Here is a 54,874-nt window from a genome sequence, read left to right on the forward strand (position 1 = left end):
GGGACCTTGCTCCCATGGGCAGCAGCTCTACATCTGCTCTTCTTGTGAGGTCTCAGTGCTGCAAGAGCCTCGGTATGCTCAGCCCAAGCAGAAAATCCTCAGTAGCCGTTCATTTGCTGGTCTAATGTCAAATCATGTCAATTGAATGCTTTGTATTTAAGGCAACTTAAATACTGGAGTCCAAATCAAAAACCAAACAAATCCAACACTTTAGACACCAAGTGGAAAGGATTAAACATTTATTTACATACAGATACACATGTAAGCAATTTCTAAGTATAAAAAGGACAATACAAATAAATGTGAAGCATCATACATTCATCATCCTGGTCATCCAAAACACATTCCTTTCTCAAGCCCACTGTACCACACTTGACCACAAGAACTTAAAGAAGAGACAAGCCAAATGCTTCTGACAGTGAATGATTCACAGTTTGGTGATTTGCTAACACCTATACCCTCCCCTAAGACAACACTACCCCACCAAGGAGATCAATTGTCTGACCAGCTGTAGTGCATTTTCTCCACTGAAATGGTTGTGCTTGATCAACAAAAACCAAATCCTTTCCTCATCCTTCTGGCCAAATGTTTAGGAATAAGGGCTCTTGCTAAAATTCTGTACATTGTGCTAAATTCACAATTGTTGGGGAAAAGACAGCAGACCTTTGTGGGGAAAACTCCAACACAGAAAATTCCTTTAATGCTGTGACTTCCCTGGCATGGAAATCACAAACAAAATGCTGCTGTTAGTGCTTAAGCAGATTTTTTTAACTACAATTCAAACTATAGTTGATGGTGTAAAATATACTTTGTTCATGCTGTAAAAGAAATTACGTGTTTCAATGTTGATTTGATAATAATCAAAGCTGAGGGTAATTCAGGTTTTCTCCTGAGGAAATGAAGATGCCTTTGTAGCATCTCTGAAAATTATCATAGCTTTCAGGAAAGAGGAAATGTTTTAGATTCAAAAGTCTAAAGGTAATGCAGAGCATGACAAACTTGTCAGTTAGATAACATTACAAAGGGAAACAAGCCAGTAAACATAAAATTAAAATGCCTACTCAAAGTATTAATGAATTCAAATGAGAACGGGGTGAGTCTTTCTGTATAGATCAAAAGCAGTTTGAAAAAAATCTCATGATCTGCAAATTCACAGAACAGCCAAATATGAGCAGCAGAACAGAGTGAAGTGGAAATAAAAGAGCAGAAAGAGCCTTGTCCCATATTGACAGCTGATGACTACAGCTGCTCCAATCTCAGGGTTTTGGGGATTTTTTTCCTTTTGTAAACAGCTGTGGAAAATAAAATGGATGTGACATATCTGCAGTGCATCTTATTATGCTAAAAACTATGGCATATTTTAAACTACTTCCCTAATATCCAGAGAAATACTTGTCACTCCCAATCAGCATAGTAACAAGCACTGGGCTTGCTCCATACTCTCATTAGAGGGCCTTTTCTCTACTAAAATGTTGGCTTCAGAAGTTAGTTTTTCCCCCTTCAGTGCTGGCTGTGTGTGGGGGGGTGAGTGTTAACCCTTTCTTCCCCAAAGGTCTGTAAGAGATGAGGCAATGGCAGTGCCTGAAACCATAGCAGCTCTCCCCACCATAGGCCAAATATTTAATCCCCCCTCTATTAAAATGTGAAACTGGCATTCCTTCTCCTCTGCTTGCCCTTCTGTAAAGACTCAGCTGCTGGGACACTGCATTTACTAAAGCTCAGTGGCAATGATGCAATCCCAGCCCTCAGAGACATTCCCAGCACTCCCCCTCCCCAGGGACAGCTCCTCCTCCACACCACCCCAGGTCTGACTGGATGGAGAGCAGCACCCACCTACTCACCAGAGAGCAACTCATTTGCACCAAACTCCCATAAATTCTGAATGTCTGAATCTCCTTTATTGGCCCTGTAAGAAGGGAAGTATTCCCTACATGGTGTCCTGGCTGGAAGGGGCTTATTGAGTTATTAACTTTATGTCCATAGTAAGAAGCTCGAGGTGGCACAGAAAATGAGTCTCTGCTGCTCTTCTTTCTAAGTAAAGCAGGAGTCAGATCTAGTGTTTTGTGCCATCAGATCATCCCTCCACAGTGCTTGAGGCATGTGCAGTAACTAGAGAAGAGCAGATTCATTGATGAAGGGTGCTAGAGGAATCAAGATTTGGGAAGTGCCGAGGTTTGCATTCATGTGACACCAGACACTCCAGAGCCCTTGACTGCTGTCCATGAAAGCATAAGAATACTTTTAACATCACCTCTGCCCAAGGGAACTGTGCACAGCTAAAACCATGACTGGCACAGGTTTTGGCCATGTCATTTTTTGCCTGAGGACCAGGCATTCAGGAAATGCTCACCAGGGACACCACCACTGTGTACTCATGAGCATGCACGTCCTTGAGAATGTTATCCTAAGATAAGCATAAATGGAAAAAGCAAAGGTGCAAATGTAAAACTGGCATCTGTTTTTGAGTAATACTGTAGCACTAACCAGAGGTAAAATTATTTTCTGAGCTTACTGGAAAAGGATAACTTGTTCAAAAACTGTGGTCACATCCACCAAGTCCTAATTGCAAGTTATCAGCGTGAAAACAGAGACAATCTCTGAGTCTTGTAAACCCAGCTCCCGTTCATGTTCATCCAGACAGAGAAGCTGAGCTGTTGATCCCGGCTGTGCTCTTAAAACCAGTCTAATTTTTCACTGACAACATTTACAGCCTGAATTACACTCATTGCCACCTCATTTTCTGCTCTGCGTTACCTTTCCCCAGTTATCCCATTAAGTGTATTCAAAGGAGCAAGCTTTAGAAATTAGGCTTTTTTCTGAATATGTGGCTCCCACTGAGAAAGAAACACACACCTGTAACTCACATGGCACAGCTTTTACTTCTGGTTTAAATTACAGCTCGTTCACATGAGGGGAAAGGTTGTGATGGGGTCTGTGAGTGACAACAGCTGGTGATCCATCCCAGCTGGGTATGGCGCAGTACAGCAAAAGCAACTTTGGGTCAGGTGAGTGAGGTGGTGATTAGAAGGGTAAGTCAGAGCAAGGCAGCTGCTGTTTGGGAGCCCTGCATCATGGTCAGCATGACTACCCTGCTGTCTGCTTTCCCAGCCAAGACAAATGCTCAGCTGAGGCAGATGTGGGGTCAGTAACATTTATGGTACATTTAGCTACTGCTCAAGTGGATGATTGCATTTCAAAGACATCACCAGTTCCAGTTGAGGCTGCTCTGCTTAGGATGCACTGCATGCTTATAAGAAATCAAGCTATTGTTTCCCCACCATTCATCATCATAAGGCAAGACTGTCCTTCCAAATGATGATCCTTGAACAGCAGCTACAACAATTATTACCCACAGCAACAAGAGGATAGCATTGATGCAAGGAAAAAGGGTGAGGTCAAACCCAAAATTGGCTGAGATGACAAAATTTATAAAAAGAGGAAGAAAAGATGTTGATTTAACAGGATTTTCACTACTAGAATGGATTAGAACATTTCCTTTGGCTCCAGAGGGTATTCTGGTGAGCCCTTATGTACAGAGATATTTTAAAAAGGATGGAAAGTTTCCATACTTGCTCACTGGGAATTCCCAAAATATCCTCTAGAAACACCTTTTTCTAACTGAATTAATTCAAAAAAAGACTTTGTTGGTAGAGTTGGTAGGAGCCAATCACATAAGGATATTTGGTGCTTTGACACTAGAAGTAGAGCAATGCAGAATTTCAGACTAAGTTTCAAAGGAAACCTTTATGAAAGCCCAGAGCTTTCATTGAATCCATAGATATAATTTTAAAAAAGGATGGGATGGAGAAATGAGCACATGGAGCCATCTCTTTTACTTGCATTTTCTACTCCAGAGAATCATCTTTCCATTGCAGAAATGGCTACAGCATTCATTTCTGCCCCACAGCCAGGAGAGGGTTTCTGTGACAGTGTCTCCAGCCACATCTGACCCTGATGGCACCCCAGGCTCCCAAAGAGCAGTGTATCCTACATGTTTGCTCAGCCTGTTCCAATAGCTGGAGAACTTTACCTATTTTCCAATTGAATTCAGTCTCTGACTGCAGGAATCATGCCAGCTCAACATTTCAGACTGATTTACAGACAGTCCTTCATACTGAAAAGAGAAGACAAGTGGAAAAGCAGCTGAACAAACAGCAGCCCTTAGGGATAACAAACAAGGCAGAACCCAGTGGATTTGGCTCTAACTAATTGCATCCCTTGTCAGCAAAAGCTCTGGAAAGCCTCTTGTCCCTCATGTGTGCACCCACCGTGCTTCTGCATCACTAACTTCGACTTTCCCTCTTTTCAAATCACTGTCTCCTGGGTCAGCCCCAGTCTGCTGCTGGCATTACTGATGCTGCAGGAATTCGATAGCCATTAACTGCTCAGCCTAGACTAGCAGGAGCCAACTGTTACCAACACAGCCATCTCCAAAAAAACACAAACAGCACCAGCAAGCTGACAGATTTTAGGGGGTGTTCCATGTGTTCTACAGCAAAGAACAAAGTATCTGGCCTGATAATTTGTCATGTCTGGTTTTCATTAAATAATGATCATAGAGCCATTTAGCATTCAGCACAAGTTTCTGACTGCATGCTATTACCTGCAGGTCAAATCAAGACTTCAGGGTTTGAGGTAGGAAGAGGCATCCAACATCCCCTTTCTTTACAGAGCTCATAATTTCACTTTTCCCATTTTATTTCTTTGACCTGAAGGGTTTGTTTTTTAATTTGGGCTTTTGTCCCCTAGCATTTTCATGGGGGAATGCAAATATGGACAGAAGGGAGTCATGGCTTGTCTCAGCAAACTCTGTGTCAACACCCAATGCAAAACTTCACAGCAAATACTTCACACCCAGCGATCTGGGGCACTGAATGTTTGGTGGTTTACTCAAGATCAGCTTGACTGAATCAGCGGCTCCCACTGGAAATCAGAGTTTAGGCCATCCGGTTTTCAGAGATGCTTCTGTTAATCTCTGCTAACAGGCTTGCTAGATTAAGCAAACAGCTGTTGATCATCCAGCATTGGCTCCTGCTTGGACATAATCATTGTGCGAAAAATGTCACGACAGGGTCTCATTACAGGACTACTACAAAAATTAACATTCAGCCAGAAATAAGGAAGTCCATGGCTGTGAATATATCACCCTCAAAACACATTCAAATCCAGCAACCACACTAAAAGTTTGGCTCCTCCTAGCAGAGAACATTCCCAGTCAAATTTGGCCCCATTATATCAATTCTGCATGGGTTTTGGATACTTTATCCAGCAAGCATCACAAGGCTTTTACTGACAGTTCTCTCAAAAATCTAGCAAGGTGTTTAGTTGGAGAGCTGGTCATCACATAATTGGGATTTTTTTATTTTTCAAGATTCTGCAGTTGATAAAGTTCCTCTTCCAGTTGGGAAGCCTTCAGCAGTGGATCAGACTGCAGATGAGAAGATAAGCCCTCAGTGCTACAAGGAAGGTTTGGCTGTATGCACTACAGAGATATTCAGAGGTGTACAAAAGTAACTGCAGGAAAGGAGTTACTACAATAAAACACCACTTCTTCAACAAGAGGCATGTCTGCAAACAGCAGAGAGAGGGGTGAGTCTCAAACTACAGCTTTGGTTTATGACTGCGTAAAAAGCGTTGCACATACCATTGTTTCCTTTCAACTTTTTAAGTCTACACAGAATAAACACTGAAAGGAATCAGTTCAAATTTGACTGGAGAAGTCAGGTCATTGACTTGAACATCAGCCCAACCACAGCATTCCACCCCAGCACAAAAGCACATGGAGATGTGGTCCACAAAAGTCTGGAGATGGGGTCCTTACACAAAGATTCACTAGCAATAAAAAGAACCAGTGCTTTGAAGTTGCTAGTAGGCAGCTAGTATCCAAAATAGTCACCTACTGATTAGGAAAGCACTGGGAGAAGATTTAGGCTTCTAGAAATCACAAAGTAAATATCCAAGAAAATAAAGTTAGCAGTTTCTGCTATTTGACCAGCTCAGTTTGTTCAATCACGTTCCAGCTCCAGAAGTGATGCAAGGAGCACTTTAAAATGCATTTATAGTGCTACTCAGCGGGGATGAAGAGTACCTGCCCAGCTCTGATCTTTTTGCAAACCAGGCTGAGTTACCCACGGGTGTTTTATTGGGCAGTCTCCTTCCTCCTTGATTAAGCTGATCAAAGAGCCCTGCCCTACTTGTTATCAATTATATGTTGACAGGTTCAGCTTCAGGGACTAAGACCTACTACAAATTAAATGCACATGGTATTGATTTTTAACTTGAGTTTTACCAGCGATGGAACACTATGAGTCCAGCTCTAAAGAACTACCTAAGAGCTGGGCACAATCAGCTCTCTTGGAGTTGGGTGCTCTTCACAAGCTCAAATGAAGCTGCATTTGGTGATTTGGGGAATGCTCAAGCAAAAAGATACTGCTCTTCAGCACAGATCACATGGTCCAGTACAGCAGAAGCCACCAAGTCCCACACATTTCCAAATCCTCCGGATTACAACATGAGCAGAGGCTGAAATGGACCAGAGCAGAGCAGCAGATGACGTGTCCCCCAGCATCTCACACTTACAGAAGCTCTCTGCTAAATGTTACCTAAATGACAAACAAGCTTCATAGCACAACTTCTACATCTTCCTTTTACCACTAGTCATAAAAATGACCTAAAAATAACAAGAAAATATTAAAAATGGCCCTATGACAGACAAACCAATCCCCCTCTCTCCGACACAGAGTCAACTTCCTGTTACATATCAAAGGCACAACATGATACAGCCCAAAAAAATCTTCCCAGGAAACAAAAAAAGTATTTCAAAATGCCTCCTTTTTTTAATTGCTATTTTTTCAATAAGTACTTACTGGCAGCTTTTTACGTCAATACAAAAGCTCTGTTATAGTCTTCAGTAAAAGCCAAATAATATTAAATTGATTAAATTGCAGCATATCACAGCCATGTAATCATCAGGAGAGATTTATCCAGAATAGCTAAACTGAACTCAAATTCCTAAATATAATTGTTTATGTGCGCATTCACTGTCTCCTGGCTTCGCCTCCATGCCAAGGTGTAAAACTGCAATGCATTGTATGGCACTAGGGGTGGAGTAACATCCCAAACTCCAGGCTGCTTCCCCTTCAGAGCTTCTGCAGGAAGAAGTTGCCCAAACAGTTACACGTACCAGAGTTTGGGATTAAGGGTGCAAAGCATCAGGTAAATAAAATGACTCTACAGCCCTGAACCTAAAAGCTACCCCAGCAGAGAGCCCGGATACCAAGCAGAGACCTCCAAGAGCACCTTTGAGAGCAGTTCCACAAGGTGAGAGCTGGATGGAGCAGCATGGAAGGAGCACTTGCAACCCACTGCTACTTCCTGTGACCATCAAACCAACCCTCTGCAAATCTGTACACCTGCCTTCCAACAAGAGCTGTATCTCCAGGCTTTGTTTTCCAGCTGCACCACTGCAGAGTGCCAGCTCAGACCGTGCTTCCTTGGAACCCCTGTACACCATCCATGCACCCACAAGACTCTGGCCATGTCTGGTGCACTTCTGCCAAGTCCACCAAACATCTTTCCCAAGGCTAACTTTTTACATCAGGACATGACTAATTAGAGGAGGAATGGTTAATTTATTTATTTATTTTTATTTCTGGAAAGTCTTTTCATCCTTTGTTGGATATCAAAGAAGCACACAGTCCTTTCCCACTATGTTCAGGCCTAGAAAAAGAGGTAATGAGATTTTTTTTTTTAATTTTTATGAACAGTGCTTATTAGTGTTTTTTCCTAACCAGTCTACATTACACATTCAGAAGACAGTAATGCAGTAAGACTACATTTGGCCTATGGAATATTTGCTGAACTGCTAGCACCAAAGGGAGCGACTGAGCCGTATCCATGTCTTCTTCAGTCTTGAAAATGCTGCTATAGGTAACTTTTTTGTTTATTCCACGTTCATGAAAGTGCCTGTAGATGAGAGACATAACACTATTTCAAACACCAGAGTCCTCCATGGAGACACAGGGGCAGACGTTATGTACACATCCTACGGGCTCGCTCGCTGACAGCCCAGGAGATTACCAGGGTAGTCCAAAGTCAGTGCTCATTGTTGCGTTTCTTCTTATTTTGTTTCACTTTAAAAAGGGTCAAACACATTGTTCTGTGAGAGAGATTTTGATCTCTTCAGTATCTTCAAGAAAGGCTGGTCTACTCTCGCACAGAAGGAAACAAAACAGCTCATGTTCTGCGTTACACAAAGCACTTGTGCAACTCTTCCTTTTCTGATCTGCTCCACAGACTGCAAGAAAAATGAAATTTAAACCCTGTTGTGTATTCTGCTACATTGCCATGCAGCTGGAACCATCAGCCTGCCATGCTTCCAGGACTGTAACCTGACTCTGAGCAAGCCAATGGGTCTGATTGGCAGGAACTCCTTCAAGTAGATAAATCCCAGCATAGGAAAAAAAAATCCACTTGGCCCATGGCAGAAGGGGCAATCACATGCCAGCTCTTTAATTAAAATTACAGCAAGTCAAGTAGCTGATGCTTTTCCCCTCTCCTGGTAAGGGGGATGAGACATTGTTCACAAGGGTGTTCTGTCGTGCCTCGCTGATCAGCCGGCAGGCCAAGTCCAGGAAGAGTTTCTCCACATTATCCGATTCTTTCGCTGACGTTTCCAGATAGTACATGTCCTGTGCTTCAGAAAACTCTGCAGCTCTCTGCTGGGAGACTTCCCTCTTATCAGCTAAATCAATCTTATTACCTGCATTGATAAAATATTTTAGAAAAGGAATTAATTTCAAAACCAAGAGAAACTGAGGACTATGAAGGATAAATAAGAGTTTGGTTTGTTGTACGTATGGACAGTAGCTTGGATATGTAACTCCTAGTGCTTGCTCTCCCCTCCAAATAATGGGTTCCCTGAAACACTCAAGTCCATTTAATATCAGCTCATGTAATGAAATATGCCCTGTAAACATCCAAGCCAGTATGCTTTAATTTAGCACCAGTGCATCTGTTTGCTGCTATCAACCAACATAAAAGGATTTCCATGCTAACATCTATTGAAAATTCTCCTGTGCTAGCTCTGAGGAGCACTTAAAATGTCAATTATAGCATAGGAGACACTAAATGTGATATTCATCATGTTGTTAGAAGCTTTTAAAAAGCCTGGTATGGAAGAAAGGTTCCCCATTTCGGTATTCCAGTATAGGACTCAGCTGTGGAGGCTGGAAGAGGGATGGGCTTGTGGGGCACTTGCAGAGTGAGGTGGGGTGAGAAACCAACCCTTCGGTTCAGAGGGATCTGTCTGGCAGAGAGTTGATTAAAGCCTCAAGCAGCATCTGATATGATTATACACTATTTCTGGCCACTTAACTTCAAACATGATGTTTCTGCCGTAAACCAATCTTACAACAATGGTAACAGACCAGGTCCTGCAATAACAGACTGCTCTGTCCACAGACTCACCAGGCTCAGGAGGAAACCTCTCCTGGCCCCACTCCTACCAGCAATTTTGTGAGAGATCAAAGGAGGAAGAGGTGGTGTTTCCACCAGCAAGCCTTCTCTCATTGCCTTCCCCTCCTAGATCTCCTTTCCCAATACAGCAGTGTCTTGGATCCACTACCTGCACTGAAGTTACCCTTCTGAACAGATTATTACTCAACACAAGTGATTTATGGGTGTCACCATCGTCAAAGGGTGTGTTATGACTACAATATGATTTATATGCTGTGCTGTAGATGCTATCAATTAACTTAATGTTCACTGAAAAAAATGAATGTACATTTATTAGTCATTTATTAATTATTTCTGCACCATTTGTACCCAGGCCATACTCATGGAGTATGAGTTTCTTGTATGGAAGCTCTATAAACCCCATAGCTCACTTGAAGTAGCACTGGGGCATGTTAAACTCAAAGATTTTTTTTTTCCTTTAAAATACATTTTTAGACACCTCTTACAATGACCTAGATTTTTTCATTTAAATAGCAAACTATTAAAGGTGACACTGTAGCATGAAACTTCTTAGCTTTCCCCAAGTTATTTTTCCACTGTTCTTTATATATTCTTGGACCTTTAAAAGCCAAGTCCCAACTATCAGATGCTGCAAGCAGAGCATGGAAAAGCACTGGTAGGCAAAATAACCTTCCCCTTGCCTGTAGCAGACAGATGGCCTGAGGTCTGTTTGCCTTGAGTTGAAGCTCTACAGATTAATATAACATTCCGTTGTTTATTTTTAGTCTCCCTAAAATCCACGCAAGAACATCCAGTTTTGCAGCAGCACTGCCCCACCTATGAATGCTGTCACCCACAAAACCACCATGTCCTGATGCCATGTTCCCAGATCCTGACCACTTGAGACAGGACTGGTTGTCCCACACCTAAGGAGCACAGCATCACTGTTGCAATGCACTAAATAGTTCATTTAGTTGTTTAGCATTGGGCCATTCGAAATTTGCACTGAGTATGTTATGTCATGTAGACTGTTATTTCCCTTCTCCCATCACATGGTCTCTCCCTCATCCACCCCTCTGCTACACTCCCTGGAGGTCTGGCCCCTGGTTACCCCTCCCCTTGCCCCTCCTCAATGGTATCCTATTGAATATAGGATACCATTAAGGTATCCTACTGAATACATTAAGGTATCCTATATTCAATAGGATACCACTGAGGTCCTCTTCCCCTGCCCCCATTCCCTCGGGTATACAAGTCCCCTGCAAGAAGGGAACACCCTCTTTTCTATGCGATCTTACACATCACCAGCTCGAGCAGGTCCTCACTTATTTGTGGAGATCTGGGCTTGGAGTCACAAGGGGAACTGCTCCATCCTTAGCTCAGCGGTAGCTGCACCACCTACACTTCAGTCCCTATGGTGGGAAGCATCCTTCTCTTCACACAACAGCCTTAGACCCCAACCAGGACCACCCTTGGCGGGGTGGCACCTGAACACCCCTCGGAGCACCCCATGTGCAGCGGGAATGGTGGAGCCCAGGCTGCAGAGGCAGCCCTGGGCGGCGAGGGCTTACCCACGAGCACGGTGATGACCTTGTTGCTGGCGTACTGCTCGATCTCGCGCAGCCACTCGGGCAGGCAGCGGAAGGACTCCTCGCAGGTGATGTCGTAGGTCAGGATCAGTGCGTTGGCGCTGCGGTAGTAGCTCTGCGTGATGGACCGGAACCGCTCCTGGCCCGCCGTGTCCCAGATCTGCAGCTTTGGCCACAGCAAGGAAGGGTGGGGAAAAGGAAGAAAAAAAAAAAAAGTTATTTAATTTTTTTATTTGATAGCGGCACCATTTTGACCTAAAAAATCCCCTTCAGGGCAAAACCAGTGCTGGGAAAGCACTTTGCTCCTCTCCCTTCAGCTTCCCCTCCCCCAGCATTGTTTGTTTGTGTTCCTGCACTTGTGGATTGAAATGCAAGGCACAAAGTCAGCTGGCACTGCGGCCAGCGGCCCTGGAAGCCGTGGGTCTGTCGGCTTCCATGCAACTTCCAGCATCTCCCTCTGCAGTGGGCAGAGCTGCCGGCCTGGAGGGGCTAGAGGGAGACAGTAACTTCTCCCACCCCTGAAGTTTAACAACAGTAGCTTCCATTCCCAAGGAGGAATAAGAATGTCTCTCCTCTAGCTCATGGAGCTGCTTGCAGTTACCCAGAGACAATGTAGTGGTGGGTGAAAAGTCCAGGATTGAACAAGAAGCTCAGCTGAAAGCTTATCTAAAGTTTGGAACACATTTCCTCTATACAGCTTCAGCCATCTCATCCAGCTGCTCACTGTTTGCCTTCCCAACATGCAGAACTGGCTACATCACAGAATCCCAAAATGGTTTGAGTTGGAAGGGACAACCTAGCTCCAACCCCCCTGCCATGGGCAGGGACACCTTCCATCAGACCAGGTTGCTCAAAGCCCTGTTCAGCCTGGCCTTGAACACTTCCATAGATGGGGCATCCAGAGTTTCTCTGGACAGCCTGTTCCTGTGTCTCACCACCAAAGAACTCATGTTTGCCAAACCCTCTGAATCCACAAAGTCTGCATTTCCCAATAGAAACTACACTTACACTGATTTTATAATTTGACCATCTGATAGTTTTTAGTGGGTCATCAAAACCTCAATTCTTCAAAAAGGAAGTCTAAGAAAAACATCTATGATTAACATAATTTCAAGATAAAAGAATATTTCTCTGCTTCAGCTTTTATTTTTTTAAATATCTCTCCCTGGAATTAAATATGTGGAGGGATGATTTCCAGCCAAAATCCTGTGTATTTTGGGAAGAAAAAGGTAAAGTATTTGAGATTTTTTCCATATATTCAGCAGCCTGTATAGAGAAAACCTTATTCTTGCCCAGTTCCAAAGCTGAGCTATGCCATCATAAATATGTTAGTTTGAAATGAGAGCTCCCAGTAGCAGCTTTTAGATGTGGGGTATAATTTTGGAAAAAAAAAAAAACCCAAACCAACACTTTTTTGCAGAGAAAGTAATGGTGGCTGGCTGACAGCTCCTGGGCACCTTTATGCTTTTATCTCTAGGCATAGTCGTACTTAAATGGCTGAACCTGGTATCTGTAAAGTACCACACAAAACTATAAGTGAAATTACTTGCACATGAAAACCAGATAATGAATGAGTCCTTGTTAAAACAAACCAGCCTCCAAACTCTGGCAGATGGAAAGATACAGGTAATTCTGTTGTTATTCAGCTGTTTCCCAGGAAAAACATTTCTGTTTTCATCACTGTCTGCTGGCTAACTCCAGCTTATATATATTCTGCCTTTATTGAGAAGATCTCTAAATTGATAAAAACTTGATGTGAATATGTTCTTTCACTGCTTTAATCTAATGAACACTGAAAGCAGAAGAGATTGTGGGATCTGGGGAGAGCAGACATGAGTCTACCTGTGAGCTGGGTGCAGAAGGCAGGGAAGAGCCCCCAGTCTTACAGCCACTGATAAATTTTGGGTGCAGGAAGAGTTTAAGTCTCACACTTTCCCTCACTGGTCATTTCTGTCAAATAAAATATTTCAAAGCAACTATTTTATTTGTACAATTTTTTCCCCCCAGAAAAACCAAAGGACAATGTCTGACTCAGCCTGCAGAAAACATGTTTATTTTCTTGGTGTCAGCTGATGCTTCCTGCCCTCCCAACATCTGCACACACATTTAGCTTTCCACCAAGCCCAGACAGCACAGCCCTCTGCTCACAGCACTGAGGATGCTTAGCTTTGACCAGCATGGTAAGTGCTACCTGCTTTGCTTCAATCTGTGGGCTCTCTTGCTACAAGTGCTGCACGTATTTTTGGAGTTTGCTGGAAGAAGCCAGGCAGATCAAAATCCCCCCACAACTGCACAGTGCTCTCCCAGCTCACTGGGCAGTGAGCTTTGGTAGCTGCTCATATCTGGAAAAGCTTACACACAGCTTTCATACTAGCGAGTCCCTCTCCACTGACTTTATAAAGCTATTTTGAAAGCTGGAAAGTATTTTTCCCCAGAAATCCATAATTTATTTTCAAGTCTCAAAACTCTTTTGGTAAACAGCTCTGCTCCCTCATTCTGGATCCCAGCAGACATGCAGTGAGGCTGCCCAGCACAGAGGCAACAGAGTCAAGGCTTGGACACTGCTAAATGGCTAACAGCCAGAGCAGCTCTGTTCTCTGACTCATTCCTGCTTTCCTCTCTCATTAAATGTTCATTCTCACAAGCGCTGCTTACTCAAGAAGTTTCAGCTACAAGACCACTGAAGGAAATCTGTTTGCCTTCCAGACGCCAGAGGGCTCATTCCAAAGCCCAAATGTGTCACACTGAGCTCCCACCAAGGCTTGGTCCCTGAAACAGCTCCAGCAATTCCAACTTACTGCACTGGTGGGGGCAGGACAGGGACCTTAGACACCAGTATTGGCCATGTGAAATACAGCAGATACCCCAGCTAGCACTGGCTAAGGCCCTGTGACACACAGTCCTGCCCAAGGTGATGCAGAGAGGACACTTGTGCATTCATCAGGCATTTGCAGGGGAGCAGAGACTTTTCATTTAGCTTGTAGAGCTCCCCTGAACCATCCTCGCCCCGAGACAGCTCATACTGGCACAACTGCTTCCAATATTCTCTTAAGAACTTTGCACCTTCAGTCCAAATTAGTCTTAAAACAGGATTATGTGACAGGAGCAACACTTCAAACACTGAAAAATCCTGAGGCTAAGTTCACCAGTACAAATCCAGAGCTCACATACAAGTGATGTTCTAAAGCTCCAGCAGAATTTGACAGAGAACCAGATGCTTGAAAAGGAGAGGTATCTGAAGTGAATGGGATTCATGTCCCCCAGGGCTGCTTTTCTCCCTCCAATGACCAGGACAGTCTTGAGGCCACTGATTTAAACTATGTATACAAGACAGAAAAAATTCCACCTCCAGTACAGTGATCACACCCTTTACCAGCTCAGAGCCTCTGAGTTGCTTCACTGGAGCTGCTTTTGGCTGAGAGAAACATCTCTGCTGTCTGAGAAGCTTGGGACAAGCAGCACTCATGTCCTGGCCAGCCCTGCTAATGAGCATCACAAGCAGCAAGCTGAGCACCAGCACCACCTGGGCTACACATGATGCTCTCTGCTTCTCTGCTGCTGCTCTGGCCCACTTGCACAGCCACATGTTAGCATAAACTTGGTCTTGATCAGGTGAAGGATTTTCCACCCCTTGTCCTTAACCTGCTCAGGTGGGAAGGTCTCCTGAGAAGCACCACCACTATCCATGGGTTTGTAAGCTCCCTATGCCTCCTTACCTCAAACCTCCTTACCACAGCTCTCAAAATATGTCCTAAACTTAGCAACAGAGCACCCCATTTTCTTCTTAAACCCCTCTGTGGTGCTGTGGTATAGGTTAAAAAAAACCCCAGGGCTGAAAATCTGCCCAAGTCCACTGGTTCCATGCCATCACTTACACAAGCTTAAAAACAGATCTCAGTGTCACCCAGCCACTGTCACACTGGTGCCACTAACCTCTGGTTTTCACTTTGATGCCCCTGAATTTCCTGCAGGCAGAGTAAATCCCGGAGCAGCTCAGGGACCATGGACATCTTGACCTTAGAAGCTCAAACAACTACTTTTTTCTTATCTCAAATACCACAGCAGCTCAAGTGAAACCTCTACTAGTGAACAAAGTGGTAGCAGCCAACCTTTCTGGGCTCTGGAACCCAACCATGGACCCCATTAAAGCATGAGATGGGTCTCCAATCCCATGCTTTGTGTGTTTTGGCCCAGGCAAAGTAGATCTCTGCCAAGTGATGCTCAGGCTCAGTTTGGGAGTCAGCTCAGGACAAGGACAGTTTCCCAGAAGTGGCTTCCATGCTATTTTAGAGGGTGAAAGAGTTAAAAATATGGAGAACTTTGCCCTTTGCAGTCAACCTGTCTGCTGCAACACAAGTACTGTGATTGGCTCTGCTTCTCCCTAATCCATAACTTGGCAGAAGTGGAAGATGAGCCCTTGATGTGCAGAACCACAGAAGTCCAGATGTCTGTTCTCCCCAATGGCCATCTTGGGAGCTCACAGGAGAATTTCCTCAAGCACATCCCAGTGGGAATTTCTGCTTGTCAGAAACCCAGCGAGCAGAGGCTGCACTGAAATGCCTTCTTGGGCTTCCTCAAGCTAGGCATGACCTCACTGTCTCCTAAGCAAGGACAGCAGTTTTGCAAGGTCTCCCTGTTCCATTTCTCCCCTCCAGCAGGTTCACTTTTACAATCCTGACAGTAATGGTGGAGAGGAGCACACAGATTGTTAGACCCTGCATTGCCCAAGCCTTGCCAGACAGCCCTGACCTTCCCTGAGTGTCTTGAAGCAGAGGAAGGGCAGCAGCAAGAAAGAAACCTCAGCTATGGTACAGCCACATGAATTTACATCTTAAATCATCAGGCTCCTACCTTTACTTTTTCACCGTTTATCTCCACAGTTTTAATCATAAAGTCAACCCCAATCGTGGCTCCTTGCCCTGGTGGGAAAAGCCCCTGGAAGAAAACAAGAGTTTGATTAAACTTATTTCTACAAGATAAAAGTCTCACTAGGTGCCAATCCTCACCTCACCCTTTTCCATCTTCAAAACCCCCATGACATGCCCATCACATTTGGAGCGTGACATTTCCCCAGCATGAAGGTTACCACAATTCAAACTGTGTTTTCTCTGCCTTATACATCCTTAATTACGCAGCAAGTCATCAACTTCAGAAGTAGGAGCACAGGAAAAGAAAAGGAGGAAAAAAGAGAGGAGGAAAGCCCTTCTGTACAGTTGGAAGGAGCAGGGGAAGTGTGAGGACCTTCCACCCTACTTCCCAATGCATTGAAAGATGTGTGAACATCTGTGTGGGATGAGATGCATTTGCAACCTCATGCCTTCCTTTTTCCCCCCACAGCACCCTGTGGCACCAACAGGCATTTCTGGCAGCTCTCAACAATGGGGTCACATTTCAGGAGCAAAGCACAGCACTGCCAGCCATCACCAGTGCCACAGCAATGGCAAGGGACAGCACAATACTGGTGGTTTTGATTGCAGCATCATCAGAAAGGAGTAGCAGCAAACCAAATGAGAGCCTTTTGATTTCTGGTCTACCAAATTGTGTTGATTTTGGGGCACGTCCATCCCCTGCAGCAGCTGTGCTGCCAAAGAACAAGCAGCAGAAGTTGCCAAAGATTTTTGCTGTAAACCTTTTGGGTATGACTAGCTTTATTGCCACTGGCTGCCACATGTTTTTGGAGAGCATCTAAAATCACTACAGCTTCAGAACTAAAATTAACAGTGAAGGGTAAAATTGCTGACAATTCCTGGTGGAGAGTCCAAAACCCCACAACTTGTGCTTTATTATGCATCATGCAAAGTCTTGCCTTGCCCTGCATCACAGAGGCTTTCTGCCACAAAAAAGGACACTGGACTGCCAGCTCAGGACTCAGATTATTTCTTTAATAATGATAAATAACAGGGAGCACTTTGTACGGCAATGGCTGGGGAGGAGACCAGGAAACGTGTTGGTTTTCTAACTGGTCCAGAACACCACCAAAACAGGAGGAGCTGTCCCAGTGGCTTTCAGAGGGGACTTTCCACCTTCAGAGAGGAATGAGGTTTCTCCAACACAAATCCCAGAGGAGGGCCATGTGCAGCATCGGATACAGATGCACTGCCTGTGCCAGTATGCCACTGTACGTGATGCATGCACCAAGGGTGTGAGCAACAAAATGCTTTGGAGCTGCAATGCTGGCAGAGCCCTCAGTGCAGAGCTGCAGGCTCAATGCTCCCATGCCAGTGCTGTCCCCACCCCAGCATTCCACAATCCAAGAGGGAGCCAGCCTTACCTGAGTGAAGCGACGGACTAAGCAGGTCTTCCCCACGCCGGCGTTGCCGATTAAAACAATTTTGAAGAGGAAATCATAATCTTCCATACTCATTTACGCAGCTGCAAGAGAGACAGAGAGCACAACACTGTGTGAACCAAGTCAGTGGGGACATGCCCTTTTATCCCAGCTGAACTTTATTACTCCAAATATTCAGAACAAAGGTCTCTTGGCACGCACATGGATCCATGATAAGGGAGAAGAGCACATTTCACTCTGAGCCGGGGCATCCACGTAGTCAGAGTCAGCTGCTGTGAAACCTTGGCCCCATTCTGGTTCTCATATGGTCTCACCTGGCTGTCCACAAGTTAGGGATGCTGGTTTCAGCTTTCCAAGCAGTGCTCCCCAAACCTGAGACACTGATTCCTAGATGTTCTCAAATGTTTGTTTTGCTTTTAACTACACCAGCCGCAAAGGACAGCATGGACTTCATCACATTGTCTGAGGGGATCATGTAACTGACTCCTGTGAGGGAAATATCTCAAATCCCACCATGAGCACCTCCAGGAGCACACTGGGTGCACACAGAGAAAGGGCTTGGGCACACATGAGGGCAGAACAGGTAAGGGACTTCATTTTAAAACAAGAGCAGTGTTGCTTGCCTTAAAAACAGAAAGAGCTCATGTCTTAAAAGTGTAGTGAAAAGTGGGGTAACAACTTAGCTGAAGTACGAGAGGTTTTTAGAAGAAAATAAATAATAGATGCCATTAGGAATATTACTACTCTGATAATTTTCTTTAGTTTTGTGAGCAATCTTGAGATTGCTCAAGTGGGAAGCAACTTGAGCAATTTGAACAGAGAGGCGCTGAGGAATTATCCAGCACACTCCATGCCCCAAATCCAAGCTCCTTGGCAGGATGCAGAGACTGATATTTCAGCAGTGTCACAGGAGATAGGCAAGGTTGCCTGCATGGGGGAAGATCCACGTGGCTTCCTACACCACTCACAGCATGGGAAGGACCAAAGGGAGAAATGCAGAGCTGAGCTGCTGACAAATGCATTTGCTGCAGCTGAGCAAGTCGTGAGGGATAAGCATCCACACCTCCATCTCCAGGGCTCCCAAGGATGCCACCACAGGGCCCAGAAAAGGGGTCTAACCTCCCAGGAAAGCAACAACAGCCAGAAGAGATTCAGGTGGAGATTTTAGGCAGAGAGAAAACCCCAGAGACAAGAAAGCAAAGGACAGTGTCCAATTCCAGCTATGTCCAGGAGGATCTAGATATTACAGCATCAAAGACCTGCCCTCAAGATATCAGAAAATAGACAGATTTACACACCATCAGCTCAGATACCATGTAAGGCAAAACATCAGTACCTAACCCACCAGTACCTACAGATTAGGTAAAGAATGAGGTGATGCAGTCAAGGATGGGAGGTGTAGCAGGAGTATGGAGCAGATGGGTGGGGAATGGGTGGGAAAATGAATTACAGAAGTGCTATCCTCAGTAAATCCCCAGATTGCTTAGGGGATTTTTACAGAGCTGACAAAGGGAGGAAATGCAGGCTGGGAGAAACCAGCTTCTCATGCTCCGTCCAAAGTCAGGGTGCTGTCTCCCACTGGCTCCAAAGGTCCTTCCTTTGGAGGGTTCACTGTGACACACACCAGAAGGCACCAGCTACAGACTCCAGTGCCACCAAACAGCTGTGAGAGCCTTATAGTCAGACAATCAGAGAGCACAAGATAAAGCTGAGACAGTCTGTTTCTGCCTGGCAGAGAACATTGAAACAGCTCTCCAACCACCACCAAGGGTCTGCTGGACCTGAGGGCAAAAGAGGTAGAAGACTGACTCAGCTGCTTCACATCTATGTGGCCCTTGGCCTTTCCAACAGCCTAAAAAAAGGGTAACCACACCAATTAGTGACTAATGAGCTGCATCACATCAGCAGATGGTTAGTAGGAACACAGCTGAGTCACTGCGCAGACGTGTCACTTCGCCCGGGTCAGGGACACAGTGCAGCACAGTGCCACCAAACAGCAGCAGCTGGAGCTGTCCTGAGGATGCTCTGACTTCACCTTGCTCCAACACACAAGTCCTTGCAGATCCTTCCTCTCTCAGTAGAGTGAAAGAGCAGGACCTTAAAAAACAGCCCAAAAAAATGTGCCCCTTTTTATGTTCTGGGGTTCTTACTTTGTTACAATTGTTCTATATCTTCATGACTGGCTTTCCCAGAGTGGGACTGGATAACAAAAGCAGTATCAAACACACACACATTGACAGTGCTCTTAAATAAGGACTAAAAGCTAACATAAGGTTTCAAGGTTTCACAGTAGCTTCTGCCATGTAGGAAAACGTGATCATCCACCAAAAGTCTATTTCCAGACTAATGATACTCACGCAGCACTGCATAATTATTCCTGGGATCCTTCATACCCCAGAGGACATGCTCCACCCAGAGAGATTTCAGTTCCATTACTTGCACCCTAAACAATCCAAAATTCAGCTTTATCTTCTTAGGAAGCTTAAAAATAAACTTTCTCTGCAGATCTTTGAGGTCAGAGATGCTAAATGGCTCAGACATACCCTAGAGTTATGTCTGATCCCCTTCATTAGGCTCTAGGACTAATCATATGTGGTAATGACCCCAAAAGGAACTGAAAGACGAGCCAAGACCATAAAACAAATCACGCAATGATGAGATTACAGAAGTGAAGAGATATGAGAAGTCAGGGCATGGGAAGGGAGAAAGCAAAGGAGGCAGCAAGGAAGAGTGAGCAGCGCTTTGTGAGGCACAGTGGGCAGGGGGAGCTGCCCATGTGCCCCTGTGACCCGGCTGGTGCTCCTCCCTCTGAGGGCACACGCTGCCAGTGCTGGCCACACAAACACGGCCCTGGCCACACAAACACGGCCCTGGCCATGTCATGAGATCCTCCCCTCCCCTCCTGCTGCACACCAAGCCCTCAGCCAAGTGACCTTTGCTGCCGGCTCAGGCTCACACACCCTCCCCTCTCCCCAGAGAAGCCGTGTCTCACCCTCTACCCCACTGACCACAGCTGGGGAATGTGCATCTCAGCAAGACAGCACATTGCATTATATGCTTGAAAAAACCCCAAAACAAACACAGAGCACAACTTCTCTATCTGTTTTTGTTTTCTTGGATTTTTGGTGTGGGTTTGGGTTTTTTCTTCCCCTCTCTTTTCTTGTGTTTGCAGGTACAAGGCTCTGCCTCACATCCCTGCAGTGGTTTCAAGTGTTCAGGGTGCAGCTGCCTGTCCCACCCTCTGAAGCAGACAGGACCCTGCAGTGAGGGAGGAGATGGGATGCCAGTCCATGCCTCAGCCACCCCTTGCCACACTCATTTAAATCACAAACACTACAGCCCAGACACATGTCCCGTCATGAGATAAAGCAGGAGTAGAGTCCAAGGCTGGCAGCAGGGCAGAAAATTTGGTTTCACAGCTGTTTTTCCCCAAGGCAGTTTATGAAGCTGGCATCCCAACCAGCCTCCATGGGCGGTTCCTGCCAGCCTCACACACAGGATCAGTTTTGTGGGGTTTCATTTCATTTGTGTCACTGCTCTGCTTCACTCCATCATGAGATCCCACACATGGTCCCTCTGGACAGAACAAGAGGTCTGGAGGGATAAATTGAAGCAGGGCTTTGATTCCACCTGGAAAGGTGATCCATCAGTGGGAATGCAGCTGAAGGACAGCAGGACTTGTTTTAGACTTAGTTTTCAGATTCATAGAATTATTAAGGTTGGAAAAGACCTCTAAGATCATAGAGTTCAACACTGCCCAGTCCACCACTAAAGCATTTCCCTAAGTGACACACCTCCATGTTTTTCAAACACTTCCAGGGTGGTGACTCCACCACTTCCACAGGCAGCCTGTTCCAGTGCTTCATCACCCTTTTAGTGAAGAAATTTCTCCTCATCCCAACCTAATTCTCCCCTGATGCAACCTCTCATCCATTGCTTTTCCCATGAGAGAGGAGACTGACCCCTACTCCACTACAGCCTCTTCTCAGGCAGCTGTAGAACAAAAAGGTCCCCGTGAGCCTCCTTTCCTCCAGGATAAACACCCCCAGCTCCCTCAGCCACTCCTCATCAGACTTGTGCTCCAGACCCGTCATCAGTTCCAGCGCCCTTCTCTGGACATGCTCCAGAACCTCAGTGTTTCTCTCTTTGGGCAAGACAGTGCAATAAAAGTTTTCAATATTCTTCACTTATTAATTCCAATTCAACCAAAAGACTGGTGAGATCCACTCAAACCAAAAGCACAGAAACCAGGCACTTTCACCTCTCCTGCTCTCACCCACCCCTGTACAAACCAGTTCCTGCTCCCAGGAGACCCCTGAAAAGGGAAGTGGGCTGCCTTTCCCATGCTCATGTCCAGCTGCTGCTGACCAGCATCCCCAGTCTTTTTCCACTGGGCAGCTTCCCACCCACTCTGCCCCCAGCCTGCAATGCTGCTTGGGCTGCTGTGATCCAGTGCAGGACCCAGCTTTGCCTTGCTGAACCTCATACAGAGGATCAGATCCAGCCTGTCCAGATCCCTCTGCAGAGCCTTCCTGGCATCCAGCAGATGAACCGTCCCACTCCACTTGATGTGATCCACCTGACTGAGGGTGCCCTTGATCCCCTCTCCAGACCACTGATGGAGACATTAAACAGGAGTGTCCCCAAAACTGAGCCCCTGGGAACACCACGTGGGACCAGCTGCCAGCTGGATGTAACTGCATTCACCACCTCTCTCTGGGCTCAGCCATCCAGCCAGTTTTCTACCCAATAACAAGCTGGATGAAAAACAAAACAGAACAAAAAACCAACTATCCACAGCTGCAAAGGTTTCACCCCATTTAAGGATTAAGACCAAAACCATATCAAGCCAGGAATGCTGATAATTTACACCTCAGGTCTATCCCCACCTCAAAACCCCATCAGAGCCTAGTGCTGCAATCAGGCACAGAGAAGGATCTGCAGCCTTTTCATCTGCTGGATCTAAGCAGTAGCCCAGGGCAGGTTTTGATGTATTTACACAGTTCTTAATAAACAAGTATTTTCTGTTCTTCATCACCCAACAGCTATAAACAAAAATAAATTTACCCAAACATCTCAAATTCAAACAGCAGCAGTTATGTATACAGATATTACACTGATTGCATATGCCATATGAGCAACAAAATTCAAAGCTAAGGCTAATATTTCAAGCAGAAAATTATTCCTTGCAGGCCAGAAAATTGCAGGGAATTCAGGCCTGGACATGGTGCTGCATTACGTAACTCAGGATACAACATTTTTGTTCCCAAAGCACCTGCCAAGCCAAGCAGGCTCCTGCACTCAGCAAGCATGAGCCCAGCTCATGCCCTCTGCAAATGAGCAGGCTGCATTTCCCTCTGCCTCCTTGCCCACCTTCCTCACTCCTCATCTCCACACGGTTTGATTTCACTCCCATTCACACTAGAAAAATTAAGAGGGACTTAATTCCCAAGAAAATCTGGATCATGCACACCTCTGAGCTGATGGTGGCAAAACCACAACTACATGGGATGCATGCTCCTGGCATGGTGCATCATTAAAACTCCAGGAATGCATTTTCCAAAATCAAGGGAGAAAGATTTATTGTAGGCACTCAGGGTTACAGAGCTTGACATCTCTCCACTGTTCCCACCACACTTACCACTGCAGGTGAGCTAAATCCAATTGCTCGTGCCCTGGCAATCCTAAACATACCTCTCTCTTCAAGGAAGGGAGAAGGTCCCAACAGCACTCAATAAATGCATCCAACACTTCCAGGAGGTATCAAGCAACTCTGCACATAGTGCAGGGAGGCATGGGGCTTCCCCATGCACAGCAGACCCAGCAACACTGGCTGATGAGCTGCTGATCATTCAAAAGTCCAGACACATTTTAAAAAGTGCATCTGGGAAAAAACTCCAGATTATAAAAACCTCAGCCCTATCCTAAATGGAGAGATTCATGCTCCTCAATGCTTCAGAGTGTTTCTCTTACACCAACCAAGAAGTTTGAGAAGGTACCAATGGTCACGTATCAGATGAATGTTTTGTGCCACAGATATATTTCTATAAATAAAAGGCAAGCTGATGGTGAAAGGTTTTGGATCAATGACCATACAGAACACACACTTATCCCTTTTGCCACCATGGAAAATTCACAGCTCTCTGAACTACTTTGCTCAGGTCGTGGCTCACACATGAGTTGGCCTCCAGGAGCTTGTGCAGGTACTACCGAGGAACCCAGTGACCAGCAATTACAGCACCTTCCCCACAGAACAAGCAGGTAAATCCAGCCCCAATATCATCCCAAAGAAGAGCCTGGAGCCAGAGCTCCAGGGAGCAGGATGCTCTGCTGTGGTGCTCCCACCCAACACAAGACACAGCAGCCTTACCCCAGCCCATGGCTGGACATCAGAGCCTGCAGGCTGCCCTCTGCATCTGCGGCTTGGCTGAACTCTGGAGGGGACAGATCTTACATCCAGGAACAATCTCTGGATTTTCACACATTCCAGGCATCCCCTGATGGTGAAAAGGCTTTCCAGGCTTTCCACTTCTGAGTGAAGTCTTGTGGGGGACTTTGCATTAGCACACATCATTAATCCTTTTTGGTTGGATGGTGAAAGATGCGTTTGGGTTGGACACCTTCTGGAGGATCTCAGTGCCACCAAAGCCCCTTGGTGAGAGATCAGGAGCTCAGAGCTTGCCTGCTGCAGTGTCCTCATGTAACTTCCTCACCTCCTGGAGAGAGAGTTGTCTCACCCAGAGACACTGCTGCATGTCAGCACTAGGAATGGCCATGGAAGTGCTAAATACCACATGCAGACAGCAGGTTGTACTCCATCACACACATCTGAGGATGGAACTGTTAATAATTCTCCTCGCACAGATAAACTAATCAGATTTCTGTGTTATGTAGGAATAATGAGGTACATGCAGTAGTTACAAAATGATAAATAGAAAAATAACTTCTTTAGGATTAAACAAAAAACCTGCTGACATGCACGGCCACAATGCCTCAATGGTGCCTGACCAGACCACATACCAGCACCCCCAGGACACACACCATCTTCAGAAGCATGAGAGCAGCCTGACACTCCATTTATTGGCAGAATCTGTGTTTTCACAGCAAAAAAGTTGGTGCAATATTAACACTTTTAAGACCTGCCTGGGGATGGGGACAATACTGCATGCTCAAAACAACACTCCCTTGGTCTTGGCTACTTTTTAGCACATCCTGTGACCACCAAGCTGTACATCCTGCAGCAACATGTTTTTGAGCGTTGAAGCATTTAGAGCCAGCACAGCAGACAGGCTGACTTCCAAGTGTGGAAAAAACTCTATTGCCAGAAATCCAGCCCAAAAATGCTGTTTCATCCACTCAAAAACAACAGCCTCTTCCCAAAGGGGGGAAAAAACCCAACAAAATTATTTTTTAAACTAGAGCCAAAAGGTACATATCTTGCATGGAAAAGGCAGGAAAGCTTACTGAGTCCAGCTCTCTGGGTGAAATAAAGCTCCCACACCAAGACCTGACCCACTAAAATGGGGAAACCCATCAGTAACTTCTGTGAGATTTTGTCTCTTCAGAAGCCAGGTGAAGGATCAGGCTGAACCCCAGGTGTCTCCATGAGGTTTCTGGGGACAGTGCAGCTCCCAGCAGTGAAGTGCAGGTTGCCCACCTCACAAGGAGGCAGAGCCAGAGCAGAAACCAATCCTTGGTTTACAATAAAGGCTTGTGCATGTCAAACACATAAAAAGCAAAGAAGTCTCCTGATGCATTAGTTTGCTGGGCTGGCAGGGATTTGAGCAGCATCATGATCATATGTGGAAAAGTTCTGAAACTGGGTGACAAGGTTCTGCTAAAAACCTGGAAGATTAGACAGCTTGACACCATCAATTTTGAGAATATACGAGAAAAGCTATAATAACCAAAGAATATCAAGAAAGCATTCACAGGAACATCATGACTCAAATGAGGTTGGAAGTGCAGAATTAGCACAAGTGTAACTATGCCATTTAGCAGTGACATAATCATAAATGTATTGTGAAATATGAATATGTGCCTTAGACACACTTTCATAACCCAGACTATCCAAGAAAATTTTCTTGCATTTTAACTGCAGTGATATGTCTTACCGCTGTTGACCATCTTGTTTTCATTGGGGCAGAGTCTGTGGTATGAAAAAAAAAAAATCCAATAAGGTTTTGTTTAGCAAGAATGCTTTCTAATTGAAAAAATAAGCCATTATTTCCATCTCTTCACTTCTGCTTAAGTAAGCTTGTGATTTACTGGGATTTATATCACTTCCCCATCAAACCTATTAGAAGCAATAAGTAATTAAACCTCAGCTAATTGCACTTTCAGGTGTCTGAGGTCTGGGCTGTGCTTGGTACCTCAAGGCTTGGGCTCTGTGCATGATGCTCCTCTGCCATGCCACTGGTGAAGGCCAGGCTGTGCCAAATCAACAGTGTCCTGGAGTAGCAAGCAAAAACCTAAAAAAAACCAACAAACTTTTGGCTCAGGACAGATATATCATACCTGAAGCCTAAATATAGAATATACATAAATATATTCTAAAATACATTTTCTGCATATAAAGTAATATGTATTTGAATATATAATATATATTCTATATATATTGTAAATATGTAACTTAAAGATTGTAATAGTAATAAATTAGCAATACCAGCAGCAGAGGAAGAGAAAGAGAAGAAAGATAAAAATAATAGATCCATACAATAGTTTGGGTTCTAAGGGACCTGTGAAAATCATCCCTGGAAGTGTTTGAGGCCAGGTTGCATGAGACTGAGCAATCTGATCTAGAGTAAGGCTCCCTGCCCACAACAGGGGAGATGGAACCAGGTGATCTTCCAGGTCCCTTCCAACCCAAGCCACTCTAGGATTCTACAATTACACTTCACTGAGAGGAGCTCAATCCCTAACCAGCTCCTCTGATACATTTTGGTACAGCATCATGTGCAGTGAGGCAGCCTCCCCAAGACAATTGCTTAGAGCAACTTTATCCAGGAACAAACACAGACTCATCAGGGCATTAATTTGCAAAGTTCAAGCAACCCATCTTCAGTCTGTCATTTGCACTTGGGTTACAGGGGCAGCTTCTTCCCGGTGCCTCAAGAAGGTGGCTGTCACTCCCAGACAAAACTTTCAGGCATGCCCCCTAATTCAAGAGCAACCTACTACTCCAGAGGTGAATTGTTGAGATAAAATAGTTCTTTGTTGTGGTTATTTTTCAACTTACACGAGGAAATAAAGAAGTGACCCTGTGTTTCAGCTGGAGGCTCCCTCTTCACGAGCACACATCGTATGTAAGCCACATGTGAGCTGTGCATCACACCTGGGCCACCACAATAGGACAGGCAGCACTTTGCCACAGCAGGTTTGCATTTCAGAAGGATTTCTGCCTCTGTTACACCTTGTAAGTGAAGGTTTCTTATCTAGAGGTGACAGCATTTTTGAACATGAAGCTACAGGACAGGAGGTATAAAATACAGTTGAGTGTTATAGGCTTTTACCTCCAAAGATGAGCTTGGAATCCCAAACCAGGGGGCTCTCTCTGCCACTAAAGTCAAGTTTGGGGTGATAAATTCTGACCTATTCCTAGGCTGATTATCGCCCCAGTGGTGCTCAGCTTACCACCTCCTATTTCCTGATGGGCAGCACATTTTACCTGGACCAGGCATGCCCATGCATACAATGCTTCAGCTTCCTAATGGAACCACACCACCAGCTCAGGCATTGCACTGCCCTCTAAGAAGTTTTCCCCCCGTAAAAATGGTCTCATCTGATGGAAACCCTTCATCTGGGATCAGCCATCCTGTCTGGCAAGCCACTGATCTGTCAGGGAATATTCTCTGCATTTCTGCAAAGAAACACTGCAGTACAGCTTTAACTGTGGGTATCTGCCAGAGCAGCAGATGTTTCACAAAAACAAATTGTTCAGAGAGGCAAGAAAGTAGAAACAATAGAGATCTGGGTGTAGCTTCAGGACTGGCTTAAGATGATGTTTCCAAAGGGAAGGCTTCCAACCCTGCCTGCTCCAGACAGCTGCAGGAGGGACCCAATCCAGATGGGGAAAAAAAACCTGAGGGTGGGACAGCAGAACTAAACTTTATAGTCTGGGTTACAGAATTTAATTTTGTAAAGAAGTATGTTTACTATCTTGAGTATCTCAATAACAGCAACATCATATGATGGCTCCCAAGTAAGGTTTTTACAAGGATATGACAGGTCTCTTCAGAAGGTAAGGAACAGCATTCATGTTTTGGTTACATTTTAGCTCACACACTAACACACAGCCTATTTTCAGCTCTCCTTATAGTTTCAGGTGGTTACAGTACTTTTTATTTACCCTAAACCACTGCAAATGTACAGTTAGTCTTCTAGGGCAGCTATCTGCTGTTAAAACTTCATCTCAGCTTTGGACCAGCTGCAATTCAAGAAACCGCACAGGATAAATTTGGCACTAAAACAAATCCTTAAACACAAAAAGGCAGCTCTTTAGCAGAAACTTTCTGCTCCAGGGTTCTGCTACTGCGGGGACATTAGTCAAACAGTTAGTTACTCACCTAGAAGTACAAAATCTGAAAACATTATTTTAAAAATTGTGTCCCAGGGTTGTTGATATTTACGGTTTAGAGTTGATGCAGCAAGCAGTACCTTGAGGACTAAGCAGGCAGGGCCCACAAAACCAAGCATTGCATGTTCATGCACACACACGTTAAAAGATGGCACTGGCCACAGCAGCTCTCCAGCCCAGATAAATCATGTCTCCACCTCTGCACACCTCTGCACCCAGCTCAGCTATTGCCCATCTCCAGCCACATGGGTTAATAAATTATTGCAGAGATCTGCAGAGAGAGATTTGCATTTGGAGAGAAGGTGAAGGCACAGCCGCAGCTCCTGCGGCACCAATATTCACCCTCCTGATGCCATCAATGGCCAGCAACTCTGGGACAGCCCAGGATCTCCCAAGGAATGGTGCTTTTGTTCAAAAATATCTTCCCATCTCTCAGGACTCCTCCAGTACAGACATTGCTGTATGATAGAAATTAGCACACAAAAATGGGGGTTTTTTTTCCTGTACTACTACTATCTCCTGGCAGCAGCCCTCTGAAGTTTTTAGCTCTTTGGGACTAAGATTAGGAAACAGAAAGTTACTTACTACAGCAAGCAGCAGCCAGTCCTTCACAGACACTGATGCTAACATGAGGTGTGCAGCCTGGGCAGTGCTGCCACTAGGACAGGGACCTGGCACATGCAGCTGCACGGTCATGGGGACACAGCTTGGCACGTCAGCACCCTGTTTGTGACCATCTATTTTTATTCCTTAGCAACAGAGCAGCTTTTGGGGTTGAGCTTTGAGCTTGTGGGGCTTTTTTTCTTGTGTTGAATCTATATTTGGCACCCTGAGGAAATTCCTAAATAGAAGACAGCAATTTTTAAAAGAGAGGATAAATGCTGGCACTCAGCTTTGCTGACAGCAACACCACCACCAGGCTCTTGGTTAGTGTGAGGTGCTCAGACCCAGAGCCAAGGGAAGCTCTCACATGGACCAAGCATCAAGAGTCACATCCCTCACACTTTCTGTCTTTGCAAAACCTTGCCCTGGCATAAGAACAGCTATTGGCTTGTAAAGTCTCTAAGCCATTTGTACCCTGTGTAAACCAACCTTTCCAAGGCTCTGAGCCTCATCGCTGCTCAGCAGCACTGATGGGTCCCACAGTAGTTTTTGTCCTGTGGGAGACAGTGCTGAGTGGTCCTGTCTCAAAGGGGGAGAGGGGCAGAGGGGAGAAAACTTCAGTACAATACACCAATTCTGAACTAAGATACCATCCTTACCATAAATCATGGAAATAACATTTCCCAGCTCTCCACAGCTCTTAAATAAAAACATGCAAATTAAATACTGACTAATCTACATGAGAAAAGCAAACAACACCTGATGTTTCCCAACTGTTAGCAACATGGCCTTAAAATTTAAAAAAAAGGAAACTATTTAATCATAGAAAGGATAAAGATATCACATGGCTTGGCAGTTTCATTGGTTGTCATGGCAAATGAAAATCCCTGACTCTCCAACTTGCCTGTTGTAGAGGAAAGGAAACAACAAAAATGCCCTTTTTTATGACTGGAAAGCAATGTTTTCCTAATAATCACTCGTGAACCCACTGCACACTATATATAAACAGCTGCTCCTTCCCAGGGACAATGTTTGCTGTTTCTTACTGAGCAGCTCTTGGGGATGCAGGCAATTCAGCCCCAGCAGACATCCAGGCGCGGGCAATGGAAATCACATGCTCTTGGATGTGGTGACTTCTTGCCTGCCAAAGGGAGCCTGAACTAGCTGCAAGGGGGGGTCTCAGCTCCACGAGGGCTCAGCCACCAGCACAGCAAGGCCAGGAGAAACTGGCAGCAGCGTGAGCCCCCTCCTCTGCTCCCACACTCAGCATCACCTTGCCGTTTCTTGCCACATGCCCAACAACGGGTGTGTTTTCCCATTGTTGGGAAAACATCCATTCTCAAAGCAAGCCAGAACCATGGATGTTTGTGTGAGTTTTGATCTGCCAGACAGGTTAACAGCAGCAAAGACACCCCAGTGTTTGCTCCCACCCAAGCAATCCAAAGTACCTTGCCTGCATGACCAGCACCACACATCTTTCATTACAGTAGATTTTCTAAATATAGGGAAATAATTTGTCTGTAACTTCAAAAGCAGGTCCCCAGAGAGCCTGTTCCTTCCAGTCACACTGCCTTTTGTCTTTGGCTGCATGCTAAAAATCTGGGAAGCTGAGGATATCCCCACAGCAGATTTACATCACTCATTTCATGAGCAGGTTTCAGTTCATTGGTTTATCTCCAGCCCTTCCCCTCCTGCAAACTGCTCTCCACTTCTAGATATCAGTGCAATACTCTTGCCTAGAAGGACCAAGAGGACCTTAAGGAATAGTGTTTATTGTACAGTGTGGCAAGCAGTGCTCCTCTGCAGGTTTTTTTCAACACTCCCATCCACTGTGATTGCTTGGGGGGAGCAGAAGCTGCGCCACCACAGATGGGCAGCTGGCTGGAAAGCAGCCCCTTCTCTAAGGAAAGCCACAAGCTCTTTCCCCTGCCTTCCTGAAAAAGCAGCTGTGTACCAAAGTGCACCACTGCACTCCAACACTGGCCATGTACACTGAGGCCCAGGTCCTCCCAAAATCTCCAGCCTCATTGCACTGCAAAGCCTTCATCACGACAGCAAAACCATGCTCCTGCACAAACCTCATCCTGCCTCAGGATGCCCATGCACATTAGCTAAAGATAATGAGATTACACATGGATAACTAATTTGGATCCTTTATCTTTAGGATATGAGGCAGAAGGAAGGCAAGTCATCGTTCTTCCTTCGTGGCCAGGCTGTGCCTGCAGGACCCCAGGTGAGACACCACCTTCATTTCCAGGTGGCAAGTACCAAATGAGGCCACTTTGTATCAAGTGCAAGATAAATACATTCCCACAAAAACTTCAGCTGCAACACTGAATTGTTTTGCAAGGCTCACGCATTAACCCTCACCCACGATAAGGGGATGGAACATTCAGGTTACTGAAGTTACCAGGAGTGCAATCACAAGCTGAGGGACAGAACTCGGCTCTTTCACCCATCCAATAAGCCAACTACAGAGAAAACGGGATTGTTCCATGGAGGATTCCAGCCAGACTACCCCCATCACACTGGTCCTGGGGCATGCTCTCCCTGCAAGGGTTGCTGGCTGGCACACTCAGCTCAGGGTGCAGAGTGTTTCTGGATTGCTGTGCACGTACATGGCTGTGGAAGGAACGGGCAAGGGACAGAGCATGGGCCAAAGGGCAATTTGAAGGCATGCTGCAAAAAAAAAAAAAAAAAAAAAAAAGAAAAAGGGGAAACTGAGAAAACCAAACCCAAGCAAGAGTAGTTCTCACTGGGTATTACAGAAGGCTGCCACTTTTGGACACACCACACAGTTCTACAGCTTCAGGCTGAAAGGATGTGACAGAGCAAATATTTTCCATCCTCACTAGGAGACCCAGTAGTAGTCTCAAGGCTACAGCCAGTTACACTCAGGTGTTCAAGATCTTGACACACAATACAGGAAGAAAAGTGTTTCAGTCACAAAAAAGACTGCATTTTCAGCTTCTCAAATACATATTTACTCAAACATTTTCCTTTAGGATAGAGCTTGACAAGTGAGATGGTATGAGGCAGACAGACTGTGCCTATGGGGGTAAGGCACATTTCACATTTGTTCATCCCTTGCATTTTCCCAATTTTGCACAAAACTATTTAGACTAGCACCATTTGCTCTTTAACAAATGGGCAGTCTACCCAAAAATACTGCTTGTAATTCAAAACTCAACATAAGGCATTTTTTTATTTAGGGAAATAAAGAATTCCCTCACATTGTGTTTCAGTTTGCCATTTATCCCCTCAAACACGAGCACAGCCTTGCTGCCCTCCAGCACAGCATGCTCCCACCAAGTATAAAGCAATGTACCAACAACAGCTCCTCTTGCACAGCAAATTGTGAGTTCTAAAGAGACTGCATGTCTAACAGAACATGTGTAAAGCAAAGACTTCTGTAGAAGCACCATATTTATTTCCTTCTGTATGTATTTCTATACTACACATTATGGAAATTGGATATCCAGAGAACAGAATAGGTTTTTTTCCTATTCTGGTGCATATTTATCCTTTTAGCAGGTAAAAGAGGTGAAGACCAAAACCACAAGTCAGAATATAAGAAGATATTTGGCTGACTGCTTACAGGACAGGTGCTATTTAGCACTTTAGAATTTTTTCTTTCCAAGGCAGCAGTCATCAGCACTGCCCTGAAATGGCACTGCAAGCCCAAATCCACCCATCCTGCAAAGCTCTGTGCAAGGAACTTGAATGACAGCATTATCTTAAGTCTTAATTTTAAAAGCAGATTTATAAAAAGTCACCGGTTTTCTCTCTGAAAACAGAGGGATTACAATGACTTGCACAATTTTATTGCAGTCAGCTAACTCCAGCAAGAACATAAGAATTTCAACTTTGAACCACCTTTTCAAATTACCCTCTCCTCCAATCTATTTAGCTTCACTCTAAAGGAAAAAAATATCCCTCTTAACATGTGCTGCTGCTCCCTTGTAGCCTAAGCTCCTCAGTGTCTCTGCAATTGTCATGTGCAGAACAACTGAAATTGAGGCTGCTTGAATTACTGGATACATGTATGACAAGAAGCAAAAGGGAAGCTGATGTGGAGGTGAAGAATCCAGGCAGAGTAACAAGGCTTGTAAAACTGGCCTCATCTGGACTGGGATATTTGCTTAGCTGGCAGTACTCTCAATTGCTACAGATGATGGAGAACGGAAACACGTTACAGCTGTAAAAATCTAGGTTTAAAGAAGGAAAAAAAAAAGTGTTTTTAAAGAAACCATAAGGCAATTTTAGGTTATGATTATGAAAGGAAGAAATAAGACTTATAGGTTGGAAAGACAGGGGGAACAGGAAGAACATGGGATGAATCTGGGCTAAGGATGTCTGGGCAGATGCTGCTGGAGCACCAAGGCACGAGCCCAGCCAGCCGCACTGCGGAGAGGAGCATCCCTGCCCAGCACAGCAAAAAAGGGCAGGAAAAACGCTGCCCGGAGGGGAAGATGGGAAAAACAATGGCAAAAAACTACCCCTAACTCTGGAATGACACCTGCCAGCTACCTGCAGAGATAAAAGCCATGAGGTTATCTCTGCCAAAAGTTAGAACACCCTCTGTTTTTAAAATTGCAAAGGAGGTGCATACGTTGGCAAGACTCTGTTGGATCTGGGAATCTGAATTCAAGCCCGGAGCATAAATCATTTTCCAGTGCCAGCCTGAAAAACAGCCACTACAGCCTCAGCTAACACATCCACCTGTACCAGAACATGCCTTTGTAAGTCACAAATAGGCTTTTGGTTCAGTGTCAAAAGCACCAAACAGCCCATGACAATCAGGGAACATTGGGCATTAAAGGTCGTGTCCCATTTGTGGTGCAATGCAAGGGGACAGGTTTGAGTATGGTTATGGCACAGCAATGTAGGTGGGCTTGGGGCAAAGCCAAGTGTTCCACATCCAAAAAAGTCTATGTAGCATTTGGAGTGAACAACTTCACCTCCAATGGAGAGATATAAGTTTTCATCGTGAGCTTGCTAACTCCATGCTTTGGTTCACAGCCCTATTTAAGGTACTCAGCAGGAGCCTCATATACTGCTCAAAGCTACAGCCAGCAGTTCCAAGCACTCCCCAAAACTCCTTTGGGTCTCTTTTCTTGGCAACTGATAACTTCCTCTCTCCCTTCCCACAAAACTGGGCAAGCACCAAGTGAGAGCTCCCAGGTACAACACAAGAGTTGCAAATAATGGGGGTCACACAGAAAGCACTGTGCTTGGTTTTTTTGTTTTGTTTTTTTTTTTTCTTTTGTATATTTATTACACTTAAGCAGTCAGTGAATGCTTATTAAAAAGTCAGTGCATGTTTTTTGGAGCAGGTCTGTGTCCACTCATGTCTGCCCCAAAGCAAGCAAAATAAAGTCTCAGCATGGTTACAAATATCATTCCCTTCACCCTCGACACAAATACACTCATGGACAGATCCAGAGCCTGGTAGTGATAAGCACATAGGAATTAGGAAGCCATGATTAAATATGTAATATAGAAGAAAAGTAAATTATTACTTCGTTCATTCTAACAGCCAACTGAACATGAAACAAAGTCAAACATTAACTGGGTTATGTAAGAGCACCAGAGAAGTGCTGCAGACCTTCTAGGGGTGGTGTCTCTGTTTACAGACCACTGGACTCTTCTTCTGTTTTATTTTCTCCTTGTTGGTACCTCCATGTGCATGACAAGAGTTTTCTTTAAAACAGATTGTACAGAAGGTTGTATGGGCTCCAACAACATATGAGTTCCGCTTTGAGAGACTGTATCTCATTTTTTTGGTCTATCACATTGAAAGTAGCCTGTGGCATTTTAAAAATGTTGCAGTAAGAAGTCAAAAGGTTCACTCAACATTTAACTATTGCAAGCACACTTTTCACCTCACACCTACGCTCTTGCACATCCTTTAAATTTTAATGGAGAGCAAGATGGTTGTAAACAGTATGTACATATTCCCCTTTCTTCGTCATTAACAGTAACTTCAAGCCTGTATCATGATAAAACTTGAATTTGAGGCTGATGGCCTGACTATACTCTGTGGTATAGAAAAATTACTTACTAAGAATTATTGCCCATCTTTGAGCACACTGTAAACAGAGGCAAATGAAGAAAAAACCAGATCAGGTAACTTGTTCAAAGAGAGAAACTCAGAAATAACCCCATGTAAACTAGACCTATGCCTCATATTATCTTTGTTGAACTATTTTACCTCTCCAGCCTCTTTCACTGCTGATGTCCCAAACTCTGCTTTGCTTTTCTTTACTATCCTTGATGAGCATCTTTTCATTCTGCAGTCCCAATACCCACCTTCCTCTGCCCTGGTATCATGCTCTCTATATGCATTTTTGTCTTTGTCTGTCAAGGAAGTTGTAATAGGGCTGGTGTTTTTCTATGGGAACTATTTTTATACCACATTCATGAAATTTTCCCTTTTAACTAAGTTTTGTATAAAAGCTATAGCTACCACAATAGAGAAGGTAATACTTTCTTCTACCTTCTCTTCCCACTGACTCCTAGGTGCTGGAAGACAGGCCATTCATGATGGCCAAGCCTTTCCTGGGGTCTTCACCATTTCTCCAGGCAGACAGGCCACATCCCATTGCTCTGCAGCTGCCCAAATTCTCTCCCAGACACTAGTGTCTGTGTCCCCAGACTCAAACAGAAATACTGTCTTATCCTGATTTGACATTCTATGTGCAGCAACTGAACTGGCTGATGCAGCTCTCAAGTAGCAGATACTTACCTAAGAATATTTCAGATTTCCAACTTAAAACAGACACCACCCAGTTTCCCTTAAACCCTCTCCTCTCTTTTCTCAGAGAACAGCCTTACTCTTCCCAACCAAAGCCTCACCAACCTGCACCTTTGCTGCTCACACAGATCATTCACATGAAGAACTGGTTTACTTTCAGCTGGCAAGTGAGTTATTTCCTGCAGAAGTACAGCAGAGAAGCGTTTAAAAAAAAAAAAAAAAAAAAAAGAGAAGTCCCTTCAGGATTAATCCAACCTAGCATCCTCTCACATCTCAGTTATTGCAATTGTACCTCTCTAGCCTCGACAAATCTCATCTTGGATCACTGGCATCTCCACATACAAGAAAAAAAGATCCTGTTAAAGCACAATTTGCCCAATTTATATCTTCAGGGTTTCCAGTTTTTCTTCTTTCTATGGCTCCAACTCCTTGTTATTACTTTTCTCATTCATTTTACAGCCTAGCCTACATCCCACTAATTATCCTTAAAGCAAAAGCAGCCCTGTCAACCATGCTCTCCCTCTCAGCTGGTCAGATCTCCTAGAAAACACTCACTGAGCTTTTGCCTGCACAAAAATACTGCTGTTATCTGGCCTTTCCCTTCCTCTTACTGATCACAACCTGCAGTCACCCACCAGAAAGCACTGAGCTCTGAAAGGTGGAAACTGCATTTTGCCATTGACAGCTACTGTGGATGCAATGATGGACCACAGGATGCTGCAGCAAGATACAGTGGCAGGAGGCAGAAGGAATCTCACTTGAGTGGTCACTCTTAATTTAAAGCAGCAGGTCTTCCCTCTTGAGGCTCATCCAACTGTTTCTAAATGGAAAGGTTAAGCTGTTATGCCCATGTTACTCATTTTCCTCCAGGTCTGACCTACAGCAAATGGCAATTCCTCCTGGATCCATCAGGCTGAGAGGTGATGGAGAGAGGAAAGCATGCGGCTTGGGTTTCTCGCAAACAGCAGGAGAGCAGGGAATTATGAAGGATTTGAAATGTGACACAAGATGCATTTTTGGTATTTACAGGGATTTCTGTGCCTTCAGAGGGAGCCCTTCCCACGCAAAAGCAGAAGTGTGATGGAGAGTCTACTTTCCCAGGAACAACCAAAATAGCCTTCATGAGCCTGTTCTTTGCAAGAGGACAAACAACCTCAATCCCACACTGAGGCACTGGGACCCACTTCAGGCTTAGGATAAAAATCACAGATGTTCCTTTTTAAAACTACAAGTTGGAGAGTAAAATGTCAGAGCCTTGGACAAAGCCCTCAAATGCCAAACAAGCTTCACATCTCACACATGAGAAAGCCAGTGGGTTTCAGCACACAGCTTTTCCCAACATATCTCTATGTATCACAACACATATTAAGACTCAATCAATGCAGTCTCCCTTTCAAAAGGGCACACAAGTTATAAGCACTTTCCTCTTTCCTAAGAAGAGACAGATGCTGATTACAGGAAGGAGTTCTCTGTAACAATTCTCTTTCTAAACCATCCCAATTGTCTTGCCCATTTGAAAGATGCATTTGTTGCATCAGAAGAAAAGAGACCCTTTTTATTAACAATGTCTGAACCACTAACCATCAAAATTGTTTGCTTACTGGGCACATTACTTTTTCTGCATAGCACTGCTTGAATCCCTGTAGTACCTTCCCAGACAAAGTGCCATTAACATGCAAATGAAAAGTTCACACTCCTCCTTGAGATGGTACACAATTATAGTCATAAGGTAATGAAAGGCTCAAAACAAGACAGGTTGGTTACACATGTCACAGCACTGCTTGCAAATCATTCTCTCCTCTAATTACCACAGCATTTCCAGGAGGAATCGATTACACCAATAAGGATGAATGGGATCCTAAAACTGAAAAATGAACTGAATTAAACATTAATGCACTCATTGACTGTTATCATTATATACATATATTTAATGGTATGGCCTAGAAAAATACAGAACTAAGCATCTAAAAAGACCAGAATCCTGGACACTGAGGCTTTAAAATAGTCCCAGCAACAGAATACACCAAAAATATAAATTCATCGACCAGGCTATAATTACACTTTGTGTTTTGTTTTTGCTGCAAAGATGGCTGTAAGCCTATAGCCAGGCACAAAGCCAAGCCACAAACTCTGCTCTATTGACTGCTGAGGTCTCCATTAGGTGCTCCAAAAGAAATACTTGTTTGCCCACAGCAAGCCTAAACATGATACAGTGCAACCTCTACTCCATGCCAGTCGATCTTCAGATGAGCACTGCCAAACAAGCATCTGAATTCAACAAGTTCCCTGCTCCTCAAAGCATTATACACACTTTAGCCCTGTTTTCTAAGAAAAACAAGCTTTTACAATCATCTAGCCTGGCCAACAGGCTCAAAATTTACTGAAGGAAAACTGATTTGGCAAAATTATAAAGAAAAATATCATTGCTACAATTCTTTTGATTCCCAGGTGGCTGGGATGAGCCCAAAATCAGCATCCACACTGTCACTATCGGGCTGACCTCTGCTCTTGCCATTTTTTGTCTGGCTACAGCTGGCTGGTCGTTCAGGACACTGAACAAGAGCAGACTTAGCAGCCACACATTTCTTCTCCAACTGTTCCAACCACAGCTTCCAGTTCTAGCTACTCATTTGTGCTATCTGGTTTCTGGACCTCCATCTAATGCTTCTGAGCTCTTGAAGCTGCAGCACTCAGCTACCAGAGTTAAAAGTGCTCAAAACCTTTCTAAAAGAGATGCTCCTGCATGGGGCAGAAAAGCTGGACCACTCCTTTATTAATAAGTGATCTGACACCTTGAGCCCTGTACCCAGTTCCATTACAACACTAACTGGTCTGGCAGATTATATCATACATGGTGGCACTGTTTTATCTCACCCACCTTCAAAGAGCTAACCAGAACGACCCACTTCTGACTCTGCTATCTCTCTCCAATGATGGTGTCTGGGACCCAAAATAACAATGTTATTTACACAATGCAAGTTGGGCACCTATGATTCAGGGGGGAAAGCCAAGGCTACGCCATTCAGTGAACAAACCCAATTGAATGCAATAAATTCTAAGCCAACATCTTTGCAAAGTTATTTACACCTTCTGAAAGGATTTAGAGTTAATGGGACATCAGCTTAATAGTAAAGAGGGTATGTGTTCAAGTCTTTTGGATCTTATACAAGGCAGACTCTGTGCCTTTTGCCTCTGCAAGAGGAGGACATCCCAGAGCCAACCACACCAGCCCAAGGAACCACTGAAAACACATTGCTGCACCCCAGAATTTTAATTAAGACATTCAGAAACATACATGCTCTGCATGAAAAGAAAACCCTAGTTGCTAGGAGGGCTTGTTCTGCTCGACTTCAACTGAACCAAGACCACAGCATCACGAGGCTGTGACAAAAATGCCACCTTTCATGTGAGAGTCACTTGATCCAGAAGAATCAATCATGTCAAAGATAAAAATCAGAATTCAGGTAGTAGCTGCTTGTTTTCTTACTTCTCTCCTTGCATCACCTCCAACACTTGCAGAACTCCTTTTTTTCCTTTCTATCCCCTCACATCCAGCTGCACTGCAATATCCATCACACAGCACCTCCCTGATAGCTGGTGGCTGCTAAGGCAATATTTGCACTATGGCTTACATTGCAGTTTATAAAATTCTTTGGAGCTCTTCCAAAGGGAAAGCCCCACATAAATCAAAGTTATTAGTGTCATCTACAGGCTAAGTCCAGTCAAGAATTTGCTAGAGCTTACTGTGGAGACTGCAGATCTTTGAAATACCAATAAATGTGCAGCAGAGGGGCTGAGTAATAAACTTCATTAGCATTGCTGGTAACACTTTTCTTCAGTGGCATACAATAAATCACTGATGAATATTCAGGGCAGCCCTCTGAGGTTATCTCAATTTTATGCATGGAGGCAACCAAGAAACAAAGTTTAAAAGGATCTTGCCTATAAACACAAGAGAGATGCAGAATTCAATTGTCTTGCCTTCAAAGTACAAAAGATGTAATTTCTAGAGGAAACCATGAATTATATAAATTGATTTGCAATGAAAGCAAGGAGACTGTTTCCCCAAAACTACTAATGGCTATTCCCACCCAAGTCACAGCACTGGTCACTCACATTGCAGTAACACCTACAGACTGTAGAAAACTGGACATTTTTCACTGTAGAAAGTGGGAACTGACAGACAGAAGTCCTATCCCAAAGACCTTATAATGGATAATAAAACTCAATCTATACACAAAATACAGGAACAGCCATGAAGAGATTAATGACTCAAAAACTGCATCAGAGGAAGAACAAGAAATGGATCAACCCTCCGGAGTATCAGGCAGACATCAATAAATTCATTAGCTCAGCATCACCCAGCATTGCCCAGGAGATATTTTTAAAACCTTTCTCTGTATCTCCAAGAACTGATGTCATCAAGCAAAACGAGAAATATTATGAGAGAAGTGCTAAGAAGACGGAAAGAATTTTTCTGTAGTTTCACACATTTTCCAGCAAGAAGCCTGACATTTAAGCAGGATGACCTGGTTACTAGTGGCTACTCCACAAACTGCTGCACCATGCTCTCCCCCACAATGACTGACAGCTGCAGTAAACAAACAACCATTCACACCAGGTTCTTCCTCCCTGTGGTGACAGCTTTTGCAAAACTGCAGAACTTAATGAGATACTTTATTTAATATTTATTCCACAATCAGCCTCGTTTATTCTAACAGAATTAGCTTCAGCCCATAGTGAATGTTCTCCTTGGTTATTTCATTGTGCAAATCAATACTCAATTTATTTTGAATTTCTTCAGTTGCAAATTCTTAACTAGGGGGGATTTGTTTTAAACATGCCTTTATTTATTATTATTATTAAACACCAGCTAACCATCCACATGGCTGTAAAATGAAATCAGCCTGAGGATGCTATCCCAAAAAGTTAACCTAGCAAAAAAGATTAATTTTAAGACAGACTTATCCAAGCAGTTTCCCAATCCAGAGACACAATAAATAACACGGATATATAATTGTGATGGCCCTTGACAAAAGACTGCATACTCACAATGAGCAAGGTGAAGTTGCTCGTGATGGAAGCACACGTGAAGGCCAGGCAGCAGCTTGAGAAGGAGCTTTACAAGTTCCCCATACCACATTCACATCTGCAGTAGAAAATTCAGGAATGGTCCATAATAACCACATATAATGGCACAGGACAGGGCAATCTCCAGCATCTCCAGCACAGGGATGTGACCCAGCAGACACCTCTCACAAGCCATACTTTTGAAGACATTTTTGTCAGTGTTTTCTAGTGGCACATAGGGACCAGTGACCTGCATGGCTAAGTGCAAGTGCACCAATACCCAGCTTTCCTGCAGAACTGCGACAACAGAACTGCTACTTAAAAGAAAAAAAAATATTTCCTAGTAGAGGGAACACTCTACAGTAGCAAAAGTCATTTACAAACATAATGGCATTACTGAGAAGTACCTCAGAATCACAGTATGGATCGATTTAAATTTATTCTCCAATTTTGGGTGATAGGCAAAGAGACAGAATTTGGAGTTAACAACTGCTAAAAGACACTGATTGTTTCTGCACTGAGCATACACTACATCCCTGCAGAAGGTGTTTCGGGCATGCCCACCACAGGTCACAACACAAGATGGGACTTCACTCCTACAGATCCCACAAAGCAGTTTCCATCCGAGCCCTATGCTCATGCTTCCTTCTCCTAAATAGGTCAAGCAGAAATCCTCCAGCCTGCAGTCAAGAGCTCAACTTTAGACTCCTGTTTGCCTGCTGAAACTAAAGAGTTAACAGAAACCTGTGTTTATCTGGGGGTTTTCTAGGTGTGCACACACACATCAATACAAGCAAAATGCTATTACCACATTTTAGAAATGTGAATACTGCCGACTTGAAGGGAATGGGTACATTTCCCTTTTTAGAAGGAACAAATTGTTCAGAACAAGGACAAATGCAATAGAGAAATCAGGCACTGACTCTGCTTCTACAGTTTCAAGCTGCTGTAACTCTGTATATGTAACTCTGACATAGTCTTCACATGTTTGGTTTTTTCAATAGACCCAACATTGTTCAAAAATCCCCTCATAAGTACTTAACACTCTCAAGAGTAAATATTTACAGTAAGGATTCTTATATGTGAGAAATTAGAGGGTACCACAATCTTCTGTTGGCTACAGACAGAAGACAGCTACTGCCAACAAGGCTGGAGTAATTGCAATGATGCAGATACTCACTGCACTTGAGTGTATTTTAGACAGAATATATGGAATTAGCTGCAAACTGTGTCAAAACATCCCCTTTAGATAAAAGCACTTTCTGTAATTATGCCACAGAAAAAGGGATTACAGAGAAGAACAGCAGAGCCCAAAGCCACCATCACACAGGTTGAACTTGCTGCTACACCTCCACTGAACCAGAAGCATCTGTTGTTCTGATGTCCTCAGCAGCCCACAGAAACACAGAAATCCCAAACCTGTCCTTACCTTTTGGTGACAGCTAGGGATTTCTCCAGTCTTTGCTGGGGTTTAAATAAACTCATTACCACAGGTTTATCTGAATTTAGACCTTTTCTCCACAGGACATGTTGCACCATGAACTTCAGGGGGGATGCAAGAATAAAAAGGCTAATGTTATTTCTCTTAATCTTCTTCTCAATATGCAAAAATGAACTGACACAACCCACAGCAATTTCAGGCTACCTGATTCTCACCTCTAAAGATTACTCGTCTCAGGATGGAATAATCTGATGTTTCCAGAAGAGATTGGGATACCAAATGAGCCAGGAAAGCTTTTTCAAGCCTACATTTACTTTTCAGATATTTGTGTTAAAAGCTGTAAGGCAAGAACAACAGAAAAATAATTAAAATAATTATTTTTTTCAAGTGGCAGTTGTCCTCTCTCTCAGTTAATCAAGTTCAATAGGTATTATAATAAAGTCTCAACCTCCGGTGTTGGAGAAGAAGGAATTTGCAACTCCCTACTACCATCAGAAAGCAACAGGACAATAAGACCACACAGTATGGAGATGCTACAGTGGATTTCTTGATGTCAATTCAGGTTATACAAGGTTGTTTTACCATGTTTTTAAGTAAGGATGTTATTTTCAGTAAATATTCCCATGCGGCCCCAACTGTCATGAAAACACCACTCTTTCGGCCCTAGAAACACCATGAAGAAATTCTCACTAATTAGACACAAATCTGGCTTTCTTTAAAAACTTGTTAGATGAAAAGCCTTGACTGATCTGTTTTCCATTTCTCCAAGTTCAGGCAATGAAATTTAAATCACAGAGAAGTGCTAATGATTATTTTTCAAGTCCGCTTTTCATTACTGAACGCGTTCTTTGCGACACAACAAGCCCAAAATCTCTTTTCTAATCCTGGCAGTCCTTTAAGTTTCCTTTGATTGGATGTAAATCTGAATGCTGGCATTCACATCTCAACTAATGGCCTACATCCCAAGCATGGATCTGGGACTTTTCTGGAGCACAGATTTTTCTGGATCTCTTGTCATGCTCATATTTATGGATAAAAGACTATCTGGAGCGAAAGAATGACCACTGAAAAGACAGGAAAATTTGACAAGTTCCTGTGCCTTAAGTTTCGTGTCTCATGTAGGGTGATCTACTAACCAGACACAAATTCTTCTATTCAGCACCTCGAATAATGTTTCCTATAGGCATCCCATCTTCTTCAGTTAAAGTCTCCATTTATACCTACTCCTCAGATTTATTTGTAGTCTGGGGGTATCCAAGCTGCTGAAGGTGCAGCTGGGGTGGCTGCATTGGAGCAAGAGGCTCAGGCAGATGGAAGACAAGGGAGAAAGCAGGTGGGAACAAGGGCATTAGCAACTCCCCTGGAGCTGGTGCGGTCTCTTCAGCAGCACCCCACAAAGCAGTGAAACACCCTGTACAACCCCACACAGCTTTGTCAGGGCAGGAAGAGCACTGTGGAGAGCACTGAAGGCTTTGGGCTTCTCTGGTTTGGAAAAAAGAGGTGACCTCATTGTTCCCTGGAGCTTTCTGAGGAATGAAAGTGGAGAGAGAGGGGCTGATCTCTCTTCCCCCTCGTATCCAGTGATAGGATGAATAGGAATGGTTCAAAACTGCACCAAAGAAAGTTCAGACGGGACACAAGGAAGTGCTTCTTTACCAAGAGCGTGGTGAAAGACTGCAACAGGCTAGAGACACAGTTGATGCCCCAGCCCCAGTCAGTGTTCAAGAGACATTTGGACAATGCCCTTAACATGTTTATGGTCAGCCGTGAACTGTTCAGGTAGCTGGACTAGACGATCCTTGTAGCTTCCTTCCAACTGAAAATACTCTATTCTAACTGCTTGATTACTCTGGAGAGGGGTCCCATCCTTCCAGAGCCAGGTAATGGGTAATCCCTCCTACCAAAGCAATAAAAGCTCTTTTTTTTTTTTTTTTTGGGCTGCAAGAATTTTGTTCAACACACTCAGGAAAGCACATGGAAATGATTGTTCCTGTGGGGGATGCGAGACTCTCATACGCAGTCAGATTCATTTTCTGCACTGTTCCAAAATTATTGGCACCAGGACTCAGCACCAGCCTACGGGATGGTAGTTCCATGACAATTCTCTTTTACAAACAACAGCCTGGATTTATATCAAGAAATACACCCACTTTAAATGCACACATGCTGCCCTTTGAGAAACTAAGTTTTTGCTTAATCAAAAAAAGCAGAGTTGAGTTTTTGGAGCCTTCACTGCAGAGGAGAAGCAGCACAGTGCAGCAGAGGGCTGGGCTGCTGGGGCCCTGCATGAAGTCCCTCTCTCTGTGGAGGGCAGCTTTAGCAGGACACAGTAACCCAAGCACTGCTTAACTTCTGTACTTTGGCATCTCTAACACCTCTTTTTTTTCCTCCCCTTTTAAATTCAGCCTGCAGGATACAGTCTTTTAAGAAACCATGCACAAGCTCATCTTTTTTCAGGCCAGCAGAGCCTTTCCTCCCTTTCCTCTTCTCATTACTCTTTTCAAGGTCTAAAAGAAAACACTATTCAGATACTTAAAGGTTACAGTTAACTTTTTAGTTCTGCGGTACTCAAAAGACAGTATTTCTGCAAAAAGGAAAGAAAATAAACAGGGTATCCTGTGATGTTTAAAAGGACAGCAGCAGATTTCTGTGAGACCTACTGAAGGTTTTCTCCTCTGTTTGTACAAGTATTCCCAAATTATCTTAGGAAACTAATAGCTAGGTTAAATAGGTTTTAAATAGGTTTAAAATTTCCCTTAAGTATATTAGGGAACAGTGCACCTCTGCAGTGTAGTGAAAGCAGTAACTCCAGGAGAGGGGAGATGACAAATAGCAAGTGAATCTCAAGCTGTTCACAACGTAAATATCTCTCCTCAGCTCAAAGCAACAAAGCTCTCTAATTATTTTTATCTATTCAAGGTGAAATCAAATGACATTACAACACAAATCTCACTAATAGCTTATGCAGGGCCAGTGTTTAATAGCACAGATTAGTTATGAAACTACTGCAACAGCAACAGACTTCAGTATGGTCCTGACTGTTTAAAAGCTGACAGTGATTTCAAGGGACAAGTTTTAGCCTTGTTCTGCCCTAATTATTTCAACATATTAGCACCTGAGGAATACTTGACTCAACCCCTTCCCTCCCCCCACTTTAAATTCATGATTTATACACAGGCCAACCAGGATTATATGACAAACATGACTGACCACTTCTTTCCCACTGCAAGAGAGCCATTAAAAATAAAATGAGAATTTAGTTAGTTATTGACAGAAGCACTGGGAGGGAGCAGGAAGCTAAATGACTTGCTGCAAAATGAAATTGTGGAAACTAGGAAGTCAATCAAAGCACTGCCTCAGGTCATCTCATCTGCCCTCCAGTCAAACCAGAGCTGTTGTTGAGCATCTCTGCCCCAAGACCTCTCCAACTGGGCTGATGTTTTTGGTGTTAGAAACCCATCTGTAATATAGGAAGTTATTTTACTGTCTCCTAAATCTCCTGTTCCAAAGTTTTGCAAACATCCATACAAGCATCAGTGTCTAAAGAGCTTCATCACTGCAAGGTATGCCCATCTTGTGCTACTTTCTGCACTCCTGCCATGCCAGCCACACAGTAGCAACAAACCTCCCTAATTTTCTCAGTGCCTGGGTGGTTATTTGACAAAAACGTGCATATTTGTATATGCACAAACTAGCACCTAGCACATTCCCCACTCCTGTACTCACAGAAAGCAAGGCTTGCACTCAGGTCCTGTCCTTACAAGAAGGCAATAAGGCTTAAAATAAGAAATGGAATCTATCTAGATCCCAGCTATTATAATTCCTTGTTTGGCTACATTTTATGTAAAAATAAGAAAATGCCAACAAACCTGCGCCTCCCACAAAAAGCCCAGCTGCACATACACCTCTCTGGGACACACCACAGAACTCAGAGCGAGTGTCTCTATTTGCCAGCTGATGGATGCCAGCCTGGCTGTCCCAGCAAGGACCAAACCAGGGCAGCTCCAGAGCTGGAACCATGTGCTCTCTAGGGCTTGTATTAGAGAGCCCCCACACCCAGCTCAGGCTGTGAGCAGCACCCACCACCTGCAGCTGGGTCTGGCAAGATGGGGAGCACACAGCCCAGAGCAGCCAACAGAGAAACGCTGTTTCACAGCAGAGTGACAAAGGGGGATGTTTGCCTGCAGAGACCTTTCTGCCCTTGCTTCCTTGGGAAGCGACTCCGCAGTTCCTCCCCAAGGAGCCACCTCCAGCCATCCACCTCTGGCTCAGGAACTTCAGCTGTCTCACCAGCTTCCAGCTCCAGGCTCCAGAAATCCCTGTCCTCTCACAGCTCATCTCTGGAGCAAAGTTAAGCTGAACAGTCAGCAAGGCTGACTTCCAGTTCCCCTCATCTCACCAGTCTTTGGGTATCCCTGTCCCCGAGTTTGGGTGACAACCAAGCATCCCAGGGCAGCAACACTTCTGGGACAGGCAAAGTCCAGGGCACACAGGTGATGCTCATAAAACCCATTTGCAAGGATGTGATTTCTGGCTTCATTAAGATGCCAATTATTGGCATCACACTCAATTTCCTGAGGAACAGGACTAAAATACAAGAAAACTCTGGAGACTATGACCATGAGACCTCTTAATCCTAAATTTCCCTTCAGAAACTTGACCTGAGTAAGAAATGGGGAGAGGGTAAAGTAAAAGACCTGAGGAAATGTTTAGTGCTGGCTTCCTGAGTTATTTTCTTTGCTTCCAGCAACTGGCATTTTGGAGAATTCTTGATTCAGAGTAAACATATACACTGCATTTAGGTCTTTGTGGGACAAGAGGAAGGGTCCCCCAGCTCTGGGTTTTTTTCATAGCAATCAATTGATTTTCAGCTTTTTGTCCCTTTTCATGTGTCTGTATTTCAGTTTCTGAAAGGCAAAATTTAAGCTGATTGATACAATAATGTATATTTCTGAGGTACATTTTTAATCCACCTCCTGATATAGTATAATATAGCTTTAAAATGCTAGCACATACATTGTCACAAGTATTTCTAAATCCAAAAAACGTAATAAATTTCGAAAAACATACAAATACATATTACTATTTATGATTGTTTTGTTCAAGATATATACATATAGAAAATTGAAAATAGAAATTAAAAATATGTGCATCACAAGAGTTGTATTATTTAAATGCAAAATCCCTGGTCATGGATTCTTTGCTTGTTCTCACCAACTTCTATATCAGTATTTCCCAGAACAATTCCCAGGCTACACTTTCAAATTATCACTTCATATCCAGCGCCTTCTATCCCAAGCTAACAAAATCACTGCTATAAAACTTCTCCTTTTACAGCCAAGATGGGAAACACTCTATTAGATTGTCTGCTCCCTCCCTTGTAAAATAAAGAGGAAAACGCCATTCCAGGAAACAAAAATGTTAAAAAAAGACCAAGCAAAGGCAACGCCTGCACGCACTGTTGTTCTTCCCCTTTGAGACAGTAGCAAAGAGGAAGGAAGGAAAAAACCCAGTTAAAATAAAGGCAAGGAGGTGTGGATGCAACATGTTTATCCCACTGGAAGAGGGGCAGCTGTAGAGCGCCATCCCTTGCACAGGGACACCCCAACACCGTCTGGGTGTTTACAAACACTTTGAGCAAACCAAACAGGGAGTTTCATTGTCCCCACTGCACTCATGTCAGCCTCTCCCCAGCGCTGCAATTCCAGGGAGAGCCCTGCCAGAGGACACACAGTGCCAGTTACACAAGAGAAGCGCAGAAGCAAATATGCAGCAGAGGGGAGGAAAAAAATTAAAAATATCAGCTCAGCTGCACACTCTCCTGCTGCTCTCAGAACAGCCTCCGAGTGGGGCTTTGGTGAAAGATCAACTTTCAAAGGCACTGAAAGAGACTGACAGACTTGTAGGGAGCAGGACCCCTCTGCGTGCACACATTTCATTGCACCAGCACAAAATGAGGTGTCTGGGGTACACTAGCAATTGCAGAAGCAATTTAGTTATAGAAGGGGATAAAACCTTCTGATGTCACATAATAACAAACAAACAAAAAAAAATCTTACATTGTACTAACATCTCGGCACTACTCAAGTAAGGATCCAAATTGCATCTCACAAACAGCAAGGAACAAGGAAACAAATAAGCCACACTAAAATGAAACTCTGCTGAAGTTTTTACAAAGTTTAAAATAGAGGCACTACTTGTATTTACGACAAAACTGAAAAAGATCAGAAGAGTAGTATGGAAGTTGAAATAAAACATCAGACTGTCCAGCCGAGAATTTTTAAGATACTAACTCATTATGGGACTTGGAAAAGAAACCCGGACCAACTGCACAAAGCCAGGACCGAAAGCCAGCTGGATTCAAATCCCCCGTTTCCCTGAAAGAGGGGAGGAATAGCGGTGTCAAAGCCAGGAAGCCGCACGACAGCACACGAACGCCGCCAAAACCACCCTAGAGCACACCTCGGATTTACCCTGTCCTCAGGAGCCCGGCTCTCAGGCTCCGCAGCGCTTAACGACACCGATTCCAAATCCATCTGATTCTCCACTCTTACCCAGCGAGGGAGACGGACGGGCCAGGGCTCCCCGCGGGCAGGGACCGCGCAGCGCCCGGAGCATCCCGGAGTTGCGGGACTTTCCCGGGGGCTGTGGGACGCGCAGCCCGGGCCCCAAGAGCAGCGACAGGGCTCGTCTCCGCGGGATGACACCGTGTAGCGGGTTTTTTCCCCCCCTTCCCCGTCCCTCCGCCCCTCCTTTTTCAGCAGGACCAGGGAACGACGGCGCGGTCCCGCCCGGCAGCGCGGCTCCCGCTGAGGAGCCCACGGCGCGGGGAAGGGCATCGGGAGACGGGGGCCTGGGAGGGAGGACGTAACAGGACAAGGAAAAGCACGCAAAAAGAGAAGAGCAGCGCAGAACTCACCTGGTTTGGGATTTGTCCTCCCTCTCCACGACCATAAAACGAGGCGGGAGCCAGGAGCCGGCCGGCGGCGCTGGGAAGGAGCGGCAGCCCCGGGCCGCCGCCGCACGCCGGGCACAGCGGGGCTGGGCGCTGCAGCCCCCGCACGCCGGCCGAGCTGCGCGCCCCGGAGACGAGCGGGAGGCAGCCCACTAACACTGGGATGGGTGCTGGCCACCCTCCCGGCGCAGGGCAGCTCCCCGGGATGGGTGCAGCGGGCTGGGCGCAAGAGGCAGTCCCGCTCGGGGATGCGTGTTCGGTCCCCACCGCCCGTGCAGCGCAGCACAGCCCTCCGGAACGCTGCCGAGCTACCCTGGGGCCAGGACGCCCGGGACAGGAGCTGCAGGGCTGGGCACAGGGCAGCGGTGTGCGGGATGCGAGCGGGGCCGCCCGCCGCAGGCAGCGCAGCAGCAGCGGGAGCGCGGCCCCCCCGCCGGCCCCGGACGCGGCACCGGCCGAGCACAATGAGCGGCAGCGCGCGGCGCGCCCCCGCGGCCCCCGCTGGGCAATGACATCACCCCTCTCGCCCGCCGGGGCGGGGCCACTGCCCGCGCCGCCGCCTCGCCATTGGCTGGCCCCCCTCGGCACCGGGGACTTCTGGGGTTTGTAGTTTTTTATGGCAGTCACAGCGCAGCAGTGTGCAGGGAGTGGACTCCCTTTCCCGGCAGATCCCACGCCGCGCGGCCGTGTTGGGGAGCGGGCTAGGGAAGGAGGCGGTGGCCGCCGCCATGTTGATGGCGTGGGACGCTTAGCTCTGGAGGAGCGGTCGGGGAGCCGGGTTAAGATGTCGGAAAAAGGGGAAGGGTGGGAGTCCTGTCTTGGTTTAAGAGGCAAGGAAGAGCTCGTGCGAGCGGCTGACAAAGAAGGGGGAGGCTGAGGAATAGCCGGCGGGGTGGGGAGGGGTGCCCTGAAGGACACGGCCGATTGTCACTCGGTGACTGCGGGCTCTGGCTGAGGCGGCGCCTCTCTGTGCTGGGAGCGGGGCCGTGGGGCCGGAGTCTGGCCTGGGGCTCGGAGGGGCTGCGGTGGGTGCGTGGCAGGAGCGGTGGCGTGGCGGTGGGTGCGTGGCGGTCACGGCTGCCGGGGCGGTGCGGGCGCGGACGGGGAGGCCGCGCTGTGGCGCAGGAGCCGCGGCGGGCACGGTGCCGCTTTGGGCTGTGCCCCCCGCCGTACGGGGAGAGGGCCCGGGCGGGGCTGTGCCGGCACCGTGCTTGGCCTTGGACCGAGCGCGGACTGTGGGTTGAAGAGCAGGGCTGGCCTTGGTGGGGCGGCTGTCCGCAGGGAGTGGTTTAGAACGTGCCCTTGTCGCACGGCAGGTGACAGCCTGCGCTTCCCTGGTTTGAGGGGGTTTGTTAAGGGTTCTGGCTCTGCCCGATGACTGATAATTGCACTAATGGTGTCTGGTTGTTAGAGACGTACGGCTTGGTGTGACCAGCAGGAGGAGCTTTGCTTCCTTTTAAAGTCCTTAGTATGTCTGGAAGTGGGTAGATTGAGATTAGATATGCGGAAAAATTCTTTACTGTGAGGGTGGGGAGGTACCATCACAGGGTGCCCGGAGAAGCTGTGATACCCTGTCCCTGGAAGTGCTCAAGGCCAGGCTGGATGGGGCACTGGGCAGCCTGATCTACTGGAAGGTGTCCCTGCCCATGGCAGGAGAGGGTTGCAACCAGATCGTCTTTGAGGTCACTTCCAACCCAAATGTATAATTCAATATCCATAGAACATAAATCAAGTTTAAAAAAGCTGAGAGGGCAGATGAGATGGTGTAAGACATCTCAGCATGTTATGGGAGCAGCAAAGCTGACTTGCTTGTCCATTGTTTGCCTGCACTTGCTGTCTCACATTGGCATGGCTTAGCCAGCTGACTAGATGCTGTCTTAGTTTTAGCCCTCTGGCTGGCATGCAGGAGGTAGGCTGGAATTTTGAGCAGTGCTTTTAGACTTTCTTGTAGTGAACATTGTCCCTGCTTGTGCTACTCTTTTGTGCTGGGGAATGGGAAACACATGTTCACCAAATGAGAGAGTAATCAAAGCTCTGTGAGCCTTAAGGGGACTGGAGTTCCCTGAAATCCTGTGTAGAAGACCTGTGCTCAAAACTGGAAGGGAAGATGGTCAAAGTGTTGCATGGCTTGTGAAATAATACCATTTCTAGTTACAGCTGATTCCTGTGAAATAAAGCACTTCATTATGCCAAGAGGATACTTAATTGGAAAGAGTCCTGAAGAGTTTTGCAGGCTTGCTTGAAGTCTTGGCTAAAGTCCAGTAATGGTGCAGCTCAGGTAAAATGAAGTCACAAGGATTTATTTCATCCTTTGGCTCCTCCTGGAGGTAAGTACAAGGCATTTGCTCAGGGTATTGCTGCCCAGTAACTACACAGGTGGTGTGTTTGCCACAGGGTACACGAGTGCTGGAGGAAGGACGTTGTGAGATGTTCTGTGGTGCAGATACTTCACCTGAACATTGCAGCCTTTCAAGATTTGCTGGTACTACAGCAATGTATGCTATGCTTTTATCACATCAGGTGCAGCTCCCTCTAGTTCAGGAAGCTGAACCAGTTGCATGCCATCGTGCAGAAAGTCCAGTGTTCCAAGAGTGCTTCTCCTCACAGGCAGGTTCTCCAGTTTTATCATACTCCTCACTGAACAAAAGGAGTGGTGGGAGTGTAATGCTCTTTTAATAAAATTCATAGCATCAATAGTTCCATATATCTGGAGAATTCTGAATTACAAGTACAGCCCTTTTTATTTCTTTCCTTATTCTGTTTCTCCTCTATGCAGATACCTTTCGATTAGGTGAGCTGTCGGTGAAATAAAGGGCACTGGCACTTTGATGACTTCTGTCACAGCTGTTGTTCACTGTAGACTTTAGGCCTGTGATTTTATCTCTGCATAAAGATACCTGGTAAGGATGGTAAATATTGAGTGGAATGGTTGAGTCAAGTTTGGTTATCTTTTCTATAAAATGTCAGAAAAAGTGCATGTGAAATCCTCATCCGGGATGGTCTGCTGGCTGAATTACAGGATGTTTTGTTAAACTGGTTTAGAAACAATTGGTTTTACCTGCAGTGGTTCCCTTCACTCCCTCAGCATCCCCCTGCAGTCAGTGCTGCTGCTCTGAGGAGGATGCTGTGCACCCCACTTTACAGATAATTGTATTTTGTTATTTATATCTTATTTCTTTATCTGTAGATATAGGTGCCACTGATGTCTCAGCTAAGGTAGGAAAAAGGAAATGACTTCAGAAACTACCCAAATGAACAGCTGATGCAAGAGAGAAGTAAAACAAGTTTTCTCTGTGTGTGTTTTTCACTTTGGTCTGTTTTGGAGGATTTGATACTTGCCAGTGCATGGATATTACTTGTTGGTCACAGCTTGTCAGAGATGTTAATGATGAAACCTGTGTTACATGTCTCAGACTTGGATAATCTGTTCACCTGAAAGTGCCAATGTCCAAATCTGTCCTGGCCCAGCAGGCCTCAATTGCAATGTCTGTAAGAAGCTTGCAGTCCTGTTGCAGAAGTAGGTGCTGTGGCTGCATCCCATAGGAGAAGATAGAAGATGACAGCAGAACCGAAAACCCGCCTGTGGCATTTCCTAAACATCAGTATGCTCTGCTTTAATGCTGTTAATGAGCACCTGCTGCAGTGTCTGTGTGCTCCTCAGCCTGTGCAGCTGAGAGGTTTGTGTGTGCTTTACTGTGCTGTCATCCTGCACTGCAGTACCTATGGGTTGTTACTGAAGTGATTGTGGGCACTGTGAACTCTGGTAAGCAACCGCCCTGTTTCCTGACCTGGAGAATCAATTGGGAGATCCTGAAGGAGAGATGAGGAAGTAGGAATGTGTGATGACTTTGCTCAAAGAAGAAAATGCTCAGTCTAAGTCTAATCCAAGTTCATACATAGAAACCTGTCTTCATGTCTCAGTGCTCATGCTGACAAGCGTGCTCTGAAAGAAACCAAGCATTTGGATACTTTAATTGGGTATTCACTGGGTAGTATACAAAGCCAGGCTGCATAAGAAACACCGATTTCAAGATGAAGTGTACTAATACATCATGTCATAATTTTTGGGGTGTGTGGTGGTCTAGGTCTACTGTCACTGTCACATCCATGTTAGTACAGCACAGAGAACTGTTAGGGTTCTTGGGAATGATGGTCAGGCATAATGTCATTCCTGCTATATAAATTAACTGGACAAAAAGGTTTACATGTGCACTGAAACAAAGTGGAATATGGTTTCTAAAAGTGATACCATCTATACTCATCTTGGCACATAAATTTTGTTTTAAGATCCTCTTTTCTTAATTATCCTGGCTGTAAGTCCCTTTGGGGGAAGGAGTGGAAGTGTTACTGACCAGCTGCTTATTTCAAAGCCTGTAGGGGAAGAGTGTAAACTCTTTCAAATTAAAGTTACTGCTCAGATGATAGTGGATGAAGAAGCTGTGATGAAAGTTGGTTTATTTTAATTGTTTCCTATGGAGCTGTTTGCCAAAAAGTTTCTGGAGGTGCAAGGGGAAAGGTGAGAGGATGAGTTCAGCTGGGAAGAACAGGTAAGTACTTCTATATCATGTTACTGTTTCCAAGTATCTTAATGATAATGCCAAGAATACATTGTGAGCTTGGAAAATAGAAAAAGAGTGGAAGGCTTCTGTGCCTTTTTAAAGTGTTCTACAGGAAATTGTGGGGAGGCAACTGTTAAACCAATATCTGGAAGAACCTAGTGTTTGTGCATAGCCAAATGAGTGTAAAGCAGCTCTGGAAATTATTCTAATGACTAATTATAAAGTGTTTTCCTTTTTTTTTTTTTGTCTTTCAGCACAAAGAAGAGTGCTCTAAGAGCAGTCAAGAGCCAAAATAGGATGGACATGTTCTTCAGCTGAAACATGGCAGCAGTTCAATAGCAGTTACACAATAGGAAAGGGTGTGCAAGCTGCTGCACGTCCCTGTGTTCTTTAGATCTGGTATCTGAAAGAACTCAGTAGAGGGAAAAAGGTGGTTGCTTACACACCTTCAAACTCACTCAGTTCACTCAAGCAAACGCATTTGAAAAGAGAGCTCATCTAATACTGAAACAGGAAATTGATTTTATTTTAGATACTGGGAAAGATAATCACAATATGCAGAATTTAAAAGTGCTAGTCAGGACACTGGAAAACTGCAAGTAGCTGAAGGACAGGAGGCTCCAAGACTCCAGCTGGGGGAAGCTCCCTTTTGGAAGGCACACTAGCAGTGGGGAAAACTTGCTAAACACAAGGAGGCCCAAAAGTTCTCCAGCTGTTAGCTACACATGGATTTGTCTCTTGAGGTGGGATGGCCTGACATGACCACTAAAGACCATAAGGTTGTAGGCAGACTGCATTTCTCTTAAAAGCACATATGCCACTACCCAGTTCAGAACCACCCAAAGAGCTTCAGTTTTTGTCAAATACTGTTAGTTCCTGGAACAATAGCTTTTCTTGGCCCCCTAACTCCTGCAGAGCCTGTGGCTGATTGTAGCTGTGCACTGAAGATAAGCCTTCTTTACCCCTGGATTGCTGGATAATGGCACACAAACATGGCTCAGATGGACTCAGGGCTGAGCATGAATCCTTTGGCTGCCACTGTTTTGCCTTTAATATGTACAATGGATGCCCTGAGCACTTCCATGTGGAACAAGAAACACTTGGAGTGCAGGTTTAGATGTACTTTCTGTAAGCACTGCCCTCTTCAGCACAAAGCTTGATAAAATCCTGTATTCCATAAAGCAGGTAGAGGTATCCCAGAGATTATGGTTGGTGAGGACCTCACTCAGTTGCCACTAGGAAGGTCTATTTTTGTTGTGGTGTGGTAAACCTGAGTTGGTAACTAATACTGTTTAGCTGATGGGCTTGTCTGTGCCAGGAGAGCAGTCCCTGAGCTGACAAACATTCAAGCATGGTACTGGCTTTTACATCTTTCAACATAAAAATAAAATGAAAACTTTAAAAGGTGGGAGGGGAAAGAGCAGAGGATTTTTAAGGGCCAGATAAATTCTACTGAAATGAAAAGCTCACTAAGAATATCTTCATTCAAAGAATGCATTTTGGGAAATTACCTCCTGTGTCAAGGGCAATATGAGCCTTTGGTTATGGCAGGTGTCCAGCACTGTTCCTTGGCCCTTTC

The 54,874-nt window shown here is 45.0% G+C and overlaps 1 protein-coding gene across 3 annotated transcripts; it reads right to left on the bottom strand.

Moving 5' to 3' along the window:
• Window positions 1-222: 222 nt before the first annotated feature.
• On the bottom strand, window positions 223-49,210 carry RAB30 (RAB30, member RAS oncogene family). Of its 3 annotated transcripts, XM_064719435.1 has the most exons (7): window positions 48,701-49,210; window positions 25,707-25,805; window positions 25,449-25,483; window positions 17,317-17,417; window positions 15,897-15,980; window positions 11,028-11,211; window positions 223-8,761 (listed from the first exon to the last, which is right to left on the bottom strand). In XM_064719435.1, the coding sequence occupies exons 4-7, from the start codon at window positions 17,407-17,409 to the stop codon at window positions 8,511-8,513; spliced, it is 612 nt and encodes a 203-aa protein (XP_064575505.1). In that variant the 5' UTR covers window positions 17,410-17,417; window positions 25,449-25,483; window positions 25,707-25,805; window positions 48,701-49,210; the 3' UTR covers window positions 223-8,510. The 3 variants fall into 3 exon arrangements, with proteins under 3 accessions (XP_064575505.1, XP_064575513.1, XP_064575495.1); XM_064719443.1 differs by lacking the exon at window positions 25,449-25,483; XM_064719425.1 differs by lacking the exons at window positions 25,449-25,483; window positions 25,707-25,805.
• Between the last annotated feature and the right edge of the window lie 5,664 nt (window positions 49,211-54,874).

This window comes from Zonotrichia leucophrys, chromosome 1, assembly GCF_028769735.1.
Source record: "Zonotrichia leucophrys gambelii isolate GWCS_2022_RI chromosome 1, RI_Zleu_2.0, whole genome shotgun sequence".
In the NCBI taxonomy this organism is placed as follows: domain Eukaryota; kingdom Metazoa; phylum Chordata; class Aves; order Passeriformes; family Passerellidae; genus Zonotrichia; species Zonotrichia leucophrys.

Excerpts from the sequence above, each read along its gene's own strand:
- RAB30 (XM_064719425.1), bottom strand. The coding sequence starts at position 17,409 with ATGAGTATGGAAGATTATGATTTCCTCTTCAAAATTGTTTTAATCGGC. Across the intron at positions 11,212-15,896 it reads TAAACGGTGAAAAAGTAAAG|CTGCAGATCTGGGACACGGC; the intron begins GTAGGAGCCTGA and ends CTGTGGCCAAAG. Across the intron at positions 8,762-11,027 it reads GGTCATCACCGTGCTCGTGG|GTAATAAGATTGATTTAGCT; the intron begins GTAAGCCCTCGC and ends TTATCAATGCAG.